At 40.9% G+C, this 68,651-nt stretch overlaps 4 protein-coding genes across 6 annotated transcripts in view; all 4 read left to right on the top strand.

Annotated features, from left to right (window-relative positions):
• Positions 1-19,688: 19,688 nt before the first annotated feature.
• ZBED6 (zinc finger BED-type containing 6) lies at positions 19,689-24,656 on the top strand. Its single transcript, XM_066261640.1, has one exon. It carries the CDS (start codon positions 20,578-20,580, stop codon positions 23,518-23,520), a length of 2,943 nt encoding a protein of 980 aa, XP_066117737.1. The 5' UTR covers positions 19,689-20,577; the 3' UTR covers positions 23,521-24,656.
• Positions 24,657-25,186: 530 nt separating this feature from the next.
• On the top strand, positions 25,187-25,285 carry LOC136326144 (uncharacterized). Its single transcript, XM_066261642.1, has one exon. It carries the CDS (start codon positions 25,187-25,189, stop codon positions 25,283-25,285), a length of 99 nt encoding a protein of 32 aa, XP_066117739.1.
• A 2,010-nt stretch (positions 25,286-27,295) lies between these two features.
• On the top strand, positions 27,296-55,423 carry ZC3H11A (zinc finger CCCH-type containing 11A). Its single transcript, XM_066261641.1, has 16 exons — positions 27,296-27,432; positions 28,219-28,338; positions 33,401-33,524; positions 34,905-35,108; positions 35,236-35,352; positions 35,616-35,696; positions 36,520-36,630; positions 37,580-37,642; positions 38,942-39,034; positions 39,944-40,012; positions 46,541-47,044; positions 47,394-47,473; positions 50,228-50,558; positions 51,085-51,251; positions 51,885-51,952; positions 52,693-55,423. Exons 1-16 carry the CDS (start codon positions 27,379-27,381, stop codon positions 52,949-52,951), a joined length of 2,445 nt encoding a protein of 814 aa, XP_066117738.1. The 5' UTR covers positions 27,296-27,378; the 3' UTR covers positions 52,952-55,423.
• An 8,516-nt stretch (positions 55,424-63,939) lies between these two features.
• SNRPE (small nuclear ribonucleoprotein polypeptide E) overlaps positions 63,940-68,651 on the top strand; it is a 10,264-nt gene continuing 5,552 nt past the window's right edge. Inside the window, exons 1-4 of one of the 3 annotated variants that reach the window (XM_066261636.1) lie at positions 63,940-64,055; positions 64,533-64,559; positions 65,770-65,832; positions 67,023-67,101. In XM_066261636.1, coding sequence (XP_066117733.1) covers positions 64,002-64,055; positions 64,533-64,559; positions 65,770-65,832; positions 67,023-67,101 — 223 coding nt within the window. In that variant the 5' untranslated portion in view covers positions 63,940-64,001. Of the gene's footprint in view, positions 64,056-64,480; positions 64,560-65,769; positions 65,833-67,022; positions 67,102-68,651 lie in introns of all 3 variants that reach the window. The other 2 variants (XM_066261639.1, XM_066261637.1) reach the window with 2 other exon arrangements.

The following is a 68,651-nucleotide window of genomic DNA, read 5'->3' as shown; positions in this document are numbered from 1 at the left end:
AAGTCTTCCTTCCTCTTGAATTTTTTGTAATAGTTTGAGAAGGATAGGAGTTAGTTCTTCTTTGAATATTTGGTAGAATTCTGTTGTGAAGCCATCGGGCCCTGGATTTTCTTTGTTGGGAGTTTTTTGATAACTGTTTCTATCTCATTTGCTGTAATCGGTCTGTTTAGGTTTTCTGACTCTTCCAGATTGATTTTTGGAAGATTGTATGTTTCAAGGAATTTGTCCATTTCATGTAGGTTGTCTAGTTTTTTGGCATACAGTTCTTCATAGTATTTTCTTACAATATTTTGTATTTCTGTTGTGTCAGTGGTTATTTCTCCTCTCTCATTTCTAATTTTATTTATTTGAGTCCTCTCTCTCTTTTTCTTGGTGTGTCTTGTTAAAGGTTCATCAATCTTGTTTACCTTTTCAAAGAACCAACTCCTAGTTTCATTGATCCTCTGTATTGTTTCTTTAGCCTCTATGTCATTTATTTCTGCTCTGACCTTTATTATTTCCTTCCTTCTACTACATTTGGGCTTTACTTGCTGTTCTTTTTCTAGTTCTTTTAGATGCAGGGTTAAGTTGTTTATTTGAGCTTTTTCCAGCTTCTGAAAGTGTGCCTGTAGTGCTATGAACTTCCCTCTCAGAACTGCTTTCACTGTGTCCCATAAATTTTGAGTTGTTGTATGCTCATTGTCATTCGTTTCTAGGAATTTCTTTATTTCTTCTTTGATCTCATTCTTAATCCATTCATTATTTAACAACCTGCTATTTAGTTTCCATGTGTTTGAGAATTTTGGAGCTTTTCTGTTGTGGTTCATTTCTAGTTTCATGCCGTTGTGATCAGAGAAAGTGTTTGATATGATTTCAGTCTTCTTAAATTTGTTGAGAGCACTTTTGTACCCTAACATGTGGTCTATCCTAGAGAATGTACCATGAGCACTTGAAAAGAATGTATATTCTGCTGCTTTAGGGTGAAAGGTTCTGAGGATATCTATTAAATCGAGTTGATCTAGTGTGTCCAATAAGTCTGCTGTTTCTTTGTTAATTTTCTTTCTTGAGGATCTATATAGTGATGTTAGTGGGGTATTGAAATCCCCTACTATTATAGTATTACTGTTGATCTCGCCCTTTAAATCCATCAAAGTCTGCTTTATATATTTGGGTGCTCCTATATTAGGTGCATAGATATTTATAATAGTTATATCTTCCTGTTGGATTACTCCTTTTATCATTATGTAGTGGCCTTCTTTATCTCTTACTATATCCTTTGTTTTAAAGTCCAATATGTCCGATATAAGTATTGCTACCCCAGCTGTTTTTTCATTTCCATTTCCATGAAATGTTTTTTTCCATCCTTTTACCTTCAATCTATGTGTATTTTTTGTTCTAAGGTGTGTCTCTTGTAGACAGCATATGTATGGGTCCTGTTTTCTTATCCACGCAGCTACTCTATGTCTTTTGATTGGATCATTTAATCCATTTACATTTAAGGTTATTATTGATATGTAGTTGTTTATTGCTATTTTCTTCTTTAAAGGTGTATTCCTTTTTTGCTATATTCTTTTCCCACTTTGATCTGTTTACAACAGGCCCCTTAACATTTCCTGCAGCATTGGTTTGGTTGTAATGAATTCCTTGAGTTGTTTTTTGTCTGGGAAGCTTTTTATTTCTCCTTCAATTTTAAACGATAGCCTCTCTGGATAAAGTAGTCTTGGTTGTAGGTTCTTGTTCTGCATTACTTTGAATATTTCTTGCCATTCCCTTCTGGCCTCAAGTGTTGCTATTGAGAAGTCGGATGTCACCCTTATGGGGGCTCCTTTGTAGGTGATAATGTTGCACTCGCCGGGTAAAACAAACACTGGAGACGTTTGGAGAGTTTCAGACAAAGTTTTATGGCCAAGAGAAAAAGAAAACAAAACAAACCTGCGCAGGGGTGAGCTCAGGTGGCAGTCACAAGAGTCACACCAAGCGCCTACAGTCTAGGGGTTTTTATAGCGTAGCAAGCAAGCGGTTCATACAGAAGCGAATTTTGCGTTTAGCAATTGGCTAGGGAGGTCGTGCGCAGTTACAGGGGGGGTATTACTCAGTGGAGAATTTCAAACATAAACTTCTGATAAGGGTCTCTGACTCAATGCAGGATGTTGCTGAACTCTTTGCTCTCAGCGTCACAGGGACCTTGTACACTCTTGGCAGCCCCAGCATGTCAGTACTCCCTGAATCTAACATTAGTCATCCTGGGAGTCTGACGACTTCCCTATCTCAAGGACTCATCAGTTCCTAGTCATCCTGGGAATGAGCTGTACTTACTAGACTAGTTCCTTTGGAGTTATTTCCAAAGCCCATTAATGTATTTTATGGCCCTTATTCGAATGTCACATTTCCTCCTCTTCTTTGTACTAGTTAAATCATTAACTATAATGAAGATTCTTCTACTACACTAAGGCATTGGTAGGGCTGAGATAAAACCATTATTTTGACTGTTTCTATTCTTTCTTTAATAAAAGTAAATAACTTGTTAAGGATTATGGGTCCAATAGTGAGGGCCAAACAGTATTAACAATGGTCCCACTAGTGTAGTTATCAGTGTAGTTAGCCAAGGTGACAGTTTGAATATAGAGGTGAACCAATCTAAGTTGTCATTATGTTGCTGAATGTGCTCTGCTAACTGTTTTATCTTATCTATTTTATCCTGGATTTCATTGCTGTTATCAGTTAAATTAAAACAACACATTTCTTTAACTTTTTCACAACCCTGGTGGTGAAATAACAATAGATAATCAATAGCTGCCTGATTATCTAAAATAGCTTGATGTAATTGCTGCTGTTCATTATTTAAAAGAGCTAATGCTTGAGACGTTTTGTTGATGCTTTTAGCTAAGTTACAAGCTAAATGCTGGATTTGTCTATGATTGTAAGCACCCCATACTAGATTCCCTACAACACTTAAAATTATGGCATATCCTTCAGTTTCTGACAATAATCGTACTTTATCATGACATTCAGGTCCTACAGGGAGGGAGGCAGCACGCCTACTGCGAAGAGTGGTATTGTGCTCAAGAAGTAGCAAATCATTCTTATTAGGTAAGAAAGTAGCAATCCTAGATAAACAACAAGTGGTGTCAGTAAGATTAGGGGGAATATAATTATACGTCATAGAGTTACAAGTAAAGAACCATCCAGTAGGCAAGGTAACATAGCCATAAATGGAAGGGTATTTGATAGTATTATTACAGGGTAAAAAACCAGGGATTGTCTTACAATTTTTGCTACAATTAACAAAAAGAACACAAGTATCATTGGGTACAATAATGCTATGGGGAGTATGAATCTGTAATGCATGGCTTGGCAACTGATAAGAAGCTTTTCCCCAGTTTGCTAAATCTAGATAAGTTACAATCTTATTAGGGATACTGGAGAAGAAAGTTAAATTCCTTATGTCAGCTGCAGGTTTACATACCGGACGTAGACATTTTCCTAGCATGAAATGAGTATGACTATCCTGTTCAAGGCAAAACGATGAGACATTTAGGGTGCGTGCTAAAGCTACTCATAAATTCTCTGGATGATTCAGGGTTTCCTGTAAAGCAGGTACTGGTTTAATACTGTACAACATATAAAAGAAAACCATTGCTACGATTTGGGTAAGAACCACACTTTTTAGGGATTGTGGGGATCCGCTTTGACTCTCCATTTTGCTTTCTTTAAGCCCGGTTCTTGAGCTAATTTTACATGTGATAGATGAATCCAGTAAGGTTTTTCAGCTATCCTCACAGCCGTGGGCGTGCTGAACAGTACCTGGAACGGTCCTTGCCACCGAGCGTCAAGGTTCCCGCGACGGTGGTTAAGAATCCATACCCATTGTCCTGGCTCCGGTGGAGTTGGCAGTGGAAGTCCTTTGAGTTGGTCCTTCTGCTGGTCTCTAAGCGCCCGTACTTCTGCACGTATCAGTTGTAATGCCTGTAAGGACTTTAGAAAACTTTGATTAGAAACCTCAATTTCTTCCCTCGTTATTTGTGGAACCAAAGGAGTTGGTTGCCCATACATTAACTCATAAGGAGTCCATTTTCCTGTATAAGGTGTATTTCGAACCCTATATAGTGCAAAAGGGAGTAGCTCTACCCAATTTTCGCAGTCTCCTCTCTTAACTTAATTATAGTCTCTTTAAGGGTCCTATTCATCCTCTCGACTTGCCCTGAACTTTGAGGCCGATAAATGCAATGTAATTTCCAATTGATCCCTAATCTTTTTGCCAATTCCTGTGATATTTTGGACACAAAAGCAGGTCCATTATCTGACCCCACAGCAATGGGAATGCCATATCGTGGAATGATTTCTCTCAAAAGTATTTTACAAACTGTTAAAGCAGTTTCTCCTTTTGTTGGAAAAGCCTCAGTCCATCCAGTAAAGGTGTCTATTAGAACAAGCAAATATTTGTAGCCTAATTTCCCTGGAGTCATTTCGGTAAAGTCTACTTCCCATAGTTCTCCAGGAGCTTTTCCTCGGTGCCTGATGAGAGGAGGTAATTTCTTATTGGCAGCATTTACTTTGGCGCAGGCCTGACACCTAGACACAACAGAGTGTATGATATCTCTGATTTCTGTTCCCTCATAATATTTTCTTACTAAATGTTCTAGTTTTTGTTGTCCTAAGTGGGAGCTGCTATGTATTTCTTGAATTATTTGTCTTAACACTCCTTGTGGTAGGTATATTCTGCTGTCTGGTAATTCTATCCATCCCTGTTTACTTTTCTTACCCCCTAGTTGCTTACCTTTCTCTTCTTCCTTTGGCTCATACCTCGGTCCCATTTGTAAACTAGGGGGTGGGATGAGCAGCAGTTGGTTAGTGTGTTCCTCCTCTTCTGCTGCATTCCGTGCCGCTTGATCAGCAAAATGGTTTCCTTTTACTATAGGGGAATCCCCCTTTTGATGTCCTTTGCAATGTATTATTGCCACCTTTTTGGGCAACCAAATGGCTTCTAATAGAGCTAAAATCTCATTCTTGTTTTTAATTTCCTTTCCTGCAGTAGTCAACAACCCACGCTCCCGGTAGATGGCGCCATGTACATGGGCAGTGGCAAAGGCATATCTACTGTCTGTATAGATGTTGGCACTTTTCCCTTCAGCAATTCTAAGGGCCTGTGTGAGTCCGATAAGCTCAGCCCATTGTGCAGATGTGCCTTTAGGCAGTGCCTTTTTCCATAACACAGTGTCTTGAGTGGTCACCGCAGTTTGCCCATCCCGAACATAGCTACTTCCATCTGTAAACAAAGTTAAATCTGCCTTCTCGTAGGCCTGATCCCGTAGATCGGGTCTGGCTCCTGTAATGGTGTCTAATATTTGTCCACAGTTATGGATCACCGATGGGTCTGGCAACGGGAGCAATGTAGCAGGATTCAAGGCTGTTGTTTTCAAAAATTGTATCACGGGGGGGGTTCAACAACTGTGCCTGGTACTGTGTTAGTCGGGCATTCGAGATCCACCTATCCGGTGGGGCCCGCAGCACTTGTTCTAAATAGTGCTCTCCAATGACCTGAATGTCTTGACCCAAAGTCAGTTTACTGGCCTCCTTAACAAGGATGGAGGTAGCAGCAAGTGCTCTTAAACAATTTGGCCAACCTGATGACACAGGATCTAGTCTTCTGGACAGATAGGCTATTGGTCTTTTCCAAGGTCCCAGTTCTTGACAGAGGACCCCTAGAGCAATGCCCTTTTTCTCAATCACAAATAGTTGAAAAGACTTAGACAAGTCTGGCAGGGTTAATGCCAGGGCTGCAACTAGGGCCTCCTTGAGTTTTTGAAAAGACTCTCGAGCCTCCTCTGTCCATACAAATTGTTCCTCTTTTCCCCGTGTTAACTCATGCAAAGGTTTGGCCAGCTCTGCAAATCCTAGTATCCAAAGTCTGCAATATCCCACAGCACCTAAAAATTCTTGTACTTGCCTCTTACTTACAGGCTCAGGAATCTGTAATATAGTCTGAATTCTTTGGCTAGACAAGCCACGTTGTCCCCCCCTCAAGTCATACCCCAAGTAACTCACTGTTTGGGTGACAATTTGGGCTTTCTTAGCAGATACTCGATAGCCCATCCGTTGCAGTTCTTGGAGTAGTTCCAATGTAGCTTCTCGGCAACTCTCCTGGTTCGGGGCTGCGATAAGGAGATCGTCCACATACTGCAGCAGCACAATTGAAGAGTGGCCGGCTCGAAACTCCTGTAAGTCTTTGCACAAAGCCTCATTAAATATGGTTGGTGAATTCTTAAAACCCTGAGGGAGCCTGGTCCAAGTGTATTGGCCTGAAAGTCCATTCTCAGGATCATTCCACTCAAAGGCAAACATTTCCTGACTTTGCTTTGCTAATGGAATGCAAAAGAAGGCATCTTTCAAATCTAATACTGAATAAAAAACATGAGTCGGTGGCAATGAACTCAATAGGGTATAGGGGTTTGGCACAGTAGGATGTATGGTCTCTACCCGAGCATTCACTTCACGCAGGTCCTGCACTGGGTGATAGTCCTGAGTTCCAGGCTTTTGTACTGGCAGCAGAGGAGTGTTCCAGGCAGATTGGCACTCCCGGAGAATCCCGGCTTCTAATAAGCGCCTCAAGTGCTGTGCTATGCCCTGTTTAGCCCGAGCAGGTACAGGATACTGTCTGATGCATACTGGGCTGGTATTGCTCCGCAACAGCACTACTACAGGCGGCTGATGCACTGCCAATCCCGGAGGATTGTTTTCTGCCCAAACTCCAGGAACCTGCTGCTTTACTTCCTCGGGGACGCCCGTAAACCCACTCTTACCTTCCTGGAGGGAGGCAATCAGGTATTCTTCTGATATTGGCACAGTCACTAATACCTTGCCTTCTGTATTCTTCTCCTGGCTGAAGGTTATTGTTGCTTGAAATTTTTGCAACAAATCTCATCCCAACAGCGGGTAAGGGCAGTCTGGAATAATCAGGAATGAATGAGTAATAGTCCCTTGCGCCAGGTCTGTAATCCGAGCAGTGGCTCGAGGATATGAGACAGCCTTGCCAGTGACCCCTATTACCTTTGTGGATTCCTTTTGTAATGTCCCAAGTGGTCTCTTTAGGACGGAATAAGTGGCCCCCGTGTCAACTAGGAAGGTAGTTGGTTTCCCCTCAATTGACAGTGTGACCATAGGCTCCTGGGGGCCAACAGAAATGGAGCCTTGGCCCCGTCAATCTAATTGGAGCAAAACTTGTGAGCTTTGTTCCTGATTCACGGCCTGTAGTTTAAGGCAATCCTTCTTCCAATGACCTTTTTCTTTGCAATAAGCACACTGGTCTTTATCTAGTTGCTTCTGCGGGAAAGTTCCCTTCTTTCCCTTAAAGGGCTTCTGTTTCCCTTTTGGTCCTTTTGATTGCTGTGCCAAGAGTAGTTTTACAGCTGCTCTCCCTAACTCAGGGTCATCACGATTGACATAGACTCTCTGTGCTATTTCTAATAGTTCACTCTTATTCTTTCCCTCAAATCCTTCTATTTTCTGGAGCTTCTTTCTAATGTCTGGGGTTGCCTGAGTGACGAAGGCTATGTTTATTAGCCTCCGATTTTCCTCTGCCTCAGGATCAATAGGGGTATAAACCCGGTAGGCCTCCATTAGCCGCTCTAAATATGCAGCAGGGGACTCATCCCTACCCTGAATTACCTCACCTACCTTACTAAAGTTGGTTGGTTTCTTAGCAGCTGCCTTTATTCCCCTTAATAGAGCCTGGCGATATTGGGTAAGCGATTCCCTACCCCTGACATTGTTTGGATCCCAACTGGGGGGGCTCCTGGGGAGCGTCCTCTTTAGTTCCCTTTCAGTGCCCCCATCTTCCTTAAATACTTTTTCAGCTTCTTGGCCGATGCGGGTTCTTTCTTCTGTTGTGAACAGAGTGTGCAAAAGCTGCTGACAATCATCCCAAGTTGGTTAATGGGTCCTGAAAACAGTCTCAAGCAAAGAAATTAACCCCTGGGGTTTCTCTGAAAATGACGGGGTCTGCTGTTTCCAATTATAAAGGTCACTAGTAGAGAAAGGAATATAAATCATTCGGGACAGTGCGTGTGGTCCTTCATCTAGTGGGAGCAGCACCTCCCTAAGAGGTAACATTGGGGCACTTCCAGCAAAGGGAGGTTGAGCATAAGGGGTTCCCCCCCCCGAGTGTGGGGAGGACTCTGGACATTCTCGGGCACAGTTGAATCCGGCTCCCTGGGCTTCTGATAAGGAGGAGGATAATTTACAGGGTCTACTATATCCTCAGTAACGTCAGGAAGGACCGGATACGATTTGGGAGGCTCTTTTTCAGGTGCAGGTGGAGCGGAGGGAGGGCGAGGCTTAATGTCTGCTGCGCTCACACAAATAGCTCTCTTAACCTTTTGATTAGCTTTTATGCACCTCTTAATGTACCCAGGTTTGTCTGTAGCTATATCTATCCAAATATCTATATACACATATTGATCTGGATGAGGCACCTGATATATAATGGCTCTTACTGCAAAAACTATGGGCAGATCAAAGGTTCCTTCAGATGGCCATCCAACCTTAAGAGATGGCCACTCCACTTGGCTTAAGGTCCGGAGAGTTTCTCGATCGGGTGGAGGTCCCCCATAACCCTGAGCTCTCTTCTGAAAATCAGAGAAGTTACTTAAAATGCAATCAAGAGGGGATTTAAGTGTAGATTCTTGCTGTCCCATCTCACGGTACTTGTTCTTCTCAGCCAGGTATGCTTCTAGTCCTACAAAGACAACACACAGGATTCCCCACCCTATAAGCAGGGTGATCCAGATAGATGAACGTTGATCACACTGTACTGGCAAACAGATTAACACCAAACACAACAGTGCAGCAAATCCCAGGAGGGCAATACACAAAATTTCCCACACAGTCATTCAGGCTAAACAAACAACCAGACAGCAGCGCGGCGCAGCGCGAGTGAGCTCACTACTTTAAAACGATCAATCAATTTCAAACAGAAACAGAAACCTCAGCCAGCAGCATCCTGCCCTTTGGCCCGAGTGTCTGGGCGGGTCTCTGACAGCGTCCTGTCTGCCACCACAGACTGCAAATGCTCCGGAGCCAGATTACAGAAACAAGGAATTCCACAACAAAATACTCACCGCCTGTCCCCAGCCAAAATTCCCGTAATGGGAATCCCGGGACGAGCCCCCATAAATGTTGCACTCGCTGGGTAAAACAAACACTGGAGACGTTTGGAGAGTTTCAGACAAAGTTTTATGGCCAAGAGAAAAAGAAAACAAAACAAACCTGCGCAGGGGTGAGCTCAGGTGGCAGTCACAAGAGTCACACCAAGCGCCTACAGTCTAGGGGTTTTTATAGCGTAGCAAGCAAGCGGTTCATACAGAAGCGAATTTTGCGTTTAGCAATTGGCTAGGGAGGTCGTGCGCAGTTACAGGGGGGGTATTACTCAGTGGAGAATTTCAAACATAAACTTCTGATAAGGGTCTCTGACTCAATGCAGGATGTTGCTGAACTCTTTGTTCTCAGCGTCACAGGGACCTTGTACACTCTTGGCAGCCCCAGCATGTCAGTACTCCCTGAATCTAACATTAGTCATCCTGGGAGTCTGACGACTTCCCTATCTCAAGGACTCATCAGTTCCTAGTCATCCTGGGAATGAGCTGTACTTACTAGACTAGTTCCTTTGGAGTTATTTCCAAAGCCCATTAATGTATTTTATGGCGTTTATTCGAATGTCACAATAACTTTTTTTTCTCTTGCAGCTTTTAATATTTTCTCTTTATTGCTTAGCTTTGGTATTTTAATTATGATGTGTCTTGGTGTAGGTTTCTTTGGGTTTCTCTTTAATGGAGTCCTCTGTGCTTCTTGGACTTGTGAGAGTTTCTCTTGCATTAATTTAGGGAAGTTTTCAGCTATGATATGATTGAACAAATTTCTATTTCTTGTTCTTTTTCTTCTTCTTCAGGAACCCCTATGATGCGGATGTTATTTCTCTTCATGTTGTCACAGAGCTCTCTAAGAATTTCCTCTGACTTTTTGAGTTTCTTTTCTCTTTTCTTCTCTGCTTTCATGCCTTCATTCCAGTTGTCCTCCAACTCACTGATTCGATCCTCAGCTCTATCTATCCTGTTTTTAATTCCTTCCATTGTGGTCTTTATTTCTGATATTGTATTTGTCATCTCCAACTGATTCTTTTTTATACTTGCTATTTCTTTATTTAGGTGTTCATAATGACCATCCATTGTTGTTCTAAGATCCCTAAGCATCCTTACAATCATTATTTTGAACTCCGCATCTGGAAGTTTGATTATTTCCATATCACTCAGTTCATCTCCTGAAGGTGTCTCTTGTGGTTTCATTTGGATTGCACTTCTTTGTCTTCTCATTGTCTGTTTTTGGGTGTTTTATTTGTAGGTTTGGTTGAGTCTAGGCTTGGTGTTGTCTGCCTCCAGTTTTCAGTTGTGTTATTTCTAGGTCTTCTTGGGTTGGTATCAGCTGTTATCTGTAATCCACTTTCGGATTTGGGCAGCTTTGAAGTCTTGATTTGTTTGTTTTCTTAACAGGTGATAGTCTTGTTAATGATCTCAGCAGGGGGCTTTGTTGAAACTGTATTCAGGAATGCGATGGGTGTAACCTGAGACTCTGAAGGCCTCTTTAGTCAACTAATCTCACTGGGGGCAGGGTGTTTTCTCAGCTTTAGTAGGGGGAGGTGTATCTCAGATCTCCATGGAGACCTGAGTTACTGCCCCTCCTCCCCACTTCTTGTTTTCAGCTGTGTTTTGTTGCGCTGATTGGAGCTGGATAGATGTCCAGAGATCTCTGATCCGGAAGCAATTCAGTACTGTTTTGTGGAAGGTTCAGTCCCTTCCCCAGCTATGGCCACCTCCAGCACGGATTAGTCAGCTTTTTTAGTTTGTTTCCTGCATTCTTTAGCCCCTCACAGTCTGTCCCTCTCCCTGTCCTTTCCACTTGGGAGATAAGCTGGTCTTTTCAACACACCTTGCTCCCTGGTCGCCAGGCAAGTGGCTGTGAGCAGTAGTTTCTGCTCTTTTCCCTTGTGTGAGATCTCCTCTGGGCTCTCAGCCTCACCCCCCCTCCCTCTGTTTTTGTAAGCAGGGGAGATTCAGGCACTCCCTACTTTGTTGTGGCTTCTTCTTTGCTCCTAGGTTTTTGAGAGCTGTTCTTGCAGTTCAGAGTTGGTTTTTCATGCTGATTTTTCCTTAATTGATTTGTATTCCAGTTTGGTGGTGAGAGCTGGGTGTCTGTGTGTCCTCCTACTCCGCTGCCATCTTTTTTCCCACTGTGCATTTTTTTTTCAAATGGGCTCGATAAGACATTTGCTCTTACATTAGTGTAAAATCTATTGTCAATTATTTTCTGAAGAGTTCTAAAGATTTGTTTGGAATTCATTTAAATTCAAGGTGGGGTTTGAGGAGGAGAAATCTGGCATTGTGTCCTTGGTCTACTTTAACCCCTTATAACATACAGGGGACAAGGCCACCTCCACTCCTGAGAATTCTGTTTGTGTATATTTGGGGAATGGAGGAGTCTCATGTGGACTGTCCGCTGGCCTTCGAAGGATCAGCTGACTTGTTCTCCCATTTTTAAAGAGCTCCAGACTTTCAACTTCTGTTCTCTTCAATATTCCTATTACTCTACTATGGGAGACTACAAGCTGACAGAGCCCTTGCAGTTTAGATCTGTGGGAGACAGAGGTGTGGGTAACTGGCAGTAAGCTGACAGGGTCCTTGCTGCACATCCTCCCACCTCACTTGCTTGATTAAGTTGCTAGAGGTAATCTTCATGCCCTTCCCCTCACACTTTGTTCGTTTAACTGTTGATTTCAGTTATGCATGGTGGGAAGATTCCTGTTTATGCTTTAAGAGAATTCCTGTTTATGCCTTAAAGGATTCCTGTTTATGCCTTAAGAGGATTCCTGTCTATGCCTTAAAGGATTCCTGTTTATGCCTTAAGAGGATTCCTGTTTATGCCTCAGATATGTGACTTTGTATCAGAGACTTTCTTATTTTGCATATGACTCTGCACTATATAAAAAAGCAAACCTGAGGTGGCTTTTCTCTGGCTTGTCATCAGCTTGCAGAGACCTCCCAATCCCATACTTCTTTTCTCTGAGTTTATTTTTTCATTCCACACCATTCTCACTCAGAACCTGGACAAGTACAAGTCGCATTGGTCTGTGGCACTCTATTATTTTTCTTTTTCCCCTTGGCAGAGACTAATGGAAACTGAAATATGATGATTTCCATCAAAAAAGGAATTAGTGAAACATTGCAAAACAGCCTTGCTATGGTATTGGTTATAAAGAACATGGTAAGTGGCCCTGGCCAATTGGCTCATTGGTAGAGTGTCACCTGGCATGTGGATATCCCGGGTTCTGTTCCTAGTCAGGGCACACCAGAGAGGCAACCATCTGCTTCTCCTCATCTCCTCCTTCCTTCTATCTCTATCTCTCTCTCTCTTCCCCTCCTGCAGCCATGGCTCAATTGGTTCAAATACATTGGCCCTGGGTGCTGAGGATGGCTCCATGGAACATCCATCTCAGGTGCTAGAAATAGCTCAGTTGCGAGCATGGCCCCAGATGGACAGAACATCAGCCCCAGACAGGGCTTGCCAGGTGAATCCTGGTTGAGGTGCATGTGGGAGTCTGTCTCTCTATCTCCTCTCTTCTGACTTGGAGAAAGAAGAAGATAAAAAAATTTATGGTAGGCTTCTATGCACTAATGACTGTCAGCTAATGGTTGTTGGTGTCAGTTCAGTGTCAACAGGAATCCCCAATTTGGGGTGTAGTGAAGAAGAAAACTTTACAGAATTACTGTGGAAACAGTACTGATGTGAAACAGCTCAATTTGATGCAGCACCTCCCTGCTTGATACATCTTGTTTCAGGCCTAGCCTTTCAGTTCTAGCTGGGGAAACACAGTCTTCAGTCCTGAATGTGCAGTGCACTCTCATGGCTTATATAGATAGAAGACCCCACTCTTGGTTCCCGACTGGTCTGTCCTCATGCATATGAGAACACCAAATCCTCACAGTTTGACTGGTCCAATGGCACTGTCCTGATTGGTCAGAATAAAGCCACTGATGGGTCACATCTTCAGATCCGATTGGATGGGGAAACCCTCAATCTTATTGGTTGAAATAAGATTCTAGGAAACCTTTATAAGGGCTGGCTCAAATGGCAGAAACAGTGAAGGCAGTCAGCTCAGTGCAGCTTACCTGAGAGGCCTGTGTGTGTGTGTGTGGGGGGGAACATCTGTGTTAGCTTTGCTCACTGGTTTCCTGGCTACAAGCACTTTGCATGATTAGTGTGTGAGTACATGGCAGAAATCCATATGTGGATCTCTATGAAAAGCTATGGGTGCTTTCCTTCGGGGGAAATTCTCTTAGATTGCTGTCCTGCCACTGTGAGGTGCAGTTCCCTGATTTCCTCAACTGCCACTGTGAGGGGCAATTTTTCTGATCCCTTGCCCTGCATTACAAAAAGCAGTTTTCCTTTGCTTACTTGCTCTCTCATCTCTGTGAGCCTCCAATAAACAGGTAATGGCCCTACACTTTCCAGCTCCATAGTTCCTATACTGTCTGCCTGAATCCAGCGTGAACCTACCTGGCCTTGACCACACACATTACATCTGGTGTAGTGGGCAGGATTTGGATCATGTTGGTATGGAGCTGCCAACACTCTTTAAAGGTGAACTAGAGGAGTGGCTGTTCTTTTCCTGCATATGGTTCCCTGTGGCTATCCTGTTGGAGGCTGTGGTCTGGGTGTGTTTTACAGCCCTGTGAGGAGAAACTGAAAATTCTGTTTGAGAGGCTGCATGAAGTCAAAAGTTCCAAGATGAGATTCAGACTGCGTACCAACAATGGCATGAGCTGGAAGAAAAAGTCACTGGAGAAAAAGTTGCAAATTTGAGAACTCCAGGTCACGGTACAGGCTGAGAACCAATGATGGCTTGAACTGGAATGAGTGTTAGAGAAGGAGGCGACTGTGTTTGAGAGCTACAGTCTGAAACACAGACTTAACATCAACTCTGCCTGGAGTTGAAATGTTCGCTTGAGAAGGAAATATGGGTCCAAGAGCTGCAGTTTGTCTTAGAAGCCAAACACTGGCAGTGACAGTTGTTAGAGAAACAACTGCGAGTTCAAGGGCTCAGGTTTCAGCTTTAGGCTGAGAGCAGCCACAAGAGCCAAAGTGCTCACTGAAGAAGAAGCTGCATTCATGCCAGAGGAGAGACTCTGAGCCAGCAGTAGCAGGTATTTCCAACTCCACCTCTTCTGAGAAGGAGGAGGTTAGGGCTGAAACTGCCATTGGCAGACTCAGAGCCCAGCTGATGGTCACCCAGAAAGTAAAAACCCAGCAGCCAAGCAGCCTCAGGGGCAGGCACAACCCCCTCCACAAGTAGTTGAGCACTCTGTAGTCCAGCCCTACACCAAGTTGATGGAGTTAGGGGCAAAATTTAGGCAGAAACCCACCAAGTCCCTGGCAGCTTGGTGGCTGTGGTTGTGGGACACAGGGGTGGATGGCATCACACTCTCCTGAACAGAAATGGAGAAATTAGCTGCTATTACCACACACTCCTCCTTGAGGAAACATCTTCAGAACTGCCATAACTACCCAAGACACCATACCCTATTAGAATGGGTGATGGCTGCCATTTGTGCAGTCTGGCAGAAGGCTGGAGACTTGCTGGGGGCAGTGAAAGTCATATACTGAGCTGCAGCAGGTCTTTTGGGAACTAGGTATGAAGAATGCTGCTTTCGATCTGAGGTCTCATGGGACAGGTAAGGAAGTATTTATGGCAGGGATGAGGGACCTTATTATCTGCAGTGCCCTGTCATCCCTTTTTCAGTCACTAGTCACTATCTTGAGCCTCTATGTGGGGAAGCCCATCAACATGGTTACACAGACAATGGCATATTTGGGGGAGGTAGAGGCAGCATGGAACCATAAATCTGTGTGGGCTGTGGCCCGTGCTGCTCCCACAACTAACAAGAGTAGTGGCCTGTCAAGGTTACCCTTTACAGATGTGGGTAGATTTGATTGTACAGAACACAGATGTGAAAGATTTGATTGCAGCCAAGGTAGATAGGGAGAAATTAGATTGCAAATCTAATTAAAGTTCTTTTGCTGCTTCGACCAGGGCAGAGGTTCCAGCCACTGAAATGAATGGCCCCAGAAACTATCAATAAAACAGTTAGTGCAGGCCCTGGCTGGTTGGCTCAGTGGTAGAGCATCGGCCTGGCGTGCAGGGGACCCGGGTTCGATTCCCAGCCAGGGCACATAGGAGAAGCGCCCATTTGCTTCTCCACCCCCCCTCCTTCCTCTCTGTCTCTCTCTTCCCCTCCCGCAACCAAGGCTCCATTGGAGCAAAGAGGGCCAGGGCGCTGGGGATGGCTCCTTGGCCTCTGCCCCAGGCGCTAGAGTGGCTCTGGTCGCAGCAGAGCGACGCCCCAGAGGGGCAGAGCATTGCCCCCTGGTGGGCAGAGCGTCGCCCCTGGTGGGCGTGCCGGGTGGATCCCGGTCGGGCGCATGCGGGAGTCTGTCTGACTGTCTCTCCCCGTTTCCAGCTTCAGAAAAAAAACAAAAACAAACAAACAAACAAAAAAAACAGTTAGTGCAGTTGGCACGGTTGCAAGATTATATGATGGAGACAGCTGAAGGAGTGGAGGACCCCCAAGACCTGTTGTTCCAGTTTGAATAGGGAGAAGGCCAAGGGACCCATCTAACAGGTATGAGAGGGGACCAGAGGCCCCACATGGAATTATCAATCCACTGGTCCCCTTCTAATGTACAGTGGGTGTTGGCCTTGGTGAATACAGGTGCACAATGTTCCCTCCTCTATGGGAACCCAGAGCAGTTTGCTGGGACCCTGGTGGCCACTGATGGTTATGGAGGCCAAACTATTCAAGTGAAGCTAATAACTATTCCATTGGGGACAAAACGACTGCCTCCTAAACCATACAAGGTATATGTATCTACTATCCCTGAGTATATTTTGGAGATAGATGTCTTACGAGGACTGTAGTTGAAAATCACAGTCAGGCAGTTTCATCTGTGGGTCCAGATCATGAAGGCAGTGCTGCGGGGACACACAGAACATCCTCCCCTGCAATTACCCTTTCCCTGGTGCATGACTAGCACAAAGCAGTGCTACCTGCCAGGCAGTTATGAAGAAACCACAGGGATGATCCTCGAACTAGAAAAGGTAGGGGTCATCTGGCAGGCACACAGCCCTTACAACTTCTTGGTATGATCTGTGTGCAAGCTAGATGGAACCTGGCAAATGACAGTAGATCAAAGAGAACTTAATAAAGTTGTTCCCCCTTTGCACATTGCTGATCCCTCAATAGTGAAACTGATGATTCAGCTGAGCCATGAGTTGGGGACATACCACTTTGTGGCAGATTTGGCTAATGCCTTTTTCTCTGTTGACATAGCTGCAGAGTCAAGACCAATTTTCCTTCCCTTGGGAAGGGCAGCAATGGACTTTTACAGTATTACCATATGGCTATTTGCATAGCCCCACCTTATATCATGGGCTGGTGGCTGCTGATCTGGCTAAATAGAAACAGCCAGAAGCTGTTCATATGTACTATTATATTGATTATATCATGCTAGCTGTTCATATGTACTATTATATTGATTATATCATGCTACTAAACAGTGACTCTCTTCCAAAATTGGAGCAAGCAGTCCCTACCTGCTGTCCCATTGGAAAGCATGTGGCTGGGTGGTCAAGAAGGGCAAATTACAAGGACCTGGGTTATCTGTAAAGTTCTTGAGAGTTGTTTGGTTGGGTAAGATGGAAGTTATCCCTGATGCAGTTATAGATAAGATCCAGGTATTCCCCATGCCCAATCTAGTTTTGTGTACCTCTTTTATTGTTCTTATTTAAGTATTATATGCATGAAATGATAAACTACCTTTTGTTATATTGTTTTTTCATATTTAAAATGGTTTTTAGGGCAGAGGACTGGTTGTTAAATTATTTTCATAACATTTTTTTTATTAAGTGAGAGGCAGGGAGGCAAGCAGATAGACTCCCACATGCGCCCCAGCCGGGATCCACCCTGCCAGCCCCCTACTGGGGATGCTCTGCCCATCTGGGGCCACTACTTCATTGCTTGGTCAACTGAGCTACTTTATACCTAAGGTGAGGCCACAGAGCCACCCTCAATGCTCAGGGCCAACCTGCTCGAACTATTTGAGCCATGGCTGTGGGAGCAGAAGACAGAAAAAGAGAAAAGGGAGGGGAAGTGGTGGAGAAGCAAATGGTTGCTTCTCCTGTGTGCCCTGACCAGGAATTAAACCTGGGGGGCCTTCCACACACCAGACCAACTCTACCACTGAGCCAATCAGCCAGGGCCCCGTTGTTAAAGAATTTGAATGCCACAATTGCCTATAACTATATAGGGTTGGGCAAAAGTAGTTTTACAGTTTTGAGTACATGAAACAGTTTATTCTTGTATTATTATTTATTATATTATTTTCCATACAACTGTAAACCTACTTTTGCCCAACCCCGTATAGAGCATACCAGTCACACTACAGCTTGGAAAGTCTTAAGCTGGAAAACCCTTCAGCTATTTGAAAAGCCGTGTGTTAAATTGAAAAAAATATAGGTGGAGTGGCACAGACAGATATTGGTTACCAGCATCTGTTTGTTAAGTCTGGTTGACATAGCAACCACAGAGTATTGTCATGTAAGATAGGGACTGGAGCTAGGATCCTGCTGTTGTGACTTCTAACCTTGACGGGAGATAAAAGTCAAGTGTGAGGAGACTCTGGACCCAGTTCTGGGCTGACTGGACTTCTTCACCAAGCTGGTAGCTGGCAGAAGAAGCCCCAGAGGAAATAAAAGGTACCTAGAGTCCCCATCTGATTTACCATAAAGTGTGTCTTTTCTTAGTAGCAAAACTGTGTCCATTTCAGTAAACTGTTGCCAACCTATGTAAGTTCTGTTGCAGCTCTAACTCAGGGGCATTTTAGTGTCCTAATTTGTCAGAGTGATATATTTAAGTATATTTGAATACAAAAAAAGTTAGAATATATGCTAAATTAATGAAAGATTACTCCGCAGGAATGAGATTATAAAAGATAAACTTTCTACTTTATATATATCTGTATTATTTACATATTTTTAAAAAATTACTTATATGTCTTACTTTTATAACTGGAGGAAAAAAAGTAAAGACATTCAAATGGGAAAATACAGGCTAATGTTAATAACTGAGGAGGCCAAAGCTGATGTTCCTTCTCCCGCAATCCTCACGAACTTTTTAGTGAACAGGAATGGTTTTCGCACTACAAAAATTTGTTTTAAGAAATACAACTCCCCAGAGCCTAATTTACCTCTTCAAATAAAACTGAATGCACAAATCCTTCAACGTTGCATGGGAAAAGTACTAGTTTATTTCTAAATTAGATGACTACATAGTTGGGGCAATTTATTATTTAAGCAAAAACTTTTGGTACGAAAAACCAGCGTCTACTACCTGGTAGTCACAGTTCTCACGCGTTTCCCGCTTCCTCATTTGACTTTTTTTTTTTTTAACTTTTAAAAAAAATATCAAAGATGGTTTCGCCCGTTAACTGTTCTCCGGGAAAGAAGAAACCTCAGGGCCTACCACCTACCCCGCCTCACGTGACGCTGGGACAGGGGCCGCCATTTTAGGCATAGCCTCATAGAGGAACTACGCCTCCCAGAATCCCTGCGATTGCGTCGTGCTGGCACTTTAACCGCCCGGTCTTAGAGATGAGCCTGTAGCCGGGCGCCATCTTTGACGCTGGCAGTCTTGGATTTCTGCTGGTGTTTCTGCTGTGAGGACGGCGGAGGGCAGCGGCTAAGAAAGAAGAAAGACGTGGCAGCAAGCAGGAGTCGCGAATAGTGTCCTCAGTTCGGTAAAGTTTCTGTTCTCCGGTAACTAAACCCGTTTTTTGATTCCCGGGTGGCTTGGGGCTGGGGAGGTTGGGGAGAGGGCGAGGGGAGTGGCCGCGGCCTCCCCTCGCCCCTGGGTCGCGGCCTAGCCCGGGAAGTCATAGCGGGTCCTTCGACCCCGCCGTAACGACAGCCATCCCCCTCCCCCGTCCGCTGCCCTCACCAGCCGGGCGGGGAGCCCCGGCCTCCCGCTGTTGCCATCCCCCCCTCAGCCTACCTAACCCCACCCCCACGGCGCCTGCTCCCTTCCCCGCCGACCTTCCTCCCTTCCCCCACATCCGGTGTTGGCGAAACTAGGAACCCAGAGCAGCCCCAGAAAGCCGACTTGCTCCTGGACTCCTGGAGCAGGAATTGATACTACATTGCTTTCTTCGGGGCCATAGTTTCCTTAGTTTGGCGGACCTCCACTGCTTAAATTAACCTCAGTGCCGGGAGCTGAATTTACCTACTCTCATTCCTCTCCAGGGTCCCAGTACTTTGGAGGTTTTCTCAAACTCCACATACAGAAATCCACCGACCTTATTCCGGTATCCTACACTCCTTCCCTACCTTAATTATACTCCCATCCCCAGCCCTCAGCATCGGAGTCAAGAGCAACAGGGACACTTCCGTTCTGATGAAACTGTAATGAAGAACACCCCCTAAACTCCCATAATCGGTGCGGATTCCTATGGGGAAGGCCCGTATTATTGACATCTTCCAGGCCCTGGTTCTGGACCTTGAGAAGGAGGCTGTGGAATTAATGATAGCGATGCTTTTTAGGGTAAATGTATGTAGGTATGGGGGGGCGGGGAGGGGCAATCGATAAGGAATGAAAGTGGTTTAAAGCGCATTTTAGTTTTTGCTGCTCATACGGAGTCCAGCTTATTACTACTCATTTACAAGCGATAAAACTTCTTTAGTCTAAAAGTCTCTGAAACTAAACTTGGATTAATTCTCGATACAAACATTAAATTGGAAATGCATCTTGTGACCTTGATTTTTAATTTTATTCTCAAAGCATTTTGTAGCCATCCATATTTTTTAAAATTATAGTACTTTTAGTTAGAACTGAGAGGGGCAACTAGCATTTGTTGTTAATGACCAGTATGTGGAGTCTGATTTAGTGTTCCAGAATTGACTTTTAGGGTTATATTAACAAATCACAGTCCTAAATGATCCGTGTTGAATGATGCACTATGTTTTTGTTTAAATTAAATTTTCTAAAAATAATTTCAGAATTAATGGAAATTGACATTGATGTTCTGAGGCATTATAAAAATACATATTTTAAAAGCTGAAGGCATTTAAAGCAGATACAGTTCTTGATGAAGCAGAAAAAACATGGGCCTGGGATTTGGAAACCTGGCTTCTAGCTGCTACTGAACAAAAGTGGGCCTCAGTTCCTTTTTCTGTAACTTGAGGAGATTGGACGATTGGAATTCAGAACTCAGGAAGTTGGAAGGGATCTTAAAGCCCTCTGAGAAAGAGTTTGGGAATGTTCTCCATTGCTGTCACTTTTCCTCCAAAAATAACCTGGCTTGGAAGTTATTGGTCCAAAGGGAATTTGATTCCCCATAGAAATTGGAGACTAGATAATGTAAGTAAAGAGGAACAGCTGTATTTCTGCTTGAGTAATAAACCCATTAACAGATTCTGGTACGAGTTTTGGAGACATAAAGAGAATGAGTGTATGTACCCTAAGTGTACCAGTGCCCTCACTCTCTTCTAGCAGAAGATGCAGCACTTTTAGTGGTGCTGGGATTCTGGGATGTGTTCCTATTAATTCTAATACAGATAAAGAACTTGTGGTAGAGAGGAAGATGGTGGCAGAAGGAATGGATAAAGAGGCAAAATTGCCCGGTAAAAAGAAAAAAAAGAAGGGTTTGCGAATTAAAGGGAAAAGGCGACGAAAGAAACTGATCCTTGTGAAAAAGTTTAATAAGGATTTGGGATCTGGGAGGCCTGTTGCAGATGCCCCTGCTTTGTTAGCTTCCAGTGCCTCTGAGCAGGATGAAGAACGTCTTTTTGAGAGCAATATAGAAAAACAGATCTACCTACCTAGTACTAGAGCCAAGACCTCCATTGTGTGGCACTTCTTTCATGTTGACCCCCAATATACCTGGCGGGCTATTTGTAACCTCTGTGAAAAAAGTGTTAGCAGGGGTAAACCAGGCAGTCATCTTGGAACATCTACTCTTCAAAGACATCTGCAGGCAAGGCATTCACCTCACTGGACAAGGGCCAACAAATTTGGAGTCACTAGTGGGGAGGAGGATTTTACTTTGGATGTACCTTTATCTCCTTCATCTGCTGGAAGCAGTGGAAGCTTTGAGTATATTCCTACTGATCCATCAGATGATAATAGAATGGGCAGGAAACGTGATAAATCTGTATCTGATGCCCTGAGGGCGGAAAGGGGGAGATTTCTCATCAAAAGTAACATTGTCAAGCATGCCTTAATTCCTGGAACAAGAGCCAAGACATCTGCAGTTTGGAATTTTTTTTATACTGATCCTCAGCACATCTCAAGAGCTGTGTGTAATATATGTAAAAGAAGCGTGAGCCGGGGTAGGCCAGGTTCTCACTTAGGAACTTCAACACTTCAACGACACCTGCAGGCCACACATCCCATCCATTGGGCTGTTGCCAACAAAGACAGTGGTGCTGTTGGAAATGGATTAGATGAGGCTGGAACTGAGAGAAATCTCTTGAGTGACTCTTTGCATGGAGAGAAGTCTACAGGCAGCCAAGATTTAGCAGCTGAGGACCTTAGTGACTCTGATACAGATGGACCTCCTGTGTTAGAGGTTGAAAATAGGAGATCTGAGAGTCCTCTTCCAGTTGCAGAGCAAGATACTCTGATGCATGCCCAGGAGAGAGAAACAACATATTGTGAAAATTCAGTCTCCAGTCAAATAAGTCAGGCGATTATTCAAATGATTGTAGAGGATATGCATCCTTACAACTACTTCTCAACCCCAGCCTTTCAGAAGTTCATGCAGATTGTAGCCCCTGACTATAGGTTACCATCTGAAACTTACTTCTTCACCAAGGCTGTACCTCAATTATACGATTGGGTCAGAGAAAAAATTTTCTTGACTTTGGAGAATGTTCAAAGCCAAAAGATCCACCTGACTGTGGACATATGGACCCATGACCCATCCACTGACTATTTTATTGTGACTGTACACTGGGTCTCCTTGGACACTGCACCTTCTTCCAATAATGGCTGGATCACAAATTTTAGAAAGTGGGCAGTGCTTTGTGTAACAGGTTTGGCCAAAGACTGTTTAGTAACCAATATTTTACAAGAATTAAATGACCAGATTGGTCTGTGGCTTTCTCCTAATTTCCTCATTCCTAGTTTCATTGTTTCTGACAATTCCTCTAATGTGGTACATGCAATCAAAGATGGCGGTTTTACCCATGTGCCATGCTTCCTGCATTGTTTAAATATAGTCATTCAGGATTTTTTCTGTGAGCACAAAAGCATTGAGAATATGTTAGTGGCAGCTAGGAAAACCTGTCATCATTTTAGTCATTCAGTTAAGGCCCGTCAGATACTACAAGAGTTTCAAAATGATCGCCAACTTCCATGGAAGAATTTGAAGCAGGATGAAACTGGCCATTGGATTTCTACCTTTCATATGTTAAAGTGGCTCTTGGAGCATTGCTATTCAGTTCACCATAGTCTTGGCAGAGCCAGTGGAGTTGTACTCACTTCCCTTCAGTGGACTCTAATGACTTACGTTTATGATATTCTTAAACCGTTTGAGGAGGCCACCCAGAAAGTGAGTGTGAAGACCACAGGACTGAATCAGGTGCTACCCCTAATTCATCATTTACTCCTTTCCCTGCAGAAACTCAGAGAAGATTTTCAAGTCAGAGGTATTACACAAGCCCTCAATCTGGTGGACAGTTTATCTTTGAAACTTGAAACTGACACCCTACTAAGTGCCATGCTCAAATCTAAGCCCTGTATATTGGCTGCTTTGTTAGATCCTTGCTTTAAAAATAGTTTGGAAGACTTTTTCCCTCAAGGTGCTGATTTAGAAACTTATAAGCAGATTCTTGCTGAAGAAGTTTGTAATTATATGGAATCTTCACCAGAGGACTGTCAGATTGCAACTTCAGAATCTTCTGATCCCTCAGCTATTGTAGAAACTGATGCATTTACTTCATCTACAAGAGAAGGCACCTCCAATTCAGGGTCTGTTGATAGCTCAGCTGCAGATAATGTTGGCATTGGAAGCAAAAGCTTCATGTTTCCTTCTGCTATAGCAGTAGTGGATGAGTACTTCAAAGAGAAGTATTCAGAGATTTCAGGAGGTGATGACCCTTTGATTTACTGGCAGAGGAAGGTGAGCATATGGCCAGCTTTGACCCAAGTTGCCATTCAGTATCTAAGCTGCCCCATGTGTAGTTGGCAATCGGAATGTATCTTTACTGCAAATAGCCACTTTCGTCCAAAGCAGATCATGAGCCTGGACTTTGACAATATAGAACAGCTGATGTTTCTGAAAATGAACTTGAAAAATGTTAAATATGATTATTCTACATTGGTTCTGAGCTGGGATCCTGAGAATGACATTGTTCAAAGCAATGAAAAAGAAATATTATCTTAATTTCTTTTTCCTTTCTCCATTGAAAATGGGTAGCTTCTCGGTCTGTTACTCTATTCTGATTGCTCTAGTTTTTACTTATAGTTAACTAATTATTCTTTGTACAGAGTCTGGGGAAACCTGAGAACACAGAAAGCGCTGAAAATAGCTCAGAGATAATTTTTGCAAAGTGAAGATTAATGATTTTTCACAATACCAACTCATTGTAGCTGTCACTTAAAATTTGTTTATACCAGTTGTGAGAAAAATATTTTTAAATTAAAAAAATATAGTGCAGCATTGAAAGTCCTTGGGCTATTTCTGACTGGCAAACTAAGCTAGTAGTTGTTTTAAATAAAAATTTCTCCCAACATGGAAAATTTGATTACTCAGAAACCAATGATATTGAGGAAAAAAGCATACTAAGCTGGTATCTCCCTCACCCCCATTTTTCTATTAAAAAACCCCAATTTGTACTTGTACTTACAGCTTGGCAAAAACAAAACTCACTAAATTATTTTATGTTTGGAAATTTCTAATTGCCTCCTCATACTGGTCAGCTTTATAATTTTTATAAAGCTTTATAATTGCTTTGTTACTGGGCAACTTACTGAGTTACCCTTTGTAGGACTGGATCTATATAAAAGGGAAACATTAGAAAACAATTAAGAAAATTTATTTTTAATCTTTAAATGACCTTTTTAACCTTTATAAAATAGTATAAAAACAAAGATTGTATAGGCACTTATTTATGGGTAAATGACATAGTAAAATTTTACAAATTTGAAAAAGACTGAATGGAAATGAAAATGAAAGTCCCATCCATGTCTGACAAACCTAGTATCCATTTTTCTAAGAATGTTTTTCTGATATTAAGTGATCTTAAATTCAGGCTTTTAAAAATATAATGAATTATTCATAAAACTGCATTCTTTTCTATGAAATTGTTTTGGCCTCTCGTAACTAAAAATAAGCAATTAATATTTTCACATGTTAGGAATCATTTCCTTACTGGTAAAATGAGAGAATTGATCTCACTGATTTTTAAGGTCCCTTTCCACTCTAGAAGTATGTTTCTGTGATTGAGTAGGAGGCCAGAAAATGATGACTTTTAATAAAAGTCTGTTAAAAGTTTCAGACTGAATAACTAATGTAAGATCCCAATTTTTCCTTTTTTTCATTTTAGATTTGGGGATATTCCCTGCCCAAAAATTTCCTGGAAAATTGACTAGTATTAAGTGTGAGTAAAAGGTGTCCACTTTTTTTTAAGTTTTGATTTTAGTTTTGTCTTGGATAGTATTTTGGCAAGATTTAGCCTAGAAATAATGTAGTGTCTATTACATGAGAATCAAAATTGCTTTGTTACTGGGCTGGTTTCAAAATTTAGAATTCATTTCTATGTATCAAAAAAAAATTTTTTTTTTAATTCTTAAATGGTAAATGTACCATTGTGGAATAAAATTTCAACTTCAAAAGTTTACCCTTTTACTAACTGGAGTAAATGGATAATTACAACATCTTTAGTTGTAGCCATCAGTAGTAAAGAATTTGAAACTAGGCTGCATAAGCAAGCCTTTGCAGGGCCAATCAATATTGAATGTCATGCCAGTTGACACTGGTGTTGGTATAAAAGAAAAAAAAATCTTCCCTTAACTAGAAGCTTTCTGTATTTTGACAGTGCCAGTTCAGTATGGCTGCAATGCTGCTTTGCCTTCTACAGCTTGCTGTACCACTCTGTAGTTACTCTATAACTATCCATTTCTATCTTTTTTGGTTAAACACTCCCTGAAGATGGAAAAGATGGTATACAAACATCTATATTTTACACATTGATATATGTGTAAGGATTTCCCTTCATCTTTACTTTGTGGGCTGGGAAAATTTTGTGTGACATTTATATACTTCATGATACTTTGGTATAAGAGTAAGTTCACTACTTTTATAATGAACCCAAATCTAAAGGCTTTTGTATTGTATTTTAAAAGGGAAAACTTACCCAGATGTTTTATTTCTACACATTTGTGTGTATGTGTGTGTGTGTGTATGTGTGTGTATAAGCCAGTTAGTATATATGAATATTATGTACATAAAACACTTTATATTTTTACATACAAGTATGCTTTTATTATACATATAATAAAGATGGGGGAAGGTTTCTGTTTTTTTCTTAATAGGTGAAGAAATCTTGAAGACCAGAAATTGGATCTTATTGAATTTTGGTGTTCTTTTTATTTTTTCTTTCTTTTTTTCTTTTTAAATTATATTGTTCGGCTATGGAAGATGGATTTTTAAAAAAGAATCCTTTGAATCTCAAGTTCATTTTTTAAATGAACTTTTTTTGTTTGTTTTTTTTTCTTTTTCTATTTTTTTTTTTTTTTTTTTTTTTTTTACTTTTGAGGAGATAACTAGCCCTAGCTGTCTCCAGTCTGACAAAGGTTATTCGAATGGACTTACTCTCCCAGTAGTTGGGAGATGTTTTAAAAACACAACCTGTGTTTGAATTGTGGCTGAGAGGTTTCCTTGGCAATGTGAGGAAGAAAATTCTTTCTGCCTCATTATTATTAATTCATGGATTGAGTGTTGGTTCGACCTACAGGCGTGGTAGATTGGAACTCAGTGAAGACACAGATGTTCCTGTTGAGAGCAACCAGCTAATGTAAGTGTGGAAATGGTTTTTTCCTCATTAAAGAAGTAAACATTTTTGGGCCCTGGCCGGTTGGCTCAGCGGTAGAGCGTCGGCCTGGCGTGCAGGGGACCTAGGATCGATTCCCGGCCAGGGCACATAGGAGAAGCGCTCATTTGCTTCTCCACCCCCCCCTCCTTCCTCTCTGTCTCTCTCTTCCCCTCCCGCAGCCAAGGCTCCATTGGAGCAAAGAGGGCCCGGGCGCTAGAGTGGCTCTGGTCGCAAAAGAGCGACGCCCCGGAGGGGCAGAGCATCGCCCCCTGGTGGGCAGAGCGTTGCCCCTGGTGGGCGTGCTGGGCGGATCCCGGTCGGGCGCATGCGGGAGTCTGTCTGTCTCTCTCCGTTTCCAGCTTCAGAAAAATACAAAAAAAAAAAAAAAGAAGTAAACATTTTTGTAATTTAAGGCATAATTTTCATAGATCAGTAAGAATTTTGACATTGTCAAGACATTTTTTTTCTTGTAATTGCTTATAAGCTTTTGGTTTGGGGGTAGAGACACCACCTCCCCTTTTTGATAATAAATGCACATTGTAAAGTAAAAACAATGTAGCCAAGGTAAAATCTCCCTGTGATTATATATCCTCAGAGAGAAGCACCTGTTACACAACATAGTTCCGATTCATACCCATTTCTGCCTCATCTTTTTTTTAATGACTACACAGTGTACCTTTATATGGATGTACAACAATTTAATGCATCCTTCCTCAATAGACCTTTGGGTTTTGCCTTTAAAAACAAAAATAGCTGAGGTCGCCAGTTTGAAACCCTGGGATTGCCAAGTCAAGGCACATATAGGAGTTGATGCTTCCTACCCCCCACTCCCCACTAACAAAAACAAAACAACAAAAAAAGTTTACATTTTAGATGAGAATATACAATATCACATAAGAATAAAATATTAATCAGAATGTTTACAATGGTCTGTGTAGGCAGATACATAGTAATACTATTAAAATTTGGTTTTAGCCATGTGATTTCATTAGTAATATGATTGGGAGGAGGAAGTTGAAAGAATTTACCTGAAATACTTTAATTCCTTGTTTTCTCACTTTAGGATTACATTTTAAAGGCGATTTCTGTGATTGAGTTGTCTTTTGGAAGATTAAGTCCATTTCAAGAGGACTTGAAGCTGGTCCTCACTTTGAAGAAGCAGTGGCTTGTTTTCAAGAAGCCACTTCTGGTCTCAGGATCTACCCAGCATGCCTAATCAAGGAGAAGACTGCTATTTTTTTTTCTATTCTACATGTACCAAAGTAAGAATTGCAGACTCTAAAATCAGTTCTTTCTATGATTTACTTAATAAAATTGGATAAGATGTTTTCAATATACTAAGTTGTTTTCCTGCTGAATACTAAAGCCATCTTGTAAACATACAGTACTTTTGTGGCTTTTTTGCTTTTTCTTTGTGAATTGGTTTCCTGCTTGATTTTACTGGACCTCCATTTAGATTAATCTGCAATTTTCTGTTCTTTTATGACTTAATTCAATAAATGCACATATTATTACAAAAACTTGACTTAAATCATCCTGGTTCAGTGTTTACAGTGAACAGTTTTGAACAAAAGTCCTTATAAATAGCAGTTTGCACAACAGTAGCATTTGATAATATCATTGTATAAAGGATAGAGTGAAGCATAGAATTATACTTAAATCCTAATCTTTTAACTTCCTTTCTGATTTTCCATCAAAAGCTGATTACACAAGTTGAGATATATGAAAGAATTGAAGATGAACTGTACAATGTATTTTTAGAGAGTAATACTCCCACTTGTCTTATTCAACTTATGTCATCTCTCAGCTTGTGTCATTCATGTTGTTAGAGAATATGAAGGGTACTATCAGGAAATAGGTTGTAGAAAATTGTAAGTTTGTTGACCTCTGATTGTTTTGATTATCCTGTTTCAGTTGTCTTCTGTCTTGCCTATCTCTCCTTACTACTCTGTGTTTGTCTAGATGCCAGGAAACTGTTACAATGAACATTTTCTTGGGATCTATTTTGGTATCAGAATTCTTTTCTGTATTATTCTTTTTGTTTACAGGGTGACAGCTGTCCATTCCGTCACTGTGAAGCTGCACTAGGAAATGAAACTGTTTGTACATTATGGCAAGAAGGACGCTGTTTTCGACAGGTTTGCAGGTTTCGGCACATGGAGATTGATGTGAGTTTTGAATTTGTATTATAATAAGTAGTCTGGTGTCATGGTGGGCCAATAAAAGATGTTAAGGGGAAATTATATTTTGTATAACATGTGAGTTAAATTTTTAAGAATGATCCAGTGAAATTTCTGTCATTATTATAATGCTTACTTAATAGCTACATGTTATGGAGTATGAATTGGTATTTTTTTGGGAGGCAGTTTGGTAATGTATCTGATATGTAAAAGTTATCTATATCTGTTTGGGGAGTACTTGCATTTCTTTGTTTATTTTAAGTAATCTCAAACTTAAGAGGAAAGTTGAAGTACAATATAAAACTTTTTTTCTAAGACATTTGGGAGTAAATTACTGACATTCCCTATACCCTCTAAATATAGTATTTTCATGAGTATTTTCTACAAATAAGGGCATTCTCCTATATAATCATAATACAACCTTTAAAATTAGAAAATTAACATTGATGCATTACCATCATTTAATGCTCAGATCTGACTACAGTTTTGCCATTTTACTGGTAATGTTCTTTATTACAGAGGGGGTGTGTCTAAAATCAAGTGTTGTATATAGTTGTCATGACTCTTCAGTCACCTTTGGTCAGAACATTTGCTCAATCTTTGCTTGCCTTTCAGTGGTGTTGACATTTTTGGTAGTTGCAGGTCAGTTATTTTGTAGAATGTCTCTCAATTGGGGTTAGTCTGATTTCCTCACGACTAAATTTAGGTTTTATATCTTTGGCAGGGATATCACAGAGGCGATATTCTTCTCATTGCATACCATTATTAGGTGGCATATACTTTTTATTATTCCATTACTGGTGATGTTGACTTTGATCACTTCATTAAGGTAGTATTTACAGATTGCCTTCACTGTAAAGTTTTTCTTTTTTGTAGTAAGTATTTTTTTATGGAGAGGTACTTTGAGACCCTGTAAATATCTCATTTCTCATCAGACTTTCATCTTTTTCAGTGGTTTATTTGTGCAAACATGTGGTTTCCTATTTTATTCAGTGTGTTGTACTCCATTCCATTACTATCATTATATTTTATCCTCAAATAGACTTAGATCTGGCTGTTAAGAGCCCTTCAAGCTGGTTTTGTGTCCTTTGAAGACCTCTTTGCTTTCTGGCTCAGTAAGATATTCTAGGCTCATTCTGTACTTTTCCTCCTCTAGCCCTGGAATCAACCATATTTCCAAGGAGCTCCAGTTCCTTTTAGTGAAAAGTAGTATATGAAAGTAAGATTTGAGCAGCTCCTGGACTTTACTGTTTCTAGGTTTACAGTGGCCAGAAGAAGGGAATATATAAATGTGTATACATACACATATTTACATCTTTAGTACTTTATGCTTATGTATTGAAAATGTGGGTTCACATAGAAGCCTCCAGTTCATCAACTCTATGGGCTTCTCCTTTTTTGTACTTGTCACTCTTGTTTCTGAAAGTGAGAAACTTAGTTCTCATTGTCCTTAATATTATTTATTTGGACACTCCTCTAGTCGTTTAAACCAATATTGTATCCCAAGCCTCTTCCTTTCTCAGGTTCTGACATCACACATAAGGCTGCTTCTCCATAGGAACATTTCTCACCTTGTTTTGATGCCAACACCCTGTTCCAGGCCTTGCTCCTTGCTTCACCATGAGGACTCTTTCCTCACCTTGCTTGGACCTCAACATCCTATTCTGGAGCTCTCTGTGCCCCCCTTGGATGCCCTTTTCACACTCTTGGGCTCTGATACTCTGTTTTGGGCAGCCCTCCTATGTGAGGTGCTCAGTCTCATTTATTCTAACTCTGCACCATGTCCCCACTTAGGAAGACCCTGCCTTTCTCACCCTGCTTGGTCCTGGATCCACATTCTGGACTCTGGATGAGTACATTTTCCTCAGCCTACATTGGGATCCCTTCTGCACAGAAGTTTTGCTTGCCTTGTTCACTCTGCTCAGGCTCCAACACTGGGCTAGGCCATCCTCCTATGCAAAAGGCCTACTAATTCTGCATGGGTTCTGAAACCCTATGCCAGTCCCAGCTTGTCATGTAGACACTTTCCTTATCTCAGTCAGGGTCTAACATCCTGTTCTGGGCCATGTACCCTTCTGTTTCCCAGTCTGAATGCCTACCCCTCTTAGCCTTACCTAATGACTTTGACCTGAATTGTGGAGGGGTGAGGTATGAAGGAAGAGACTAAATAGTAGTTTGTATGCCTGGGCTCATCGAGCTATTCTAGCTTTGGTTCCAGATTTATAGTCTCATAATGGTCTTCTGTACTGCTTGTCTTCCAAATAGGGAATTCACTAAAATTGAGAGAAAGGAATACTCTGTAACTTTTGAGAAGTCATGGTGTAAACCTGCTGGCAGAGTTTAAATTGGCACAACTGCTAGGAAAGTTGTGTCAGGGTCTCTAAGAAGATCTATATTTAGAGAGTCTCTAGAGGAACTCATGGAACTCAGCATATCGTTGTATTCCTGGCTAAGATTTATTACAGTGATATAGTAAAGATACACTTTCTGAGCCTAAGAGAAAAGGACACAGGCAGAGTCTGGAGGAATCCATTTGTGATTTTCTTGATGATCTCTCCTTCCCATGAGAGGTCACACAGAGCGAATACTTCCCCCAGGCATGAAAATACAGCAGTTTGTGTGATGCTTCTGCCCAGGAAATCTCGTAAGAGACCAAAGTTTTTATTGGGGCAAATTATCTAGGCACCCTCTAGCTAGTGCTTACCAAACTCCAGACTCCCAGAAGGATGGCAGTGTTCAGCATAAGCTATATTTACACAGTCTAGGCACATTCTGAGTGCCAACTTTCCACATTCCACCCAGAGCCAGTGCTGCAAGCAGACATGTCTAAGGATAGCAGTTTTAGGGCTGCTTTAGTTTCTGCCTGACCTGTGGTGGCGCAGTGGGATAAAGCGTCGACCTGGAAATGCTGAGGTCGCTGGTTTGAAACCCTGGGCTTGCCTGGTCAAGGCACATATGGGAGTTGATGCTTCCAGCTCCTCCCCCCCTTCTCTCTCTCTCTGTCTCTCCTCTCTCTCTCTCCCTCTCCTCTCTAAAAAATAATAATAATAATAATAAAATAAAATATTAAAAAAAAAAAAAGGGCTGCTTTAATAACTTTTCTGAACAGAAGCTTATTTGGCTGCATCTTACAAAACTGCCATTACATCTGTGTCTCAGGTGCAAAATGAGATAGGTGCAGAATTACTCTTTGTGGCATAATTTGTATTAGTAAAATATATGAAACAACCTAATCTTCATTTAAAATAATTTTTACTACATTTATGCAGTGGTATGCTGGTTAGCTATTAAAAAATTTTAAAGAGGAAACTACTTAAGGTGATATGGAAAGATCAGGATATATTATCAGTGAAAAAATAAGGGACAGAATAAGGTGTGTAATATGCTGCTATTTTTAAAAGGGGGGGGAGGAATTAGTATTTATTTTCACTTGCATGTGCATTTTAAAAATCAAACTATAAAGGAGAAATTTAACAACAATGGCTATGGAGGTGGGAACAGGAATGGAAAAGAGCCTTTTTACTGTAAACCCTTTATATATATAGTCACTTTTTATTCAGGGATTCCAGATTTGCAAATTTGTTTACTTGCAATACTGTATAATATTTCAAAGCACAGGAAAGAAAATCTGTGTAATAGATAAAGCTTGATTTAACTGTGAGTTGTACTGTTGGCCTGGAGTTCAATATTAATGAATGAACGAGATATATATAAGGTCTACCGGAAAGTTCTGTCCGTTTTTGGAATAAAACAAAATACAAATTTTTCTTACCGTCAATAAACTTTATTAAATAATATAATTGCCATTATTATTAATGATTTCTTGCCAGCGTGAGGGCAATTTGTATATCCCATTTTTGAAAAATATTTTATCTTTGATGCGAAAAATTGAACCAGTGCTTGTTTGATATCTTCTTCATTTTTGAATTTTTTGCCCTTCAAAAAATTTTGTAAGGACAAAAACAAGTGATAGTCGGAGGGTGCTAAGTCCGAGGAATATGGTGGATGCGACAGACACGCTTCTGTAGCATTTCTTCCTTGTTGAAATTCATAAAAATTACAGTGGCGTAAATGAACTTTATCAGTAGCCATGGGTACACTATCACTTCACACATAAGACTAACGTGAATCTACTTTGTTTTAGTTAATTTGCTACGTCAGTATGTATACATTAAGTGATAAAAATAGGCACACATGCGCCAAATAAACATATACTTACGTGTTGCAACTTGTGATAGAAACAGACAGAACTCTCCAGTAGACCTTATATTAAATAAGGTGCCTTTAAACACAAACACATAAGACAAGGTTATATATTGATCAATTGATAAAAATATTGTGACCACAAGGATGTAGGAGCCTAACTGTGTATACCTTTGGTCCATGTGCTGTATACCTATTAAAAATTTAGGGAAATAATCATGTTGGAGAATGTTACTATGGAGGATATGTTGCTAAATATGAAATGTACAGAATTATACAAAATACCTTTCCTTTAAGTGTGCATCTACACATTTACATTTTTTAACTAAAAGAATTCTGTACCAGCCTGGCCTGTGGTGGTATAGTCAATAGAGCACCGATCTGGAACGCTGAGGTCACTGGTTCGAATCCCTGGGCTTGCCTGGTCAAGGTACATATGAGGAGCAACCAGTGAACGACTAAAGTGAAACAACTACTTCTTGTCCCTGTACCCTCCTCTTTCTGTAAAATCAATAAATAAAATACAGAGCATTTAAACATTGCCAGTAGCCAATAATAAAAGAAAATCTTTACCAGAATAAGTGATTCTCTTTGGAGAGTAGCATAGCAGGCATTTATTTCTATTTTCCAAGTTGTTTTAATTGTTTGTGTATTGCTTTTCGTTTAGAAACTAAATCCAGTAAGTATTCCACAGATCGAATAGCTCTGGCTGGTTAGCTCGGTTGGAGTGTCATTTCAGTACACTAAGGTTACAGTTCAATTCCCTGGTTAGGGAACATAGATGAATCAACCAAGGAGTGCATAAGTAATTGGAACACAAATCAATGTTTTTCTCTCCCTCTTACAGAAAAAACGCAGTGAGATTCCTTGTTATTGGGAAAATCAACCAGTGGGATGTCAAAAACTAAACTGCGCTTTCCATCACAACAGAGGACGCTACGTTGAAGGTCTTTTTCTACCTCCAAGCAAAAGTGAGATGTTTTTAATTTTAAAAGAATAATTAGTACATAATGAACACCTATGCATATTGTAGAAAGTACTTTATATGCTTGTTTCCTTTTACTGTTGTGAGAGTAGTATTACTCCTTACAGAAGAAGGAACTGAACTTTATTAAGGTTAAGTGGTTTGTATACCATTATAAACCCTAAGTATCAGAATCACAGTCAAAAACTTGCTAAAAGCCATGTTGCCTCATAAGTGTTTCTTGGCCTTATAGGTTAGATCAGTCTCTTCATACAATATTAGTGTAATTAACTCTTACAGACCAGGATGAAATTTCTGGCAGACCAGCACTTGAAAAACACTTATTTAGATTACTATCGCATATTGCATTCCAATTCTCTTGTCAGACCCATAGAAATTTTTGAAGAAACTTGATTCTCTGGGGCAAGGTTTGGCAAATTGGTTCCTCTACCTGTTTTATGAAATAAAAATGCTATTGGCATGAAGCCATGCCCATTCATTTTCATATTTTCTGTGGCCAAATTTGTGCTGTTGCTGCAGAGTTAAATAATTGAGACAGAGATCTAAAGAACCTATAATATTTGCTGTCCAGCCTTTTATAGAAAAAGTTTGCTAACCCTGCTATAGACCAATCTAAAATAAAATTTATGCTCTACCAAAAGCTAATACTTATTTCCAAAGTCTCTTTTAAAGTAATTTTCTAGTAGAATGATTAGCCATTTAAAACCTACATTTTCTGTGTAATTAAAAATTTAATGGCTACATAGTCACCTTTATTTAAGTGGGGAAAAAAATAGCCTCACTCCTTTCTGGTGGCTCACAGTGTTAGTTACTGTCTCTTAAAATGTATTTCTTGTTGGCCTGACCTGTGGTGGCGCAGTGGATAAAGCGTCGACCTGGGAATGCTGAGGTCGCCGGTTCGAAAACCTGGGCTTGTCCGGTCAAGGCACATAGGGGAGTTGATGCTTCCAGCTCCTCCCCCCTTCTCTTTCTGTCTCTCCTCTTTCTCTGTCTCTCCCTCTCCTCTCTAAAATGAATAAATAAATAAATTAATTTAAAAAAATGTACTTCTTGTTGAAGATAAAGCCTAGAATTATCATATTAAAATTATATGTCTAGAATTTACAGTCACTATGCATCTAGCCTCCTCTTTATTCTGTTTTGAGTGGCCACTTTGAGTATGTTTACTTACAGTGAAGTGTAATTAACTAAAAGCCATTTTTCCCTCCTTAGAAGTTTAGAACCTAATTGGGAAAATGGGGAAATTAAGTAAAAAGACATAAGTACTCATAAGGAAAATACACCAAAGTTATAGGTAGTCAGGGATTTTTGATGAATTAGGACTATATCTTCTATTTTTAATTTTTGGCTAATTTTGTATGTGTAGCTGTGTTGCCCACTGTGCCTGAGTCACCAGAAGAGGAAGTGAAGGCTTGCCAGCTCACAGTTCAACAGAACAAATTGTCTGTCCAGTCTAATCCCTCCCCTCAGCTGCGAGGTGTGATGAAAGTAGAAAGTTCTGAAAACATACCCAGCCCCACACATCCACCAGTTGTAATCAATGCTGCAGATGATGATGAAGATGATGATGGTAGGTTTTAGTTCTTTCTTGAAAGCAAGTTAAGTGAGCAGGGTCACTTAGTGAATTAGATAGAATCAAGATTAAGGCTCCAGGCTTGTTTTTAATTATAAATTTGCCTTAAATGTTAATGCTATAGATCAGTTTTCTGAGGAAGGTGATGAAACCAAAACACCTACCCTGCAACCAACTCCAGAAGTTCATAATGGATTACGAGTGGCCTCGGCCCGGAAACCTGGGGTCAGTTTAAAACAAGGTAAGAAGAGGCTGTATGATGCTGGTTCCCATTCATAAATCTTACAGCACTATTGTATGTGTCCATACTATTTTAAATACTTCTGAAATTTATATAGTTCCCAGTAACCACCACCTCTCTCTTCTCTGCCCCTGTTGTACATAAACGCACATACTTCCTCTTATTTATTTAGAAAACGTCTGAACACCTGTTGTGTACAAATAAAATGGCAAAGGTGAAAAAGTTAACTGGTTCCTTATGTGATTTCTATTTGCATTTCTTAGGTGAATGTTTGAATTTTGGAATAAAAACTCTTGAGGAAATTAAGTCAAAGAAAATGAAGGAAAAATCCAAGAAGCAAGGTGGTAAGTCATCAGTTTTGACCAGATCACTGAATGTTGCTAGAGGAGAATGATTGGGACACTTCTGATAATAAGAACACTTTGCAGCAGCCAGAATGAATTTGATTTCTGTGGCTGCGTTGAAGTAAAACACAGACTTACTTAATTAAATCATGGTTGCTCTTTTAGTTCATTGCAACTCTGTTTCATTTCCTAACTATTACAGCTAAGCGCTATAATTAATGAACCCAAAAGAACCGTATTATCTTGAGAAATAAAGCATATCAAAAGGGGAAATGCTTTATTTTGTAGTAGATCAATTCTTAAGAGTTGCTAGGACTTTCTTCTGGCTCTTGCCTCAGCCTAGTTGATTTATATATTTCCAACCCCAAAAATTAGAGTATGAAAATATTTAGAGAGAATCAAGTGGTTGGTTTTAAGTACCCTATTGGTAAAGCTTTTTCTGTAGGAACCTTGAAGTTGTGTTTTGCATGTAATTGAATATAGATGAAAAAGATGGAATTGACACACCTGACAGTTGGTGTGTTTCTAAGGTAACTTTAGAATAATGTTATCATTTGTAAATAAAAGTAGATTGAGTGCCTAAGTCATTCAAAACAATTTTGTTTTATTTACATTTGTGCACAAAGAAGATAAGAAGAAGGGATTGTCTCTACTTCTTCCAGCACCCCCATGTCACTGTAGGCAAACAGGAACAGAGAAGCTGATTGTCTTGAAATTGTCCAGTGACCTGTGTTGGACTTACTTGGTTACAAATCAAATTTCTTGATTTTGATAGCTTTATTTTCCCTAAATAATTTGCTCTTCTTTGGCTTGCTTTATTCAGAAGGTTCTTCAGGAGTTTCCAGTCTTTTACTCCAACCTCAGCCCATTCCAGGTCCTGAAAAAGAGAATGTCCGGACTGTGGTGAGGACAGTAACTCTGTCCTGCAAACAAGGTGAGGTATAGGTAGGCCATAGAATTATTAGGCTACTACTTTAAAATAACTGGGACAACAAAATCCTTGTTGCCTTTTGTGTTTGATGGATTTGCAGGAAGAGTTCAGTATGTTGATTGGATAGGAGAATGAAAAGAGAAGTTAGTGTATTTGCTATTAAAAAGGTTGAAATTCTTACGTGGTTCTCACAATTATGTCTATTTAAGTTTTATATTTACTGTTTATTTGTATCTACTCACTAAATCTATTGTCTGCTCATTGTGCATAAAGAACTATAGTAAACCCTTTAAGTTATAGAAATATTTCCCTTAATAGTTTTAAATCTAGTAAGGGATGTGTGATACAAGTAATTATAATAATGAAGATAGTTAAATGTGCCATTCAGACAACAAAGAATTAGAAAGAAGAGCTCACTTCTTCTGGAGTGAGCATAAAAGGTTATAGGAGAGTTGGCTAGCAGTGGACTATGATATTTTTTTAAGACTTTATTGATTTTTGGAGAAAGGGCGGGGTCTGCGGGAGGAGCGGGAAGCATCAACTCCTAGTAGTTGCTTCCTGTATGTGCCTTGATTGGGCAAGCCCAGTGTTTTGAACCAGTGACCTCAGCTTTCTAGGTTGATGCTTTGTCCACTGCGCCACCACAGGCCAGGTTATTATTTTTTAGCATGTCAAAGCACACCAGCGAAAGTATAGGTTAGGTTTATAATCAGTTGATTAAAATACAACTTGTTTTTGTATACTTGGCTTACCTTCGGGCTGTGTATTTGGCTATTTAAATTATTTAACATGTTTTTTAATATGATAAGCCTTAAGACTGAAATTTGATTTTCAAGAGACAGGGTTGCCTTATGTGAATATCAGCACATATTTTGTACCCATTAGTAGTTACTGAATATAGAAAAATAGGCTAATGGCTAATGGTAGAGAAATTCTGATTTTGCCATTTCAGGAGAAGAACCCCTTGTAAGATTGAGTCTCACCGAGAGACTGGGGAAACGAAAATTTTCAGTAGGTGAGATACATTTTGTGCATATCCTTTGTTTTTTGCTTTGTGCATTAATATGATACTCCTCCAGAATTCTCTTTAGAGAAGTGCCGTGTCATATTCATTTGTATTCCACTGTATTCTTGGGTGAAAGTACATTTAAATTCATGTTTTTCACGTGAGCATTATATCCTTTATTGAAGGCATAGAAATTTATAGTGTTACAATTTAATTTGATTATGGCCAACTTTTTAGAAGGTAGTATGTTTAAAAAACAGTAAAGAGTATCTGTTACTGTGGAACAATAAGAAATTTGAATTTTTTGAGGGAAAGTGTCACATTAATATAAATTCAGTCCCTGAATTCATTAGTGCTGGTTTATATTTAGGGACATATTTTACCATATTACTGAATTGTTGTGTACTCACCCTAGTGTTTCTGCCTCAGAATTATTTTAAAAATCTCCTGTGAATTCAGAGGTTCCTTCATACTCTTTAAATGTGCTTACAAATATGAAATCTTACCTGTTTAAGGTTTCCTTTGACACCATTCTTTCTGAGAAATTTCAGGTAAAAAATACAAAAGTAAGCTTTTTTATATTTTTGGTTTCATATTTAAATATAAATGAAAGGAGAGACGACTCTCTTTAGTCCTTCAGATTTTTTATTTGACCCTGCAAAGATTGTATTTTCAGTCAAGGAATTCAAAAAACAACAATTCATGACATTTAAACAACCTGTATTGAATAGTATAATGTAATAAACAAGGACTCAGGAAACTTTGCTCAGATCTTTGCTCCATCACTAATTGGTGACTTGGCTAAGATACAGAGCCTTTTATAACCTTAGATTTCTTACCTGGAATTGAAGAGGGGGACTGTTTGGCCTTCAGAGTTTTCATATCATAGAAAAAGTTTACCGTAAATTTTGTGGTTCTTTTTGCTGTCCTCCTAATCCCTGGTGCATTAAACTATAAATTTACCTAGAATTCAGCAAGTGGCACGTTGACTTTTATGTACATGATTTTTTCATATATTCCTAATTCTGAATTTCAGCCTTAACCAGGATTCATAATCCTTCATTTGTAATTTTAGTCAGTTATTTGGTAAATGTTAATTTGTGCATTCTAATTTTTGTCCCGTACTTTATCTCTCTTGGGATATTTTTATTTCTTCTTTAACATCGAGTTCTAAGGAAGTTAGTGAACAAACACCATGTAAATGCAAAAAACTTATATAAGTATTCTATGTTGTTTGATTTTGCTTGTATTTCTAGACCTTGCTGAAGGTTGACTTGAACTCTTAAACTAAGTTCCCTCTGTTTGTAGGTGATGACAGTGATCCTCCATTAAAGCGTAGCCTTGCACAGAGGCTAGGGAAGAAAGTTGATGCTCCTGAAACTGACAAGACACCAAAGAAAGGTACCTTTGCTATTACCCACTTTGTGTGTGTGTAATTCTGACATTTATCTCCCTTAATGTTACCAGGTCTAGTTTGCTATTCTTTTAGTTTAGGTGAATTAGATGATCTCCTGGTATACGTTTTATTATTATTTAACAAACATTTTTTAGTGCTTTCTTTGCTAGGTTCTAGGTAGAAACCTCTGGATAAAATAAACACCATCACAGTCCTCAAGAGCTTATGGTATAATGGCAGATGGAAATACTTGTATATAGTGTGATAAATTCTGTGAGAGGGAAGGTACACAGAGTTATGGAAGCACAAAATTTGCAGCCAAATTCCTTTTCTCCTTGACCATCAATTATTTTGAAGATTCTAATAACTAAAAGAACATATTTCAAATACTATAGATGTAGGAGAAAAAGTTTTTTTGAGAGAAACAGGAAGGGAGAGCGATGACAAATGTCAACTCATAGTTGCGTTACTTAAGTTGTTCATTGATTGCTTTTCATACAGTGGGAGGCTCAAACCAAGCCAGAGACCTTGGGCTCAAGCCAGGGACCTTACAGTTTCAAAAATAGGACCTCAGCGTCTCAGGTCGACGCTCTATCCATTGTGCTGCCACCAGTCAAGCAGGGGAAAAAACTTAATGCCAGTAAGATTTTAGAAGGGTGTATGGTGACAAATTTATTTTACTAATCTCAGTAGTTTCTGTTTTCCAAGTCTAAAGGAAAAAATGTTTAAGCTCTAGGGAATTTATGATTTGCATAGAGAAGAAAGTTTCAAAATGTCTTAAGACTTAAAGGCATTTTTAAAAAGCATTTGCGTAGCAGACAAGTATACGCCTAATTTGTGACCTTTGAAAAAGACATTTGACCTATAAAAAGTCTGTTTAACTTTAATTTTCTATTTTGTTTTGTTTTTTACAGTTCAAGTTTCCAAGTCTCTAAAGGAACGATTAGGTGTGTCAGCTGGTCTAAACAATGAGGAGGCAGCAGGTAGGTAAACCCTATTTGTTTCTGGCCATAAAGTTTTTACTTTTTCTCCTATTTACCTGTTGAGTTAGGTTAGGGCTTCTTCTCTTTTTTATATTTTTTTCATTTTTGTGTGTGGTTTTGTTTGTTTAAATAATTGATTACTCACTGGCATAATTATTTTTCACCATTGCATGGATAATAGGAAATTAGAAACTAAGTATCTAACAAAAAGGAATAGATTAAATTAAGTTAGTTACATACTAAAATAATTACTGTTATGAAAAGTCACATTCTGAATAATAGTGATGCAGAAAATTCTCATATTGAGTGAAGAAAGGTTACAAAAGAACACATCACTTTGACTTTTTGCTTTAGGGTAAAAAAAAATTTTTCAAGTGTCTTATAATAAACAATAGAAACTTACTCTCAGGAATAAGTCCCTGTATATATGATATGATTTCAATTTTCTAAAAATAATATATGCCTAGAAAAAACACTGGAAAAAATACATCAAAATATTAACATTGGCTTTATCTGAGAATTGAGGTTTTAGGTAATTTTAATTATCTTCTTTATATTCTTATACTCTGTTTAGTTTTTTAAATTGTGAGATAACTACATAACTGTGTGTATGTATACAATTTAAAGAATAATAAAATGGCCTGACCTGTGGTGGCACAGTGGATAAAGCATCGACCTGGAAATGCTGAGGTCGCCGGTTCGAAACCCTGGGCTTGCCTGGTCAAGGCACATATGGGAGTTGATGCTTCCTGCTCCTCCCCCCTCTCTCTCTCTCTGTCTCTCCTCTCTCTCCCTCTCCTCTCTAAAAAAAAAAAAAAAAGAATAATAATAAAATGATCAGGTATTCAACCATTTACCTCTTTTATACATTGCTAGATTTGATTTGATGCTTTTTTTTTTTAATGGGAGACAGGGACAGATAGGGACAGACAGACAGGAAGGGAGAGAGATGAGAAACATCTGTTCTTCATTGCGGCACCTTAGTTGTTGCCATTGATTGCTTGACCTGGGGGGGGGGAGGGGGACTCCAGCCTAGCCAGTGACCCCTTGCTTAAGCCAGCAACCGTGGAGTCAAGTCTGTGATCCCACACTCAAGCCAGTGACCCTGCACTCAAGCTGGTGAGCTTGCACTCAAGCCAGATGAGCCCATGATCAAGCTAGTGACCTTGAGGTTTTGAACCTGGGTTCTCTGCATCCCAGGCTGACGCTCTATCCACTGCACCACCCCCTGGTTAGACCTGTTTGATACTTTTTAATCTTTATATCCATATTTATGAATGGTATTAGTCTCTGCTATTCATTTTATCCTTGTATGATTTGGATATTAATATTTTACCAGCATCATAAAAAGAAAATCTGATGTCAAACATTCTTACTCTTTGTAAACAACCTTTTTGTCACTATGAAATATTTTTCTTTTCTTTTTTTTTTTTACTACAATTCTTTATTGAGAAGAAGAGAATTTGTCCAGAAGTCCTTGGTTAATATTAGTATTGGTATATTGTATCAATATCTGTTCTGGAAATAATGTTGGCATTTATTTAAAGCATTGATAATTTTTTTTATTAAGTGAGAGGCAGGGAGGCAGAGACAGACTCCTGCATGCGCCCTGACCAGGATCCACCTGGACCAGGGTGATGCTCTGCCCATCTGGGATCGCTGCTCCATTGCTCAGCAACTGAGCTATTTTAGCACCTGAGGCGAGGCTATGAAGCCATCCTCAGCACCCGAGGCCACTTTGCTAGAACCATTTGAGTAAGGCAGAGAGAGAGAGAGAGAGAAGGGAGAGGAATGGAGAAGCTGATGTGTGCCCTGACCACGCACACTTATCCTGTGTGCCCTGACCAGGAATCGAACCCAGGACTTCCACATGCCAGGAAGATGCTCTGCCGCTGAACCAACCGGCCAGTGATAGATTGATCGTTGCCTTGCAATTTTTTTTAAAAGATTTTATTTAGCCTGTCCAGGCAGTGGTGCAGTGGATGGAGTGTGGGACTAGGAAGGTGAGGACCCAGGTTCAAGACCTCGAGGTCACCAGCTTGAGTGGGGGCTCATCTGGTTGTAGCAAGGCTCACCAGCTTGAGCCCTCGGTCGCTGGCTCGAGCAAGGGGTCACTCAGTCTGCTGTAGTCCCCCGGTCAGGGCACATATGAGAAAACAATCAGTGAACAACTAAGGTGCCGCAACAAAGAATTGATGATTCTCATCTCTCTCCCTTCCTGTCGGTCTGTCTCTATCTGTCTCTCTCTGACTCTGTCGCTGTCACACACACACACACAAAAAGATTTTACTTATTGATTTTAGAGAAAGAGATAGGGGGGTGGAGTGAGAAGCATCAACTTCTAGTAATTGCTTGCCATATGTGCCTCGACCAGGCATGCCTAGGTCTTTGAACTGGCGACCTCAGTGTTCCAGGTCAGTACTATTCCCTGCACCCCCACAGGTCAGGCTTAGATTGAAAAGTTTAAGGATCTCAGAACCTAGAGGTTCCTGGTCTTACCTGAAATAAAGAACAAATTATAACATGATTCCTCCCTACTCAGCACCCTCTCACAATCATGTATAGTACTAGTGAGAACAACAGGAAGTTATTTAATATTCCAGTGTTAAGTTCATTATAGACTACCATACAGTGTGAATTGTCCCCTTCAGGTTATGCACTCTGGCAGGCGTGGTGGATGTCTTCTCCAGGAAAGTGAGCCTAAGGCTGTGTACATTGTGGTTTGGAACCAGACCCAAGTTCCTATGGATGTCAAGTGGCTTCATGTATATTATCTCATGAAATTCTCACAACTGCCCCTGGGCTCTGGGGGATGGAACAGTGGTTTGGAGAGAACTGAAGTCACACAGGGAGAGACTGAGTTGTGTGAATTTCAGGCAAGGGCCATTTTTTCTGCATGCATGCCCAGCTGGCACCATCGTTCTGGAATTCTTACTCGACAGATGATGGAGCTTTTGAACATAGGCTCCACCACCTATTTTTTAACCTTTATATTTTCTATCCCTTTGGGGTTTTTTGCCTTACCTTTTCTGATCTTTGCTTTGCTTGGCTTTATTTTTTAGATTAGGAATTGAAAATCTCTTTTTCTTTTTTTTTTTTTTTTTCTTTTTTCCAAAGCTGGAAACGGGGAGGCAGTCAGACTCCCGCATGCGCCCGACCGAGATCCACCCGGCATGCCCACCAGGGGGTGATGCTCTGCCCCTCTGGGGTATCGCTCTGTTGCATCCAGAGCCATCCTAGCGCCTGAGGCAGAGGCCACAGAGCCATCCTCAGCGCCCGGGCCACCTTTGCTCCAATGGAGCCTCGGCTGCGGGAGGGGAAGAGAGAGACAGAGAGGAAGAAGAGGGGGAGGGGTGGAGAAGCAGATGGGCACTTCTCCTGTGTGCCCTGGCCGGGAATCGAACCCGGGACTCCTACACGCCAGGCCGACACTCTACCACTGAGCCAACCAGCCAGGGTGAAAATCTTTTTCTATAAGGGGTCAGATAATAAATATTTTAGGCTTTGCAGTCCACAGTCTCTGTCACAACTACTCAGCTCTGCTACTACAGTGTGAAAGCAGCCATATGCAATATGGAAATGAATGAGTGTGGCTGTGTTCCAGTAGCTCTATGTGTAAAATTTAGACCATGGCCAGATTTGGCCCATGGACTACTAATTTAGCCAATCCTGTTACGGATGGCTGATTTTTGACTGGCCTTGCTGGAGTTTTTGTTTTGTTTTGTTTTTTTATTACTTAGGCCTTCAGTTGGATTTATTTTGATGCCTGTGTTTTTATTTTCCAAGAACTTGGGGTTTTTTTTTTTCTCTGATTTCTCTTTTTTTCACAGCCTGATTTCAAACTGCTCTGGTATCTAATTTGAATCTTTTTTTAAAAAAAGATATGTATATGGCCTGACTTGTGGGGTGCTCAGTGTATAGAGCTGAGGACCTAGGTTCAAAATCCCAAGGCCACTGGCTTGAGTGTGGGAGCTTAGACATGACCCCATAGTTGCTGGCCTGAGCCCAAAGGTCGCAAGGTTGCTGTCTTGAGCAAGGGGGCTTGGCTATAGAGCCCCTCCCCCCATCAAAGCACATATGAGAAGCAATCAGTGAACAACTAAGGTACTAAGGTGCCACAACAACCAGTTGATGCTTCCCATCTCTCTCCCTGTCCCTGTCATTCTCTCACTAAAAAGAAAAAAATGTATATGTATTACTTGTCTTCTTCATCACTTCTCTTTGTTCATTTTGGTTCATTTTTAATGTTTCTTATCCATAGTTGTAAGTACCTGGCCTAAGATTTTCTCTGTGCTTCTAAAGTTTTTTTTTCCAAGTAGTCCTCTGTCATGACTGGGAGACCTGACTTTAAATGTCTGCCGAAGGGGAGAGGGTACACTAAAGGCAGTTTGTGTGAGTTGCAGGCTGAAAGGCTGGAGGTCCATGTGATTACCACAGAAAGAAAGACTTTCAGAGTGCAGCTAATTTCTTTCCTTTCCTAGCTTTGCTTTTTAGTTTTCTCCTGCCTCACCTCTACCACTGTTTTTCTGCTTGGCCTTTGTGAAAGCCTGAAATTCTTCATGCTGTACTTCTCTCCAGCCCCAATATCCTTATCATGTGCTCCATTCCCCGGCAGATTCTCCTCTTAGAGAGTTCTCAGGAGAAGGTCCTGACTGGCCCGGCTGCTCTATAGGCCACCCTTCAGTTCCTACCCACTGCTGCTCTCCATACCAGTTTGGCAGTTTTCTTTGGCTTTGCTGGGAAGAACATCTCACTCCTACAGGTTGTTCTTTTTCTGTAAATTCAGACATCTGTTTTTTGTCTCGGAAATGGCTCAAGATTAAGGCTCTGCCAGTGGCATTTTTGGTTTCCATTTGCTATTGTGAATTTATTCAACTTTTAACGTTTTCTCTACTGTTTTGATGAAATTTTGGTAGGGTAGAGAAACAGGCACTGTGTCACCATTCACTTAGTACTTCCTTGGAGTTGTTAGTTTAGATCAGTCTACCATTTTGAAAGGGAAGAATTTTTGTTTTAAAAACCTAAGGAAATAAATAAGTGTTTGAGTGCTTTCTAACAGGTACTGTACTAAAGTATTGCAGTTTAGTAAATATAGTATTTAGTGTGATTGGAAATACAGTAGTTGTGCTGTGTGATCATTGTAGCAAACTAGATTTGGAGGTTGTCAGGTTCTAAGATGAACTCCGTTAAAGCTAACGAGCAATGAGACAAGTAGTGACTGTTCCATGTAGACATAACAGTATATACAAAGGTTCAGAACATGATGTGTTTAAGTTTGTAAAAGGATATTTTTGGTTCAAAGCTTGTGTTAAAATAGTATTTAGTGGTTAAATAAATATGTGTGTTTGTAATATCCAAATTATTCTTGTTTTTTCCATATCACTTCATTATTTCTTTCTTCGGCCCTGTAGTAAGGAGGACATGCATATCTGTCAAGTGTAAAATTTGCTCTCCAGTTTAAACCTGAAGAATGCTTAATATATCATTAAAAATAGCTCTTCATTGGCTTGTCAGTCTCTGGGCCTTTCACATTTTTCTTCAGTCTTGTCACCTGTTTTGCTTCCTTTTCATCCTTTTTCATCCTTTTAATATCGCTTAAGGCCCTGGCCAGTTGGCTCAGTGGTAGAACGTCGGCCTGGCATGCAGAAGTCCCAGGTTCGATTCCCGGCCAGGGCACACAGGAGAGGCGCTCATCTGCTTCACCACCCCTCCCCCTCTCCTTCCTCTCTGTCTCTCTCTTCCCCTCCCGCAGCGAGGCTCCATTGGAGCAAAGATGGCCCGGGCACTGGGGATGGCTCTTTGGCCTCTGCCCCAGGCGCTGGAGTGGCTCTGGTCACAACAGAGCATCGCCCCCTGGTGGGCGTGCCAGGTGGATCCCGGTTGGGCGCATGCAGGAGTCTGTCTGACTGTCTCTCCCCGTTTCCAGCTTCAGAAAAATACAATATATATATATATATATATATATATATATATCTCGCTTAATATTATATAATTTCCTCTGAAAAGTTTCCCTTAACCAACTTCTAGACAGAAATTGGCATTCTTGTTACATGCTCCTATATAGCTTTATATTTCCTTTATCAAATCTCCTGTCACCATACTTTGTTGTTGCTTAATTATTTGTCTGTTAAACTATAAACTACATGTGGGCATGTGGGCAGAGATTGTATTTTGCTTACCATTACATTTCTGGCACAGCGTCCAGGACATATTTATATCTGTGGGTAATTGAATGACAAGTTTCTTCAAGTCATAAATGACTTTCAGGTTCCTCAAGATAGGCTTCTGACTAGAAATCCAAATCAGTAATAATTTTTGCCTGAGAGTTTTCCTTGAGTGCCATACCTGACAGAGTGCAGTATTCTAAATTTGAGGTGGAAACTAACGTACTGTTGATTATTTTTAAGTGCATACCTAAATGATACCACTCTGTTGTACTCTGTCCTGATGCAAGAATGGAGAGACTATAATAAGTCATTTCACAGATGAGCGCCAAGTACAGTGACTTGTTTTTCCCCTTGAAAACAGAGGGAGTTACTAAAGTTGGTGAAATCCACGTGAAGACTTTAGAAGAAATTCTTCTCGAAAAAGCCAGTCAGAAACGTGGAGAATTGCAAACTAAACTCAAGACAGAAGGACCTTCAAAAAGTGATGATTCTACTTCAGGAGCAAGAAGCTCTTCCACTATCCGAATCAAAACCTTCTCTGAGGTCCTAGCTGAAAAGAAACATCGGCAGCAGGAAGCAGAAAGACAAAAAAGCAAAAAAGATGTAACCTGCATCAAGTTAAAGACTGATAATGAAATTAAAAAAGCAGTGGGTTTGCCACCAATAGTTGCCAACAAAGGACAATCAGAGGAGCCTACAGGTAGAACGAAGTCTGTTCAGGAGGTGTACATCAAGACGCTGGAAGAAATTAAGCTGGAGAAGGCCCTGAGGGTGCAGCAGAGCTCCGAGAGCAGCACCGGCTCCCAGCCTCAGCCCGAGGGCACCCCAGGGGCTAGGCGGCTTCTCCGAATCACCAAAAAATCAGGTAACAGGAAAGAATTTGGTCTGTAGTACCACTTCCCCAAGTAGCATTCCAAAGGGTAGTTAGCGATCCACAGGGGATTTACAGGAGTTCTGTGAAAAGTTATCTTTACTCAAATGACCTGTGAAAACCACTGGATTTAAATGAAGTTAAACCCTTTGTCTACAGCAGCACTATATAGACTTTTGACATTTTAATGTTCATATCGAAACTTTATGAGGACTAATGGCTTTATTTCTAATTTTATTTGTCCTATCTTAGCATTACTTTCTTTAAGAAAAGTTTTAACTTCATCTGTCATGAAGTTGCAGCCTAAATGAAATAACTAATGATCTGTTTAATGTGAATATAGGTATAAAAGAAGAGAAGAAACTTCGAGAAGAAAGTGAAGTTGCATTTCATAGCAGTTTTACTAGAATAGAGGTTAAAGAGGTGAGTTTATTTAAAATCATTTTATAGTTTGGTCCATGGCAAGTGAATGCCAGATGAATGGTAAAATGTGCTTTATAGTTTTAGCTTATAATAAATTTCTATTTAAAACTTCACTGGTATGTTATATAAACAGTCTTTCACTTTGTTTATAATTTTCTATGGGGAAAAAATATTTTTTCTAATGGGAGCTTTCTGTACTTTTATGTATGTCATCAGTGACCTCTGTCCTTTTTTCCCATCGATTTGAGAAAGAGGGAGTGACAGAGAAGCATCAACTTATTTCACTTAGTTATTCCAGTTAGTTGTATCCTCGTTGATTGCTTCTCATACATGCCCTCACTTGGGGGGGGTCGAACCTGCCACATCTGGCATGCCGGGTTGATGCTTTATCCACTGAGCCACCCGTCCAGGGCCATCTATCTTAAAGTTTTTTTAAACCACTTTTTCCTGTGATTTTGAGAATAATGCTAGTTAAATCACTGTATAAAACTTGATAAGATGGCCTGACCAGGCGGTGGCGCAGTAGATAGAGTGTCGGACTGGGATGTGGAGGACCCAGGATTGAAACCCTGAGTTCGCCAGCTTGAGTGTGGGCTCATTCAGCTTGAGTGCGGCATTGCCGGCTTGAGCATGGGATCATAGACATTACCCCATGGTCACTGGCTTGAGCCCAAAGTTCACTGGCTTGAAGCCAAAGGTCGCTGGCTTGAGCAAGGGGTCACTCACTCTGCTGTAGACCCCAGTCAAGGCGCATAGCAATCAATGAACAACTAAGGTGCTATAATGAAAATTGGTGATGCTTCTCATCTCTCTCCCTTCCTGTCTGCCTGTTACTATCTGTCCCTTTCTCTGACTCTCTCTCTGTCAAAAAAAAACCCAAAAATAAAATTAAAAAAACCCACAAAACTTGGGATTTTTGTTTGTTAAGAAATGAAATTTAATTGGGTAACATTAATCAGTAAAATAATAGGCTTCGGGTGAACATCTCTATACCATTTGAACTGTTGATTGCATTGTGTGCCCATCACCCAAAGTCAAATCATTTTGTCACCATATATTTGTCCCTCTTTAGTCCTCTTCCTCCCAACCCCTCCCTCAGGTAACCACTTCACTTTCAGCTATGTCCTTGAGTCTTAGTTTTATGTCGCACCTATGTGGGATACACACTTGTGCCTCTTTACTCCCCTCTCCCAGTAACCACTTTACTTTTGTCTATGTTCATGATTTTCAGTTTTATATCCCACGTCTGTGTGAATTTATATAATTATTAGCTTTTTCTGATTTACTTATTTCACTCAATGTAACGTTCTCAAGATCCATCCATGTTGTCGTAAATGTCACTGTCATCATTTATTATGGCTGAGTAGTATTCCAGTGTGTGTGTGTGTGAGAGAGAGACATCTTCTTTATCCAGTCTTCTATCGAGGAACACTTTGATTGTTTCCAAGTCTTGGCCACCGTGAATAATGCTGCAGTGAACGTGGGGGTGTATGTGTCTTTGCATACCAATGTTTTCTAATTTTGAGGGTAGATACCCAATAAAGGGATTGCTGGCCATATGTAATTTTTTGAGGAACTATCATACTGTCTTCCATGATGGCTATACCAGCTTACAGGAAATTTTTATTTTTAAAAGAATGAGAAGTCCTGCCTGACCAGGCGGTGGCACAGTGGATAGAGCGTCGGACTGGGATGTAGAGGACCCAGGTTTGAGACCCCAAGGTCGCCAGCTTGAGCGCAGGTTCAACTGGTTTGAGCAAAGAGCTCACCAGCTTGGACCCAAGGTCGCTGGCTCGAGCAGGGGATTACTTGGTTTGCTGAAGGCCCGCAGTCAGGGCACATATGAGAAAGCAATCAATGAACAACTAAAGTGTCGCAGTGAAAAACTGATGATTGATGCGTCTCATCTCTCTCTGTTTCTGTCTGTCTATCCCTCTCTCTGACTCTCTCTGTCCCTATAAAAAAAAAAATGAGAAGTCCTATCATTCCAGTCTACATGTAACTACCATTAGTTTTTTTCATGGCTTTCCTTCAAGCCTTTCGTTTATGTACACATGTAAGTGAACTCCTTTATGTGTGACTAGTGTTATACAGTGTATTGTTTTGTATCCTGCTTTAATTTTACCATATTAATAATCCTTCAAGATAATTATCTTTACTGGGCACATAGTATTTTATTATATAAATGTAGTCTGTGGACTTTTAGATTTGGTTTTATCTTTTAAGATAATGAACAGCTTTTTTTGGTTGGTTTTGTATGTGTATGTGTGTTTGGAACATCTTTGTACATAAATCTTTGTTCAAGTGTCTGATTATTTAAAATCATTTTTGTTAGATCAGGGTCATGATTATCTTAAAGAAAGTTTTTTATTGTTGCACACATTTTTAATCTTTAGCTATTTTTTTTAAGATTTTATTTCTTGATTTTAGAGAGGGGAGAGAGAGAAGGGATGGGGAAGGAGCAGGAAGTATCAAGTCATAATTGCTTCTCATATGTACCTTGACCAGGCAAGGTCAGGGTTTCGAACCAGTGACCTCAGCATTCCAGGTCAATGCTTTATCCACTGTGACACCACAGGTCAGGCTAGCTTGGTATTTTTTATTTAATATCAGATAAAGAGCAAATATTCTTGTGTTCTGGATCATGTGAGACACTGTTTGACTCAGGTGTTAGACTTATAACTTAAAAATATTAATTATCATAGGTTGTTAGAGATACTAGATTTTAATTCTGTTGTTTAAATTTATCCGTAGGCTTCAAATGAGACAACAGGAATTGGCACCACTAAAATTCAAGTCAAGAGATGTGAGACCATGAGAGATGAGCATGTACAAAAGCAGCCAGAGAGGGTCACCTCACAGAAGGAAAAATCAGTTTTGACATCCCTTTGGGGGGATGTAGACTCTTGTAATACCCAAATAACAGAGAAGCCAGTGCTCACTGCTGTGCCAGGCATCACACGGTATGTAACAAAGCGGCTTCCCACAAAGTCATCCCAGAAGGCGGAGGTGGAAACCTCAGGGATTGGTGACTCGCTATTAAATGTCAAATGTGCAGCACAGACATTGGAAAAAAGGAGTAAAGGTGAGTGCATGCTTTTTTTTTTTTTTTAAATGTGTCTAGCTTTAGGATCTTAAAGTTAACAAGTTTCAGTAATTCCTTGGCAACAATTGGGTTGAATATCATTTGTCTTGTATCCTGGTCATACAGATGGATTGTAAGTAACAGTTCTGATAATTCTATTTAAAAAGACAAAACTAGATTAGTTTCTTTCTCAGCATTTAAAATTGCTGTTTGAAAATTTTTGTCTAAAACTTTCTGTGGTGCATCTTTCCTCTGGTTCTAAAGAAGAAAAACAAGAATAAAAGAGCAATAGCAAATTCAAGAGCCACTGAAAGGAATCATTTTGAGTATATGTGTGCATTTCGGCCATGTGTAGTGCAGATTGCTTGTGGGTCATTTTCAGGCTTGGTGTCTTCGTTGTTGTTTGTTTTTTCCTAATTGTTTGTGGTATATGTAGTACTGTGAATGAATTTTGATATTTTGAGTTATTTTTCATGTAAAAGAGGGGTCTTTTTAGCTATTAATCAAACATTTTCTACCCTTCTAGCTAAACCCAAAGTGAATGTGAAGCCATCTGTGGTTAAAGTTGTCTCTTCCCCCAAATTGGCCCCCAAACGCAAGGCAGCAGAGATCCACCCTGCTGTCATCGCAGCTGTGAAGCCTCTCAGCTCCAGCAGTGTCCTGCAGGAAAGCCCGGCCAAAAAAGCAGCGGTGGTAAGAAGTAGACATAACTCAGTGACGCTTTAGTCTTTGGTAGGACAGCAGGGAAGGTTTGCTCTATCTGTGTCCATGTGAGATACTTTCTGCTGTTTTCCTAAGCATTTCAGTTGGTTAGGTTGTTGCTATATTTCATGTTTACGGTTAGAAATAGCAGAATGGTTTGGGGATTTTTTTGTTCTTTTTAGAGAGAGATACAAGAAGAGGGAGATGAGAAGCATCAACTTGTAGTTGCATCATTTTAGTTGTTTATTGATTGCTTCTCATATGTGCCTTGACCAGGGTGAGAGGGTGCTCAGGCCAAGCCAGTGACCCCTTGCTCAAGCCAGCGACCATGGGATTATTTCTATGATCCCACGCTCAAGCAACCTTGGGAGTTTCAAACATGGGACCTCAGTTTGCTTGTACTACCACTGGTCAGGCCAGGATGGGATTTTTGAAAGCTAATTTTTGGGTGCTTAAAATAGATTGCTTATAATAGATTACACTCAACCTGTGGATTATTTATTCATCGATTCCCAGGCTTAACGAATAATAGCCATGATTTTAAGAAGGCATCAAAAGAAAGTGAATGTGCTCAAATTAAAGAGCCTAACTCTCTCCACTGAATTCTTACTCTTACTTTTGTAGGCTGTTGTCCCACTCCTTTCTGAGGACAGATCAGTCACTGTGCGTGAGACAGAGAAACCTAAAGACAGGTAATGTCTTGCAATTCTTTTAAATCAAACTTTAGGCCTCTTTTATTGTTTATGCTCTCTAGAGAATAATTTTAAGTGAGAGGAGGGGAGATATTGAGAGACTCCTGCATGAGCCCCGACCAGGATCCACCCGGCAACCCATATCTGGGGCTGATGCTCAAATCAACTGGCTATTTTTAGCATCATAGGTTGACGTGCTCAGACCAACCGAGCTATCCTCAGCACCCAGTGCTGATGCTCGAACCAGTCAAGCCACTGGCTATGGGAGGGGAAGAGGAAGAGAGAAGGGGAAGGTGGAGAGGGTGGAGAAGCAGATGGTCACTTCTCTTGTGTTCCCTGACCGGGAATCAAACCCAGGACATTCTTACCCCGGGCTGATGCTCTTCCACTGAGTAAACCGTCCAGGGGCTAAATATAAATAATTAAGCACTTACAATTTAGCCACATCTAAATAAATCTGAACTTCAAATTGATTGCAAGAAAACATGATGCTTGGGGTTGCTATTCTCCTTAGGAGCCATTGTTTATATTTTGCTTGTATTATTTTAAAAAATGTTTTGAACACCTGTCTGAATTCTCTTTTAAAAGGAGGAAAATGCTTTGTCCCAGATTAGTAAAACAATTCCTTTTGTGTCCTCAGAAACAACTCTTTGCTAACTTTTTGTGCCCTAAAACTAGGTAGTCCAGCCAGCCATTAACAAAGGACAGTTTTTAATAATCTTTTGGGGTTTTTCTTATAGTCTTGTGCTGCCTCCAGCCCAGTCCTCTTCAGATCCATCTCCACCAGAAGTGTCTGGCCCTTCCTCATCCCAAATGGCCACAAAAACTCGCCGACTCAGCTCTGCCTCAACAGGAAAGCCCCCGCTCTCTATGGAGGATGATTTTGAGAAACTAATATGGGAAATTTCAGGAGGCAAATTAGAAGCTGAGATTGACCTGGATCCTGGGAAGGATGAAGATGACCTTTTGCTTGAGCTATCAGAAATGATTGATAGCTGAAGGTGGTAGTAGAACATTGAAAACAAACAACAAAAAACTCACCAAAATACTGGACTTAAGTTTCATCTATTATAACATTTACCCAAGATGATCATTTCTTTAGTTGAGAATTTGCCCCGAATCAGAAGTATACCTCTGAATTATCTGTGTCCTAGATTCCTTGGGGTCAGATTTTTAAAGTCCCTTTATTATCATTTTGTCCATTTGATGCCATTGTTTAGCATCTTCAAGAGAAAGTTTTATCTTACCCTCTCCACAAAAAGACTGAGAGGGAGGTCTAAGTGAAAGGGTGCAAGAGAACTTTATGACTCCTTGAGGTGTTTGTCCGTTTTGGCTTTTCCCCTTTTTGTTTCGTTTATGTATTGTCGTAATGTACTTAATGTTACCCGAGTTTGAAAAGGATGAAGACAGCTGCTACCATAAGGACCAAATTTCACGCTACCACTAAACAGCAACAAAAAAATTCACTCAGTCTGTGTTAAATTGTATGTCTTTTTTAAAGTATTTGGAGATATATCTAAGCTTTAGAGCTGAGCAGCTCAGGAAGCCTGTAATCCAGACATAACTTTTTGGACCCGATTTTCATATTTCTGCTGCTGTGTAAGTCTCTGAAGATCAATAGCTAATTTATTTTTACTGTAATTTTTTAAGGCTTTAAAGTGCCTCAGGGGTCCTCTGAAACTAATTTTCTATTTCTGGGATTCCCTGGATTCTTAATAAGAGATAGTGACATAATGATTAGAGGAATTCTCTTCTTTTTTAGTATGAAGTTGCCTCCTATTATTGAATTATCACAGGAATAAAAATTGGTTAATTTTGTATTTCTGACTCACCCAGCAAACTCCTCTTGCCCAATATTTATTTGGTGTCCTTTAATCATCTGGGGGAAAAATGAACTCATTCAAGCTCTAATATTTATGTATGAATTGTAGCAGTACAATGAATTGTACTACAGAAGAAATTATTTGAGATGTTCTGGAGGTGTATTGTATACCATCCAGTTTTCTTCATTCTGAATTGAACTTTTTTTTTTTATGGTCTCCTTCATCACACCTCAAGGTTTAGACTTTGAAGGAACAAGTATGATGAGGCTAAATGTCTTGAAAGGAGACATTATATGTAATTGGAAGGAAGAGGAAAGAAGGACTTGTCCATTTTGATATTTTGCTGTAGGTGGCCAGTTTTGTTTCTTATAGGGAAATCTGACCCACCTGTCATGTTGGCTCCTAAGGAACTGCTGTTGTAAGTGGCTCATCAAGAGTTGAACTTCATGTAGCCTTGTTGGGAATATGAAAAAGGAAGAAAGCCACAGGACTGCCCATTCAGTCTTGGGAAGATCTGGATGATTCTGCACAAGCAAAAATGACTTGAAATTTATGTACAGGCACACCTCTATCAATCCATCTTCAGCTGACTGAATGTTGTATAATAGCAGGGGTGGAATGTTTGGTTTCACCACAGATTTTCTACTCATTTCATTTCTGGAATCAGCTTATAGATCCCAGGTCCTTTTGTGTATAACCTTTATTCTTTTGCTTTTTAAAAAATAATTTTGTTTCATATTTAAAGCCCTTGTATTAGTCAGTGATTCATGTTCAGCATTATTTGAACCATTTGCCATTCATTACACAAAGAGAAATACTTATTTGTGTTTTAAATAAAACTGGTATAGGAAAATCTTGGCATTGTGACTTAAGTAGTGGTATATCACTTGAGCTTAGGATCTGCCTCAGGAGAGGCCCCAGTCAGAAAGTTGTTGGTCTTTGGTGTAAGTGCTCCAATCTCACGAGTATTACTTGGCTTTAGAAACCCTTACAGGGACACACTGCAAACTTGCCCACAAGTATGCTCAGTTTTAGCCACATATGCTTAAGGTAAGGACAAATATTACATGTGAGGATTCTTTTCTGGCACTGATACTTAGCCATTATCATTGTAACTCAAGTAATGCCATTATATTTTTTAAAAAGAGAGAGGGCTTAGAAGTGATCTTAGATGGATTCAACAATTGAGAGTTTTCAAGCATGAAGGCATATACATTTTCAATTTAGGAAAGACCAGGTTTTTTCAGTAGTGTGCCAATATTTTGTTGTAGGTCATCTATAAATTTGTTAGCCATCAAAGAATATAGATTCTTTTCCAAATAGTCCCAACAAGTTGAATCATCTTTCACAAAAAGCAAAGTAGATTGTGCATTCAAATTTCAGTGACGATGATTTTCAGTTTTAAAAGAGCCCAAATTGTACAGAGTTTGGCCGTAGCCAAAAATTTCAAAATAATTTGCATTTCATGTATTTGTCTTAAGATAAATTTCTAAAATTGTGACCTTAACCTCAAATTCCAGTGGGTCCTCTCTCATGACCATAATAGTTTATTTTCATTTCAACCAGTCTTTGAAATCAGAGAGAGAAGACTGATGTTTAATAATTAGAGTTTCAAAAATAAAGCTTATTCTATGTTGTTCCAACTCTTATCCTTTTCTAAAATTGTAGTTTATCTTGCTGAAATATTTCTGCAGTTCTTAAAAATACTTGCTTTGATTTTGTCAATTTAGCAACAGGAACTGTGGTCACCAGTTGATGTTTAATGGGTAACACTTAAAAACTAGCTGACCTTTATTGAGTACTTAGTACAGGGGTCCCCAAACTACGGCCCGCGGGCCACATGCGGCTCCCTGAGGCCATTTATCCGGTCCCGCCGCACTTCTGGAAGGGTACCTCTTTCATTGGTGGTCAGTGAGAGGAGCATAGTTCCCATTGAAATATTGGTCAATTTGTTGATTTAAATTTACTTGTTCTTTATTTTAAATATTGTATTTGTTCCCGTTTTGTTTTTTTACTTTAAAATAAGATATGTGCAGTGTGCATAGGAATTTGTTCATAGTTTTTTTTATAGTCCGGCCCTCCAATGGTCTGAGGGACAGTGAACTGGCCCCCTGTGTAAAAAGTTTGGGGACCCCTGACTTAGTATGTACCTCTTATTTTATACCATCATCTTACATTGCATTGATGATCACTGCTTTTTATCTTTACTGTAGTGTCAAGCCAGTGTGTTCAGATTTAACAGTAAGAAAATGCAGGTATCTTCTTAGGTGCAATTGGGTTCAATATATTGAAACCAATAATCTATGCAAGTTTTCACAATGCACACATCTGACTGCATTAGTAATTTATTCAAACCACTTTGTTTGAATTTGCAAAGTGATGTCAGTTAAGGGCATAAGCACAAAGAAAATACCTGACCATTTTCTAAGCATTGTAAACTAAAATGGGCAAAGAATAAGCAATGACTTTAAGAACTCTTGAGAATTGAATTTTTAAAAATTATTTTTTAGATTTTATTTATTGATTTTTAGAGAGGAGAGAGAAAGAGAAGTGGGAAGCATCAACTTGTAGTACAATAGTTACTTCCTGTATGTGCCTTGACTGGTCATGCCCAGGGTTTCAAACAGGTGACCTCAGCATTCCAGGTTGAAGTTTCAGGCTCCAGAATTTAAATTTTAAATAATCAGGAGTCACACGATTTACTAACTGGGCCTATTAAAGTATTTAGATTTGAATGGATTTAACTACTATGGGGTTACTGAGTCTAAGTATATGATATAAGCAAAAAGTAGTGTATTAAAATGGTATTGCAGGCCCTGCCTGGTTGGCTCAGTGGTAGAGCGTCGGCCTGGCGTGCAGGAGTCCCGGGTTCGGTCCCAGGCCAGGGCACACAGGAGAAGCGCCCATTTGCTTCTCCACTTCTCCCCCTCTCCTTCCTCTCTGTCTCTCTCTTCCCCTCGGAGCAAAGTTGGCCTGGGCACTGAGGATGGCTCCGTGGCCTCTGCCTCAGGCGCTAGAATGGCTCTGGCTCTGGTTGCAACAGAGCGATGCCCCAGATGGACAGAGCATCGCCCCCTGGTGGGTATGCCGGGTAGAATCCAGCCAGGCGCATGTGGGAGTCTGTCTGACTGCCTGCCTGTTTCCAACTTCAGAAAAATACAAATTAATTAATAAAATAATAAAATGGTATTGCCTCTCCCTGGTTTTTTGGGGTTTTTTTTTTTGTTGTTGTTGTTGTTGTTTTTTGTCTTTATAGCCTGACTGATTTGTCCTTGGGAGTAAAGCAAAAATCTTTAGAGTTAAGAGTAAGAGTGGCCCTGGCCAACTGGGTCAGTGGTAGAGCGTTGGCCTGGTGTGTGGATGTCCTGAGTTCAATTCCCAGTCGGAGCACACAGGAGAAGTGGCCATTTGCTTCTCCACCCCTCCCCCTCCTTATTCTCTCTCTCTTCCTCTCCCATAGCCATGGCTCAATTGGTTCAAGCGCATTGACCCTGGGCATTGAGGATGGCTCCATGGAGCCTACACCTCAGGTGCTAAAAATAGCTCAGTTGTGAACATGACCCCAGATGGGCAGAACATCTAGCCTAGATGGGGATTGCTAGGTGGATACTGGTGGGGGTGTATGTGGGAGAGTGTCTATTCCCCTCCTCTTACTTGGAAAAGAAGGGGAGAAAAGAGTAAGGGTAAAACAGCCAAGATTCAGACTGAATAAGGCAGAGAAGGGAAATACTCAAAGGACTCCTGTTTGTTGAATAAATGAGTGAAATTGGGAATTGGATGAAGAAAATGCAGGAAAAAAATTGCAAGGAGGAAGAGAAGCAAAATGGAAGGAACCATTACCTGATAGATGTGGTGTGGTAGTTAATGAGTTACTTGGGTTAGGAGCTCAAGGGAAGTGGTCAAGTTTAGAAAAGCTACTGTTAAGTAAATACAAGAGAAATAACTGCCATAAAATATTTTGGACTGCCATTCCTTGCAGAGGCAAAAATTTAGAACATTATGAATTCTAACCATCATTAAACATACCAGCTGCTAGGGATAGATTAGTACAGTGGTTCTCAAACTTTTTGAAGTCAAGGTGCATTTAAAATTCTACAAATAATAAATAATTGTAGGTGCACTATATATAAATTTCTGAGATACATGTTATAAGTCAAATATTAAAGAAAAATATATAAAGTCCAAGTGTGCTTTTATGGTAATTAAACAAATGACAAATTTATTCTGACATTAAAAGTTTTTATGTTACATATTTTGAGTTATGCTTTTTAGAATTTGTAAAGAAGGTTAAAAATTAAAAAACGACAAAAAAGTTATCTTTATATATATAGAAACATTCTTAGCAAGATTTAGTAAATTCAGCAGGTCCTGGCGCAAATGTGTTGTTTTTTTTTCTTGGTTTTTTTGTTTTTTTTTTGTATTTTTCTGAAGTTGGAAACTGGGAGGCAGTCAGACTCCCGCATGCGCCTGACCGGGATCCACCCGGCACACCCACCAAGGGGCGATGCTCTGCCCATCTGGGTCGTTGCTCTGCCGCAATCAGAGCCATTGTAGAGCCTGAGGTAGAAGCCACAGAGCCATCCTCAGTGCCCTGGCAAACTCTGCTCCAATGGAGCTTCGGCTGCGGGAGGGGAAGAGAGAGACAGAGAGGAAGGAGAGGGGGATGGGTGGAGAAGCATATGGGCACTTCTCCTGTGTGCCCTGGCCGGGAATCAAACCCGGGACTCCCGCACGCCAGGCCGATGCTCTACCACTATGTGTCCTAGCGATTTCTTCAATGTCTGGGCATATATTTGAAAGGCAAACTCTCATTTCCTCATCAATACATTGAAGAATTCCTCTTTTTACTCTTAATTGTGTCGAGGGTAGAAAATTCTAATTCACATAAATAGGATGTTGAAAATTATAGTAAAATTTTCAAAGCTTTTTTAGATATTGCCACATATTCTTTACTTTTTTTTTTATTACAGAGAGAGAGAGTCAGAGAGAGGGATAGACAGGGACAGACAGACAGGAACGGAGAGATGAGAAGCATCAATCATTTTTTGTTGTGTGTTGCCACTTCCTAGTCGTTCATTGATTGCTTTCTCATATGTGCCTTGACTGTGGGCCTTCAGCAGACCGAGTAACCCCTTGCTGGAGCCAGCGACCCTGGGTCCAAGCTGGTGAGCTTTTTGCTCAAGCCAGATGAGCCCGTGCTCAAGCTGGCGACCTCGGGGTCTCGAACCTGCTTCCTTCCACTTCCCAGTCCAACGCTCTATCCACTGTGCCACCACCTGGTCAGGCCACATATTCTTATTTTATAGAAATCCAAAAGGCTTCAAGAGACAATTCCTTATGTTTAATCATCAATCCAAAACCCCCACCATACATATCATCTTAACTTTACACCAAACAAAGGATAGAAGAAACTTGCCTCCAGTCTTTCTGGGGAACATGAGGGGTAGTGTAAACAATCCAGCACCACAGCTTAATAGCCTTTTGCAACCTAATCAGGCAAGTAAGGTGGGGGGCTGGGCACACTATCAGTTTTCAGCCAATTCCCCACACCTCTGTTCCCCCAAAATTTAAACTCCATAAACCCTGTTTGTTTTTTGGTCCCCAACAGGTACATATTTCTCTGGAATACCATAGGGCACACCTGGAAATCTTCTAGGGCACACCAGTGCGCCCTGGCACACACTTTGAAAACCACTGGATGCCCTGGTTGGCAAACTGTGGCTTGTGAACCACATGTGGCTCTTTGGCCCCTCAAGTGTGGCTCTTCCACAAAACACCACGTGCAGGCGCTACCTCGATAAGGAATGTACCTACCCTATATAGTTTAAATTTAAAAAATTTGGCTCTTGAGAAATTTCAATCGTTGTATTGTTGATATTTGGCTCTGTTGACTAATGAGTTTGCCAACCACTGGAAGGCAAACCCCTGCTCTTGAAATACTTGTCAGAGGCTAATTGATAAAAACAATGGTTAAGTTCCTATGGCATCTCATCAACATTATAAGGAAATGACATTGAACAAAATAATGTTATTTGAGGACCTGCTATATAAGCAAATATACTTCCATACAACATTATATATGAGACACAGTGTTCTGCACATTTTTTATTATGAATGTTTATTATGAATAGTTTTAAATTATGAATTACAAATTCATTACAGATCTTGTTTTATCTATACCCATACCAACAATCCGCCACTTATTCTGGTCCTTAGGGCTGAGACTATAGTGAGGTAATCAGGTGCCTGGACACAATTTAAGGAGGCGCTTACTCTTGTCATTTTACTTGCACATGTAAGTGTGACACATTAAAGTTTGCTTCTTAGGCTTGCCTCATCTGAGATTCAGTCCTGCTGGCTCCACTGGATTATTTTGAAGTAAATCAGTAATTTACTAAGTAAAGTATTTTGAAGATGTATCATAGCTTGCTTTTTGTCTTACTGTATATTGAATATAATTTTATATCAGAATAGTGTTTCTTCAGTCTTGATATGTTGCATAGTATTACACTGTATGAATAGCAATAATTGAAAATAATTGAGTAGTCCCTATTGATGGACATTTAAGTTGTTTCCTGTCTGGGTGTTTTAAAGAATGATGCAATGATTGATTACATTATGCCACACATTTAAGTTTATCTGTAGAATTAAATACCTACAAGGGGAGTATTTTTTAAAAAAATTTAATGTATTGATTTTAGGACAAATTATATAGTGACAAAAAATGATTTGACTTTGGGTGATGGACACACAGTGCAATCAACAGTTCAAATGCCATAGAAATGTTCACCAGAAACCTATGTACTCATATTGATCAATGTCACCCCATTAAATTTAATTTCTAAATAAAAAAAATTTAAAGTATTGAATTTAGAAAGGGAGAAAGAGAGAATCATTGATTTGTTGTTCCACTTATTTTTTACTTTTTTCTATTGATTTTTAGAGGGTGGGGGGGAGAAGTGGGAAGCATCAACTTGTAATGGTTGCTTCCTGTCTGTGCCTTGACTGGGGAAGCCCAGGGTTTCAAACAAGTGACCTCAGCATTCCAGGTCGACACTTTATCCACTGTTCCGCTATAGGTCGGCTGTTCCACTTATTTTTGCATTCATTGGTTGATTCTTGTATATGCCCTGATCAGGGATCTAATCTGCAAGCTTGGCATATTAGGACAATGCTCTAACCAACTGAGCTATGGGCCAGGGCCAAGTGGAGTTGTTTTGGTTTTTTTTTCCCTTTCTTTCTTTTTTTAAGTGAGAGGAGGGAAGATAGTGAGGCAGACTCCCACATACACTCTGACCAGGATCCACCTGGCAACCCTGTCTAGGGCCAACACTAAATTAACCATGCTATCCTCAGTGCCTGGGGCTGATGCTCAAGCCAATCGAGCCACTGGCTAAGGGAGGGGTAAAGAAAATGAAAAGGGGAGAGAAGCAGATGGTTGCTTTTCATGCGTGCCCTGACCTGGGATTGAACCTGGGACATCCATAGGCCAATCAATGCTCTATCCACTGAGCCAACTGGCCAGGGCCAAGTGAAGTTTGATAATTGGCATTACCACCACTTTTTGATCTTTGCTATCTAATGGGAGAAAATGTTTTCTCAGAGTAATGTATAATAGTTTGTATTTGTTTTCTAATGAGTGAGGTTGGGCAACTTTTACATGCTTGAAGACCATTTGTATTTCCTTTGTTATAGACTGATTTTTCACTTCCATTGCCAATTTTTACTTAAGGTCTTTGTGGTGCAGCGGATAGAGCGTTGGACTGGGACACTGAGGACCCAGGTTTGAAACTCAAGGTCGCTGGCTTGAGTGTGGGCTCCTCCAGCTTGAGCACAGGCTCACCAGCTTGAGCGCAGTGTTGATGGCTTGAATGTGGAATCATAGACATGACCCTATGGTGGCTGGCTTGAGCTCAAAGGTCACTAGCCTGAAGCCCAAGGTTGCTGGCTTGAGCAAGAGGTCACTGGTTCAGCTGAGCCACCTCCTCCCCAGTCAAGGCACATATGAGAAAGCAATCAAGGAAAACTAAACTGCCACAACTGATTTGATGCTTCTCATCTCTCTCCCTTCCTATCACACACACACAAAAGGGCAAATTCTTTAACACACCTCCTTTCAAGAGGTAGGTTCTATATTTCCAGCCCTGAATCTGGCTGAGGGTGTGAATACTATACTAGTTTCAGACTTTTAAAAGAGTAACTTTAAGCTCTGGCTGGTTGGCTCAGTGGTAGAGCGTCGGCCTGGCGAGCAGGAGTCCCGGGTTTGATTCCCAGCCAGGGCACACAGGAGAAGCGCCCATCTGCTTCTCTACCCCTCCCCCTCTCCTTCCTCTCTGTCTCTCTCTTCCCCTCCCACAGCCAAGGCTCCATTGGAGCAAAGTTGGTCTGGGTGCTGAGGATGGCTCTGTGGCCTCTGCCTCAGGTGCTAGAATGGCTCTGGCTCTGGTTGCAACAGAGCGATGCCCCAGATGGGCAGAGCATTGCCCCCTGGTGGGCAAGCTGGGTGGATCCCGGTTGGGCGCATGCGGGAGTCTGTCTGACTGCCTCCCCGTTTCCAACTTAAGAAAAATACAAAAAAAAAAAAGAGTAACTTTAGCCTTGGTGTATGAGAGCCCTGGGCTGCCTCATATGAAAGAGCATACTACTTTGCCACAGAGACCATGTGGTGAGGGCCTAAGGCTACGTAGACATGGAGAGGGACCCAGCTGAGGTCAGCCTTCCAAATACACACACCACATTGTACACATGTCTTCTGGAGCAGGAAAACCACCCAGCTGAGCCCTGCCCAAATTTTTGACTCACAGTATTATGAACAAAACATTTGTTTTAAACTACATACTAAGTTTTGGACTAGTTCTTAAACAGCAACAGACAGCCAGAACAACCTTTTTGTAATTTTGGGGGTTCTTTATTTATTAGTAAAATTACCCATTTGTTTGATATAATGTAAATCTATCTTTTCCTAGACATTTTGACTTTTCTTTTTATGGCACCTTAGTTGTTCATCGATTGCTTTCTCATATGTGCCTTGACTGTGGGGCTATAGCAGACGGAGTAAACCCTCGCTCGAGCAAGTGACCTTGGGTCCAAGCTGGTGAGCTTTGCTCAAACCAGATGAGCCCGCGCTCAAGCTAGCAACCTCGGGGTCTCGAACCTGGGTCCTCTGCAACCCAGTCCGACGTTCTATCCACTGCGCCACCGCCTGGTCAGGCTTGACTTTTCTTATTATGTTTTTCTAGTCACTCAAAACGTGATAACTGAAAAAAAAATATATATATATTTTTTTAGCTTGACCTGTGGTGGTGCAGTGGATAAAGTGTCGACCTGGAATGCTGAGGTCTCTGGTTAGAAACCATGGGCTTACTCAGTCAAGGAACTTATGAGAGTTGGTGCTTCCTACTCCTCCCCGCTTTTCCCTCCCTCTCTCTCTACAATGAATACGTCTTTAAAAAAAGAGAAGCAATTGTGTTCCCCCTCCTCTATCTTCTTTCTCTCTTCTTTCTCTCCTCACCCTTTTTCTCGCACATTCTCTCTCTTTCCTCTTTCTAAAATCAATAAATAAAATCTGTAAAAAATTTTTTATTTACTAATTTTAGAGGAGAGGGCAGGAGGAGTGAGAAGCATCAACTCCTAGCAGCCGTCTTCTGTCGCCACCTTGCAGTAACTCCCACAAAGATGTTGAGTTGAATCCCTAATGGAGCAAACCACAGCCGGCTGACTTTTGAATTCTGTGGCTGAGAGAACCAGGTGTGAGTCCTGGATCTGGGCTTCTTGCCACCCTACCCGCTCCACCACAAATCTCTACCGCAACGCTGCCATCAAGCCTAAATTCCAGGGAAATAGACTTAGAAAAAGCACTAGATACCAGGTTTGGGCACACACACAAAAAGAAGAAGAAATAAAAAGAGTACAGAGAGAAAAGTAAGCAAGGAGCTATATATTCGGCTCTTAACGCCGATTCAGAAAATGGAGACACAAACACACCGGTGACTCCCTCCAGGTGGCGTTGTAGGACCGACCCACGTTCCAAAGTGCAATCTCCTCGATTTGGCCTCCCCCGGAGGCTAGAGAACACAGAGAAAAGCCTACCTCGGTGGCTAGAGAAGCATTTCCCAGGAGCCCAGGGCGCTACGCGGGCACCGCACACTTCCGCTTCCGGTTCTTTATTCCAGAAGTAGCATTTTGAGGAAGCGTGGGGCTTAGTGTGGTCTTTGTCAGCTTCAACCATGGCGTACCGCGGTCAGGGCCAGAAAGTGCAGAAGGTGATGGTGCAGCCCATCGTATCCTACGCAGAATGTCAGGGCCTTGGGGTTTGGGCCAAAAAACGGAGTGGGGGGGGGGCGGGTAACGAGCAGACAGCGGACTCCTTAGCAGAGTGCTCCTTCATCGACATCCCGTGAGCCCCCGGGGTGCCGAGGCCGAGAGAAAGTGCGGGGTGTTGATGGGTCGGAGGCAGGCTTGGGCAGACCCTACCCGGGAATGCGGGAAGGTCGGTGGCGAGCGGAGGGGGACAACCTTAATTAGGTACTGAGCGTAAGCGGGAGGTATCGGTCTTGGGAGGAGGAAGGTGACGCCAGAGGAAACTCCACGAGAATAACAGAGTGAGGAGAGCCCTCAGCATTTAGGGAACTCTTAATGGGTGCTTAGTGGGCTCTTCGTGGCGTAGGCAACCAGACTTCGCGTTCCGAAAACAATTCAGTTTCAGGGAGCAGAGTGGATGCTACTATGTGTGTGTTTTTCTTTAACCGTTGATGCAGAACCTCATCTTCAGATACTTGCAAAACGTACGTAAGTTGTTTTGTCATCCTGTCTGATCACTGTGTTCTAGAGTTAAAAACACGAAATTATGAAGATCGGAGGGGTATTAGAGGGGAAGAGGTGCAGAGAAACCTCTAACAAAATGGTGTGCAGAGAAACCTAACAAAATTGTCATTACTTTGCAAGACCAAAATTACTAATTTCAAAAAGTAATTATTGGCAGACATGACAGTGGCTTTTGAATGTTGGTACTTTTTTAAATTTAAAAAAAAAAATCTGTTTTTAAGTTGACTGATTTTAGAGAGGAAGAGGAAGAGGGAAACATCAATTTGTTGTTTCACTTACTTATACATTCTTTGGTTAATCCGTGTCTGTGCCCTGATGGGGGATGAACCTGGAAACTTGGTGTATGGGGTGGATGATCTAACCAGCTGAGGCACCGGCCAGGGTGGGTTGCCAGAACATTGGAACCTTTTCCTCTTCTTTCTCCTAGGATGGAAGAAAGATCCAATTAACTTTAAACCTTATAATAATGTGGTTGGTTTAGTACCTGGGGGGAAACTTAGATATAAAAAAAGACACAAAAGGAAGAGAGGAGGGATAAGTTCACAGGATTTAGGAACCCCTGCTTTCCTTTGGGGTGATTTTTAGCAACGGTCTTGAGTTGGCAGGGCATAGTGTTTAAGTTATCTCTGAAAGAAAATGTAGTTCCTTATGCTCTTGACAGATTTTAGTGTGTGGCAACACAATTGAAAAACAGATTAATTTGAACCATTGTAATTTTTAATCACCAGATTTGAGGTTCTCTCCCCTGGTTGTTAGATGTGAGAACTGGAAAACTGAAAAACTAGAGGAAGCTGTTTTGGAGCTCTGTTATAGCACATAAGAAAGAAGCCCTTGGTCTTTAGAAATCACTGCTATGGCCTATATTGACCTTACTTTTCACTCTAAATGTATTGAGACTAGAAGCAGTAAGAAATATGGTAGACTCTCAAAATTAATGGAAGATTAAATTGTTCAACCTGGCACTAGTCCCATTGTATCATTTATTAAATGAGAATATTTTGTTGGCAAGTAACTAGTCTTGGTTACTAGTTCTGATAGGAGTCAAATGGGTACAACTACTGGCTTTTTATTAAGTGTTTTTTTAGGAGCCATATTTTTCTGCTGTTAGTCCAAAGTGATTGGATTCTGTGTACTTATTTTTTAACACTTCTATTTTTATGATTATTTCAGAGATCTCGGATTCAGGTGTGGCTTTATGAGCAAGTGAATATGCGGATAGAGGGCTGTATCATTGTGAGTACACAGGACATGTTATCTCAGAGCAATCTGTTATAGAAAAAGATCTAAAAAAAAATGGCCAGCCAGAGCATTGTACAGGAAGTCAGAGATCCAACCCAAGGACAGGTTTTCATAGCCACTGTCCTTGCCTCATTGTTCTGCTTGATAAGGATTGGGTAATAGAGGGAAATTTAATTTTTTTTTTTTTTGTATTTTTCTGAAGCTGGAAACGGGGAGAGACAGTCAGACAGACTCCCGCATGCGCCCGACCGGGATCCACCTGGCACGCCCACCAGGGGCAACGCTCTGCCCCTCCGGGGGATTGCTCTGCCGCGACCAGAGCCACTCTAGCGCCTGTGGCAGAGGCCAAGGAGCCATCCCCAGCGCCCAGGCCATCTTTGCTCCAATGGAGCCTCGGCTGCGGGAGGGGAAGAGAGAGACAGAGAGGAAGGAGAGGGGGAGGGGTGGAGAAGCAAATGGGCGCTTCTCCTATGTGCCCTGGCCGGGAATCGAACCCGGGTCCCCCGCACACCAGGCCGACGCTCTACCGCTGAGCCAACTGGCCAGGGCCGAGGGAAATTTAATTTTTAAAATTTATCTGAACATAAGTATTTGAAGGAGGGGCCAAAACAATTAAGGGGGTGGAGGATTAATGGAGCATTAATTCTGGGTTGGGGTATACCTGATAAGTTGGGTGGGGTTAGTTAGATAAGACTCCCAGGATGGTAGGATACCTTAAATAATGTTTTAAAGAAAGATGAAATATGGCTGAAAATATGCCCTTTAAACATCATAGATTTCCTCAGTAATCTCACCTTCCCTGTTTACTGGTTGGAAAAAAAGAGTGGTGGTTAGTGGTCGTAGTGTTTTGTGGGGAATATGAAAAAAACAGTAGCAGAAGTTAATTCATGTATGTACACACATACTCTATATTGGGCAAGTTGTAAAAGATAGGGAGAGTGGCTCTTTGGCATAGCTAATGAAGTCCTAAGTCTCAGAGGTTCCAGGAGTAGTGGAGAGCATTATGACATTCTTTATTATTTAAAAAGAGGTTTTAAAGGGGAGGTGGTGTTTTATCTGAAAGATCAATGAAGGGATGATTTCTGAAGTTAGTTAACATTTCTGTATTTAGATAGATATATTTATTTAGAGTGGTTTGGATGTGATCTTATTTAAAGATGACAATCAATGGCTTGCTTTTCTAGGGTTTTGATGAGTATATGAACCTCGTATTAGATGATGCAGAAGAGATTCATTCTAAAACAAAGTCAAGGAAACAACTAGGTAAGAATATAGGTAGTCTTATAGAATTTTAGAAATTTTTATTCACCTGCAAAATTGAGTGAGTTGCAACTTTGTTCATGTTTAAATTTAATTTGCATTTATCATTGGGGTGAGGGTACACTCTTGAAATCATCCTCTGCCACTTAGTCCTTACCCCACACCATTTCTCCTTCTGACTCTCCTTTCAGCACTCACCTGTGTTACCAAAGACTAATGGTCAATGGTAGTTCTTGTTTTACCGACTTCTTAACAGCATTTGGCGCTGTTTGGCCACTCCCTCCTTAGCACATACTGTTCCCGTGGCTCGGTGACAGTATATTCAGGTTTTCATTTTTTATTTCTAGTTACTCCTTTTCAGACTTGCATATTCATTCTTTGGACCCAACTGTTAAATGTTTAAGTTGCTCAAAGCATGATTGTAGGCCCTTCTGTCACTCGGTATTCTCTTAGGCACTCAAGATTACACTTTCGGTTACCATCTATTGTATATATAGTCATGTAACGCATAACATTTCCATTAAGGACGGACTGCATATATGGTGATATATAGCCTCAATATGTGTAATAAGGCTGTACTCTCTAGGTTTGTGTAATACACTATATGTTTGCACAACTATGAATTCGCCTGATTGTATTGACTCTCAAATTTACATCTCGCCCTAGACCTCTCTGAGCCTATTAAACATTTCTACTTGAATGTCTTAAAGGCTCTTCAAAGTTAGCATATCAGAAAATAAACGCAATTCCCACCCCTTATACTTTTAGAGCTATTTCAGTATTTGCCGCCTTACTGAGTAGCACCAATTTCTAGTCAGTTTACTCGTTAATTTCTCTGCAACTACCTCTTCCCTCTCCAGTTTGCTATGCAGGCAGTACTAATCTTTTAGAAACATCCATCTGACCATATCCCTTTGCTTGACATTCTTTCTAATGTGCTTTGCAAGGGTCTTCATGATGGGGCTTATCTTCTTCCATCTGCCCTCTGCTTCATTTTCTGAGCTTCATCCACATTTCTTCTTTTCAGTCTTTGAATCTGCACATTTAGCCCACCATAAATCTTTGTATATCCTGTTCCCTGTGTCTTTAGGACTCAGATGGATGTCACCTCCCAGGGTTTTGTTTGGCTTTGCTTGGGGAGGGGGAGAGCAGGGTGTGTGCTTTGAGTTTCTAGTAAAACATTCATTAGTGGTATTGTGGGGGTTTTTGTTGTTTTTTTTTTCTTTTCCAAGTTGAGAGGAGGGCAGATAGACAGACTTCCACATGCACTCCGACCGGGATCCCCCCAGCTACCCATCTGGGGCCTTGGTTGCAATCAAGCTCTTTAGTGCCTGAAGTGGAGGCTCCATGGAGCCATCTTCATTGCCCAAGGCCATTATGCTTGAACCAGTTGAACCATGGCTGTGGGAGGGGAAGACAGAGAGAGAGAGAGGAGGGGTGGAGAAGCATATAGTCACTTCTCTTATGTTCCCTGACCAGGAATCAAACCCAGGACATCTACATGCCGGGCCAATGCTCTACCACTGAGCCGATCAGCAAGGACCCAGTAGTGA

Source organism: Saccopteryx bilineata, chromosome 2 (genome assembly GCF_036850765.1).
Source record: "Saccopteryx bilineata isolate mSacBil1 chromosome 2, mSacBil1_pri_phased_curated, whole genome shotgun sequence".
NCBI classification, from domain to species: domain Eukaryota; kingdom Metazoa; phylum Chordata; class Mammalia; order Chiroptera; family Emballonuridae; genus Saccopteryx; species Saccopteryx bilineata.
The sequence above is the reverse complement of the archived record's forward strand: the minus strand, read 5'-3'. Positions and strand labels throughout refer to the sequence as shown.

Excerpts from the sequence above, each read along its gene's own strand:
- ZBED6 (XM_066261640.1), top strand. The coding sequence starts at position 20,578 with ATGAGTGTATGTACCCTAAGTGTACCAGTGCCCTCACTCTCTTCTAGC.
- LOC136326144 (XM_066261642.1), top strand. The coding sequence starts at position 25,187 with ATGGCTGCAATGCTGCTTTGCCTTCTACAGCTTGCTGTACCACTCTGT.
- ZC3H11A (XM_066261641.1), top strand. The coding sequence starts at position 27,379 with ATGCCTAATCAAGGAGAAGACTGCTATTTTTTTTTCTATTCTACATGT. Across the intron at positions 28,339-33,400 it reads TTCGGCACATGGAGATTGAT|AAAAAACGCAGTGAGATTCC; the intron begins GTGAGTTTTGAA and ends TCCCTCTTACAG. Across the intron at positions 36,631-37,579 it reads AACTCTGTCCTGCAAACAAG|GAGAAGAACCCCTTGTAAGA; the intron begins GTGAGGTATAGG and ends TTGCCATTTCAG.